General features: G+C 45.4%; 1 protein-coding gene across 1 annotated transcript; it reads left to right on the top strand.

Annotated features, from left to right (window-relative positions):
• The first annotated feature begins 17,782 nt into the window (after positions 1-17,782).
• EHF (ETS homologous factor) lies at positions 17,783-54,291 on the top strand. Its single transcript, XM_030864731.3, has 9 exons — positions 17,783-17,823; positions 37,602-37,701; positions 41,337-41,582; positions 43,869-43,931; positions 46,601-46,669; positions 46,788-46,856; positions 52,267-52,329; positions 53,893-54,088; positions 54,192-54,291. The coding sequence occupies exons 2-9, from the start codon at positions 37,605-37,607 to the stop codon at positions 54,289-54,291; spliced, it is 903 nt and encodes a 300-aa protein (XP_030720591.1). The 5' UTR covers positions 17,783-17,823; positions 37,602-37,604.
• Positions 54,292-71,596: the final 17,305 nt, after the last annotated feature.

Here is a 71,596-nt window from a genome sequence, read left to right as displayed (position 1 = left end):
AGGCAGGAGGATTTATGTGACACCCGCCAGGGCTGCAAGCCTACGTTCCATTGCTGAGATCTGATACCTGTCATCTACGGTGGGGTGATGGCCACACCGTGTCATCCCTCATTCACTAACTACGTGTTTAGGGATTCCTATAGCGCACCCGCCACGGTGCAAGCGAGCCAGGGAGAGAGGCAAGTGACTAAGCCATTTCAATGCAGTGCAGTAAATGCTCCTTGGAGGAAGAGCCCAGGAGAAGGGAGGGAACCACTCGGGGGTGATGGGTGAGGAGACGGTGTCAGGGCCATCAAGCAGCAAAGCTCCCCAGACGAAGCTCTGTTTGGGCTGAGATCTGAAGCTTGGGTAGCAGTTGGCCAGGAGAAGCAGGAGGAAGTATGCTCTGGCAGATGGTCCAGCATATGGAATAGATTGGAGGAGATAGAGACAGAGGGAAAGAGGAGGGGAGAGTGACCTGTCTGTTTGGGGGACTGAATGGAGCCAGTATGTGGAAGTCTAGTGAGGAATAGCTGGAGATGAGCTTGAAGGAATAAGTAGGACCCAGATCACAGAGGCCCTTGCAAATCACGTGATGGAGGCTAAACTTTACTGCAAAGGGAATGGGAGCCACGGAAGTGTGTTAAACCAGCAGATGCACGTTATAGAAAGGCCTCTGAGATCTCCTCTTCTTCCATCCGTGGCTCTGAGGACAGATCCCTAAGGGCCTCCTGGGCAGAAGTTCATGTGACATACCTAGGGTGAGAGTGGTCCGCTGCCACGTCGGGGTTGAGGCTCGGCTCCCATACAGCTGAGAGCAAGATGGTGACAAATGACTCAGCCCCAGACACCGGAACGGCCACGGGAAGGAGGCACCTGTTAGGGTCTTGCTGGTTTGCTGCTGGCCCACACATTTAATTACTGAACAGGCGGCCACACCACTTGTCCTTCTCAGCCCCTTTTTATTTTATTTATTTATTTATTTTTAAAATTTATTTATTTATTTGGCTGTGCTGGGTCTTAGTTGCGGCATGCGGACTCTTAGTTGTGGCATGCATGTGGGATCTAGTTCCCTGATCAGGGATGGAACCCGGGCGCCCTGCACTGGGAGTGTGGAGTCTTAGCCACTGGACCACCAGGGAAGTCCTCTCAAGCCCTTTTTAATCTCTGTTCTCCACCAAGCCCTTCACCTCTCCCCTCTCTGCTCTCTTCCCCTCTACCCTCAGCTTTCTTAGCCATGCTCAGGTATCCTGGTTTTCACCTTGGACCAGAGAAGATCTGAGGCAGCATCACCTGGTCTTGGCCTTGGAAAGAACACTGCAGGCATCAGTTGGGAGGGCTGGGAAGGTGCCTCGCACTGGGCTTCTTGTCCTGCTCTACCAACCACCAGCCATTAAACATGGGGCAGAATGACTTTTCCTCTCTGAGTCTCTGTGTCCTCATCTATAAAATGGGGATAATCTCACAGGGATAGTGTGAGATTTAGATGAGATTTGTGAACCTGCTTTGTAAACAGCAAAGCTCTGGATAAATATTTATTTTGGGTTATTATGTATTGCTTTGCTGGATTCTGCAGAACGGTGGCAGGGAGAGAAATGGAGAGATCTGCTGTGTTGGAATATTTTTGTCATATAGATATAAATAGATAAATATACACCTGTCACAAAATTAAAACAAAGAAGAACGGGAATTTCCTCCCAATCCCACCCCCCACCCCTGGCAGAAACTATTAATATGATTGCTGTATATTCTCCCAGTCATACACAAAATACATAATTTAAACCAAAAAAATACAACAATTTTATAAGCCTTGTTTTTTAGCTTGTTTTTTTCACTGTATGTGGACATTATTTATTTATTTATTTTTATTCAGTAGTCAGAACTTCCTCTGACCACAGCCGGGAAATGTTCTCTCTGATTTTTTTTTAAATTAATTAATTTATTTACTTATTTATTTTGGGCTGTGTTGGGTCTTCGTTTCTGTGCGAGGGCTTTCTCTAGTTGTGGCAAGCGGGGGCCACACTTCATCGCGGTACGCGGGCCTCTCACTATCGCGGCCTCTCTTGTTGCAGAGCACAGGCTCCAGACGCGCAGGTTCAGTAGTTGTGGCTCACGGGCTTAGTTGCTCTGCGGCATGTGGGATCCTCCTAGACCAGGGCTTGAACCCGTGTCCCCTACATTAGCAGGCAGACTCTCAACCACTGTGCCACCAGGGAAGCCCCCTGTGGACATTTTTTAATGTCATGGTATACAGACCTATCTTCCTAATATCACTGCATAGTATAGATGGACCATAGTTTATCTTAACATTATTCTGTTGGTGAACATTAATATTATTTCCAGTTTTTCATCATGTATTTCTGTGGTCTTTTGTGCATATATCTATGAAAGAAATTCTGAGTAATGGGGTTGCTGGGCCAAAGGGTATGAGCGTTCACATCTTGGTAGATAACCACCAAATTGCTCTCCATAAAGATTGTACAAACATACCCTCCAAGGTGCTCCTGAACTAAATGTGGGTGTTACCTGTTCTTTTGGAGCTTTTAAAACTGTGAAACCCCCCTCCTCCCTCCGCTGGCCATGTGGTCCACTGACCAGTTTTGTTCCAATACTCCTCTGCCTGACAAGCTGAGTGCCAGGTGACAGCAGTGGGCAGGGGCCGTCTGAAAAATGGTTACCCAAGAAAATGGTAGGAACCTGGCCCGAGACTATCTGGAATGCTTGCTTTGAGGGTTAAATGGAGTCACTACATTTCCAAACATAAAATCCAGAAGCAATAGAGTCACCTACTTTAAGCACATAGCATTGTACCTGACGCAAAATATTATTATTGTTATTGGTTTTGTTATTCTAGAAAGTTCTGACACACAGATCTTTGTTGTGTTTGGAGGGATGGTGGTGAGAGAGAGGAGGAAGGTGTGGAGAGGTTGAGGTGTGAGTTTAACGAAGTGTGACTTTGTCATTGTCAGGCTGTGGCTGCTCACGTGTCTTGGTCACATCCAGGCCTTCCGTGTTACAAAATGCAAATCGCCAGGTAACTAAAGAGCATTTCCCTGGAAAGAGCCTGTGACCTCCTGGTGGTGCTTGCGTGTGAGAGAGTGAGCGCTGTGGGAAAGAGGAAAAGGGGAAGAGTGGGGAGGGGGAGAAGGAGGCCTCTGCGGCCCTCGAAACCTAAAACAAGGGGCCATTGGAAAGTCTAGACCCGATTACTGACAACACTGGCCCCGCTTGGGGTTGGTCACCAATTCAACTGGCCCCATTCTAAAACTCCTTTAAGCAGGGACGGGGAGTCAAGCCCAATGCAATCTGGGGAGACGGTGATCTATGGACACCGTGTAAGACAGTTACACAGTTTGAGTGAGTGTAACTGTGTAAGACAGTTACACAGGCTGAGGAGGCAGAATTCAGAATGACAGGAATGATAAAACAAATAACTGAAAAAGTAGCCCTTTACATATATTACCTAACTGAATCCCTTTAATTACCCTACAGAATTAGTACTGTGATAGTCCACATCTAATAAATGGGGAAGTAGAGGCTCAGAGAAGTCAAGTCACTTGGCCAAGGTCACACAGCCACAAGTGGCCGATCTGGAACACAAACTTAGGTCTATCTGACCTTAAACCCAAGCGCTGAGGAGAGCCTCTCTTTCGGCCTGGCAGAGCTCATCTTGGATGAGGATGTCATAGATCGCTAAACATGATAATGGGAGGTTTTCATTTCTTTATCTTGTTGAAAAATGACCTATTTTTACCCATTAGTAGGACAACGCGAAGAGCCCTGGCTTCCATTTTTAAACCACGTGGCTGATTTTTGTACACTTGACAATTCTATCACACTCCAACTGTACACCCTCCTCCCACTGTCTTTGAGAATTTGGGGCTAGTGGGGGCCATCCGGGGAGGCTTAATGCGGAGGAAGGCAAGGCAAGAGGTTATGCCGTGTGGTAGATGGGTTGAGGAGCAGGGGGTCTGGGCTTTTTGTTTAGAAATTTTAGTTGGGTCCCCAGTGGCCTGGTGGAGCTTCTGGACCTCAAAGGCTTTGAGGTAGTGACTCATCGCTGTGTAAACCAGCCAGCTCTCAGCCTTCGTGCCGCCCCTCCAGGCTGCAGTGAGCATCGTCACAGGGTGCTGCCTGGCTTTGTTCTGCAGTAGGAGACTTTCCTTGGTCCTTCTGCATTCCTGAGTCACTGTCAGGCTCAGGGGTGCTTATCCGGACTGGCCAATCGTTCACTATCACCTTGGAGGGCAGTACAGTTATGTAGGAAGAGGTGCTCCCATGGAGGGGGTGCTCCCACCCTGAGCTCCTCTCTCAACTTTCCAGGTACTGGTAAGGAGCATGGGCTGAGAACTGTGGAACAGAGGATGCTGCCACAGGGTGACCTTTGAGTCAGGCATGTTCACGTGTGTCATCTCATTGAAAGCTTTACAGTACATACATATTATGAGAGATAGTACATGGGAGAATGAGGCAAAGAGGGGCAGGGAGCAAGAATCTTGTGTTGGGCCACCTGGGTTTCAGACCCAGCTCTGCCTCTTACCGGATGTATGACTTTGGCCAAATTTCTTAGCTTCTCTGAGACTCTATTTCCTCAGCAGAGATAAAAATGGTAACTGCATCAAAGGGCTTTTGAGAGGATTTGATGCAAAGATGGAAATATAATGCTTAGCACACCTGTAAGTTCTCCACGAGGGATGATGATGATAATGAAACTAGGACAAACTTTATGCCCATTTTACAGATAGGAAAACCGAGCCTCAAGTTGTCTGAAGTGGCATAGCTCGTAAGCGGTAGAGTTGGGATGAAAACCTCAGTCTGTTTCCAAGTCAAGAGTCCTTTTCTCCATACTGGACAGTCTACAGGCACGAGTCTGCCTATAAGACTGTCATGGGCTGAAAAACAGTACATCCAAACTACAAAGGTTCATCGACCTGGGTTGGTTCTATGTTTTCTGCACAGTCTGAAGCTGGGGAGCCATGTAATGAGATTATATAAATATTTACTCAGGGTTCTGGGAAACCCAGCAGGGTTGCAGGGTAAGCCATCATCTCACAGCGAGCAAGCAAGGGCTGGCCTGCTAATTCCCCTTCTCTCCGAGGCTGATCAGATTGCCCAGTGCCTCATCAAATGCCAATTTCCTTCTACTTGGAGGGGAGAAAAAGCGATCAGCTTCTGCCGAGGAACGGGGAGAGGATGTTTTTCACTTTAGGTTAGGGGTGGTTAGGGATAGAGGCTCTGAGGTCAGGCAGCCCTGGTTTCTGTCTGTCCTTCCCAGCAGTGTGACCTCAGGCAAGTTACTAAATCCCCCTCAGTTTCAGGTTCCTGTCATTAAAATGGGGGATGATAATGCTACCTTGAGGGGCTGTGGTGAGGATTAAATGAGAGATTGTATGTAAATAAAGTACTTAGTATCTGGCACGTAGTAAGTGCTTAATAAAAATAATAAGGCAGAGCTGGGTGGATTGTGGGATTGGTTGGCTAGCAAGTTTCTTGTTTCTTGCCATTCAGAGGCCCTGGTGAGACTATGGCCACTGTGGCCACGTGATCCTTGGCACGGGCACCTCTAAAAGAGAGCCACTCGGCAAGCTCTCTTACGAGTTCATTAACCAGCTCATAGGACCTTTGGTTCAACTGCAGCTCTCGGTCCAGCCTCCACAGGTTTAATCAGAGCAATCATTCATGGTGCACTGGCATGTTCCCCTAAACATACGTTATGACTTTAATCCCCTCCGCAGCCCTGGGTGATGGCAATGTCTCCATTTGCAGATAAGAACACGGGGACTCAGAGATGGTAGGTGACTGCCCAAGGACACACAGCTGTTAGAGAAGATCAGATTGGAGCCTTTGTGACACACAGCTGGATTGACCAACCTTCCTGGTTTAGCAGGAGCTTCCTGGACCATGGAGTTTCCTGGGAGGTGGGGCATTCAGTGCTAAAATCAGGAAAGTCTGGGATGCATTAAGTCCTCTACATGCCACCTCCCCGCCGAGGCTGGGCAGCGGGTTTGGAAAAAACCCGGGGTGAGAGAGAGGAGAAGAGGGGAATGCAGGGATAGAACAGTAGCAGCAGCTCTGCACTGTGTCTTTCTGGAAAGACGTCCAGAGCTTCTGCCACTTCTGCCGCTGTTCTCAGGCTCCCTCCTCTTTCCTGCAGTCAGTACAGAGCCTTGCACCAGGAGGTGCTCCGTATCTTCTGTGGGTTTGATTCCCATTGGGAATTAGAGTTGTCTGTGTCTGGAGGTGTCTCTCCCTGAGGCTGGAGGAGAGCGGTTGCAGGGGCGAGAGGAGCCACTGGGAACCATGCACGTGACCTCAGACTGCTGTCAGCTCTGCGCTAACTGCACGACCTCTGGAAAGATGCCAAACCAAGTGGTGTCTTCATTTCAACCATCTTGTATGCATCACACGTTCCAGGGACATTGGGAAGATCGAAGGAGACACACAGAGGAAACCGTTTCTAAAGCGCCACAGACACACAGGGTGTGTGGGTTATGCCGCTGCTTCTAGACACCTGAGCCCCAGCTCTGGGGTCTCACCAACTCAGTGCCCTGCAATTGAGAGAAGTCACGTCAGGCCTTTCCGGGGATAGGCAATGTAGACCCTGTCTGCCTAGGTTACCCAGGCTGGCTGGGGAAAAGCGGAACCCCAAGTGGTCCCCATGGCAGAACAGTGAATGTGCTGATGTCTCGCTTCTTTAGAATCTATGTTCCGTGATGGCAGGAATTTTTGCCTTTTTTTTTCCTCCAGTGGCTAAATCCCCATTGCCTGGCACAGTGCTTGGCCCATGGCAGAAGCTCCATAAACATTTGTTAAATGTCGACTATTGGTTCCAAGTACAAACAAACCATCTGGGGAGACTTAAATTCTAATGAAGCAATTGGAGAAGACTGAATGGAGAAAATGGGTTGGCTTCCACTGGGCAAAGGTGGGGAAGGGACGATCCACTTGGTGGGATGGCAGGAAGCAGGGAAGCAGAAGCCGTGTGGGCCCACAGTGTCTGGGATGTACCCCCAGGGACTTAGTGCATAGGTGAAGACCAAGTGATGGGGACAGGTAACGCTGTGCCCTCAGGGAGTTGGGACTGCCTGTCTTTAAGGCATTATTTTCCACATTTCAATCACTCAAATGTTATTATCACTATTTTTGCTATGTCTTGTACCCATTTATATTATTTGCTTAACAATTTTCATTTTCACTTACACGGACTCTCTTTTACTTTACTAAGTTTGTTTTTACATCAAAAACATATAATTGTTAAAATAGAAATTATTTGTGCTTAAAAATCATCTTGCCTACCCTCTGAGGAGCACAGCTCCAGGGAATGGGGAAACTGGCAAAGGTTTTGGAATAAGAGAATGATCTAGCTGCTTTTTGAGAAGGCGGCAAACCTGAAGAATGGGGGTGTGTGAATACAATTCTGGTGCAGTTGTGACCATGGTAAGAATGGTAAGAAATATTACCAAGGTGAGTTTGGAGGGCATTTCACAGTTTCTCTAAGGGCTTCAGGATGAAACATGCAGGAACTGCTCTCTCTCCATCTGTTTCCTTCTTGGTCTCAGTTTACCCTCTTCCCCAGCAACTCTGCCCTACCGTCTAGCGCTTGCTGCCAACAGCTCTGAGGAACGGAGAGGGGTTGCAGTTAGAGCAACGAGTGGTCCGCTGGGGGTCAGGATGTGGGCTGCACGGTGACCCATGGTGGGTGTGGATGCCCAGCGATCATGTCCATGGTGGCATAGTGCTGTGTCTTCCTAGGCTCATCTTACCTGGTTGTTGAAACAATGTTACCCCAGCCAAGGCTCAAGTTCACAGAGCATTGACCCATCCCCTAACAAGCCTCTTTTTCCTAGCTGTGCATTCAGCGTCCAAGTTAAAGTGACCTGCCAAGCTGAAAAGAAAATGAATTAGCAAAACCCAGAAATCTGCCAAGGGTGTGCCCCCTCCACCATAACCACCCACAATTGTGAGAGCTAAGGTTGGACTCCCTGAGGTTTTCTGCTCTAGTGGGTCTGGCAATTCCTGGAGAACCACAAACTGGTGAATTTGAGGATGGTAAACCTTGGGCAGACCTTGAAGTCTTTTGGTGCTGATGGAAAAAGTCCCTCAACGTCGGACTTTGGTGTTGATGGAGAACGTCCAAGGCAAGCTGACCGTGCCCTTCCCGCAGGCTCGCCTTGTCGGGTGCCTCTGCCCCTTGCCCTCCATTTCCCATTCTTTCCAGCAGCACAGAGCTCGAGGGCCTCCATGTTTTCCACTGTAAGGAGTGGGTAGACTGTGGCTGGTCCCTTTCACTTGGGGCTGTCCTCCCGAGAGAAGTTTTCAGATGAACTGACTGTGCAGATTTTGGGTTCAGTTTACAGAGGACTTCCTTATTTCAGTTTGACTGTGCACCCACCTACACAGTATCTTTTGGTTCTCAGAATTTCAGAGCTATTAACCTCCAACCTTAAATCAGGATTCTCATAAAACTTTCCTGGGGCACTTTCATAAGAGAAACCAGGTCTCAAAATATGTATTTGGTATACTGTCCTTGTCCAGGAAGACAGATTGACTAATTCCAAACCCTGAACTCACATGTGGTTGCTAAGAATGGGGATGGGGGAGAGAAAGGGGAGAAAAATCATAGACACACCATGATACATGCGGGGAGATTTCATCTGGAGTTCCCCTAAATCAGGAATTATTCAGAAATAATTCCAAGGGCTTCTTTCTTGACATTCCACCAAAGTGCAGGTGCATACGTTTTGAATGGACTGAATGAATAGTTTATTTATGCAATGAATTTTTTTACATAGTTCCAATGGACGTGCTTGTCAACTCTCGGATATCATTTCCAGGAGGTTTCTAGATGCATTCTTTCCAGAGGCATGAGCAGGTCCAGAATTCCTAACTTCTATCTGGAAGGCATTTAGGAGCAGAATCTGGTTGATTAGTATTTTACATTTTCTTGAGACACTCTCAATTGCTTATGGAGAGTGGGATTGGGAAACCGATGAGACCCTGCCCCCAACGAGTTTCAACTACTGCCCTTAACCTTCATATGTAATGCCTTTTTTTAAAAAAATTTTTTTAACATCTTTATTGGAGTATAATTGCTTTACAATGGTGTGTTAGTTTCTGCTTTACAACAAAATGAATCAGTTATATATATACTTATGTTCCCATATCTCTTCCCTCTTGCGTCTCCCTCCCTCCCACACTCCCTATCCCACCCCTCTAGGTGGTCACAAAGCACCAGAGCTGATCTCCCTGTGCTATGCGGCTGCTTCCCACTAGCTATCTGCCTTATGTTTGGTAGTGTATATATGTCCATGCCTCTCTCTCGCTTTGTCACAGCTTACCCTTCCCCCTCCCCATATCCTCAAGTCCATGCTCTAGTAGGTCTGTGTCTTTACTCCTGTCTTACCCCTAGGTTCTTCATGACCTTTTTTCCCTTAAATTCCCACATGTAATGCCTTGATCGTCACTCCAGCTCTTCACTCTATTCTGCCATTTCTGGATCTAGATGCTATGGGACTTAGCCTGCCGAGTGCTATTAGGCCTGGTGAGTGGCAGGGTGACCTTTGTGTCAAAAGAGACTCATGACTTCCCAGGCGAGACCAAGTCACAACACTTTCCAGTGGGTTTCCCCTCAATTCTTATTCTGAGCATTTGGCTTTTTACATGTTTGGTATTGAAGGGCAGGGGGTGAAGACTACCCTAGAAGGTCCAGACCTGCTTGCCTGTTTCATATTTTTTTCATTTCACCTTTACAATCTCACTCTTCCAAGAAACATCCACGTGTCCAATTGCCTTCCAGAACTGAGCTTGGTTTTCCCTGTCCCTATAAGATATTATAATCCAAATTTCAACACACTGTTAAGCTTCTCTTTTTAGAAGAGGGTTGTGGTTGAGGTCTTGTTTTGGAATGACACTGGCTGGGTCTGAGCTCCAGCAACTTGCTTTACTGTGTGGCCTTGGCCAAGTTACTTATCAGGCTTATGAGGCTCAGTTTCCTCATCTGCAAAGTAAGAAGAATAATAAGACCTTTCTCATCGAGTTTTGTGAGGATTAAATGAGGTGATGCAAGTTAAATTCTTAGTCTAGTGACTGGGATATTGTTACAAATGAATAAAAGTGACGAGTCATTATTACGCTTCCATTTTCCTATAACTTGTCCAGCACCACCCTCTTCTCCTACTTTGTCCTTTGAAGCGTGGAGAATTAGTGCTCTGATCACCCATATGTAACTTCATGTGTTGCTAAGGGGATCACTTGAGATTCAAGCCCCATACTTAGAGAAGAGAGTCAGCATTTCCCTAGAGCCCATCAAAGGCCAGGCACTGAGCCTTTGTACATTTCTCATTTAAATCCTCAAACAGCTCACTCAGAGTGTTTATATCCCCAATAAACAGATGGGGAAACTGAGAGCTAAAGTGTAAGTAAATGTGACAAGATTGTCCTGGTCCGTCTGGCTCCAAAATCTCTGTCCTTTCCACAATAACAGTGGCTGCTGAGACAGCTGAGGGTTTTTTTTGAGGGTGAGGGAAAAAGTTCTTAGCACCCCTCATCTTGCAACACCACAGGTTCTCCCCAATAATTAGACATTTAGATTGTGATTGTACACATTTTCTACTTGGGTCTGAGAGTTTGCTGTCTCTCATGGTCCCTGGGTAAAAGAGACGAGGCACTGAGACTTTCACCCAAGATCAGTCCCATTAAAATATCCTCTTGGACAGTAGGAACCTAGGCTTCTGGTTTGTCATTGGTGGAATAATATGGGAGCCCACAAAATAAAGATGGATGGTGATGAATGCAAAATTGATTATTGTCTCTGCTGTCACCCACTTTTGGAGGTGCCAATTTGGCAGGTATAGGCAGGAGCCCCTGAGTTGTATTAAGCAATACAGTTGCTCCACTGGCTTAGAGCAAGGACGCAGGGGTCAGAGAAGGCTGAGTGCCTGTGGGGGAAGGGAAGGGCGACTGATGAGGGGAGGCTGCAGATGCCTCACCTCCAATCCATCTGCAGAAGCATCTCTTTATTCTGTTTTATATTTGGGGGTTCCATGATAGTGGAAGAAGTTCTAATGCCAAAATAATACGTAAATACAACCCCTATAAGAAGCTCTTCCCCACACAAAAGAGAAGAAAATATAGGCTGCAAGAAGATGGTCTGGACGTGGCCAACTTTTGCTTCGTCTTTCCCCCTGCTCTGAGATGGAGAAATAAACTTTCCTGAACACCCTGATGGAAATGCTGTCTAGGCTCTCAGAGCAGTTTGATTCAAGAAGCAAAGTGCTTACACCAACAGTGGAGTTGGCATTAAGTCAGGGCACTGTGTAAAGCTGTTTGTGAGGTGAGATAAGGCCAGAAAGAAAGTAATGAGATATAGGTGAAGCAGAAGGAACAGGTCAGGGGTGAGTTAAGTAAGTCAAGAATGGAGGTATCTTGAGAATAATTAAAACATGAAGGGGGAGTTCATAACATTTACTGTTGGTGCCTAGGTAAGATCGGTGGCACAGCCAGGGGCCCGAGGGGTAGCTGTGTGTGTGCGCATGCAAGCGTGTATGCGATGGATCACTTTTTTCCAGAAATGGTGAGCTACCCTTTCCCACTCCAGCACCAAGGTTGTCCCCACTTCAGCAGGTGTGTGGTACGTGCCATGGGCAGAGAACATTCTCAGCGTGTAGGCACAGATGTGATGGCAAAAGACATGGTCAAAAGGTGCCTTGCATATCTGTTAGGACAGCTGTCAGACCTCCCAAATGGAGCTCAGGTGCTACCTTCAGAGCCCAGGAAATTTCTCCTCAGAGGATTTGTAGACCCCTGGGAATCGAATCTAAGCCAAAATGTAAAGATTTTGGAAGCGTAGCTTTTAGAAGGGAGTAGGGTGTGAGGCAAGATGATACTCATTAATCGTGGTACCTTATTTGACTCTAGCCAAGGTAACTGATGCTAATGCTCTATGTCACTCCCCTCCCCCCACCAGAGTTTCTTGTTCCTGTTAGTTCTAGAGTAATATTCTTGTGTGGCTCCCACTAAATAGTTGTTACATTCTGCCCCGGAGGTAAGTCCATGTCATCAAGAGCGGATGATAGACAGAAACAGATATAAACACACTCTTGCTTTCAAAAATAAATATAGGGCCTCTAGTTAAAAGGTGTTGTGTAAAGTAAGCCAGCATCCTCTTTTTGCAAAGCAAGCGCACCACTCTCGTTAACCTTGTAACCACAGCCTGTGTTGGTATTAAGACTCGACCCCTTAGGGCTTGATACTTGGCTCAGAGAGATTCTTTGTCTTGTCTTTGATGTAGGAATGTGGATCTCCTAGCAGACAATTCAACTGAACTCAGGGTCCCCAGGCCACTGCCCACACCCTGGCCTGGTTTGCTCTGCCCCCTTTCCTCTGTGTGAACCAGCAACGCAGCTTGACTCAAAGCCTCTGTGTCTTTGCACAGGTCTGAGACAGTGATAGGGCCTTGAAATCAGGAAAGTTTCTAGGCAGAGTAACTGGGTTTGCAGAGTTGGTTCCATTTATCTCAGTATTATCTTAATCTTGACCTGAGGGCAAGCTGCTTTGCCTCTCTTAAGTCCTCCCATCCTTAAAACCCAGGCAGTCAGCTTTGTCTCATCACTCTGTTGCTTCCCTTTGTCTTTATCAGTCTACAGGAGATCCTCGGAGCACAGAGCAAACAGAATCTGTGATGGGGCTGCAGCTCTGACATGATAACAGACTCTTGCCTGATTCCTCCTTGAGAAAGTTATGACTTTCAAGAAACTAACAATGTGTTTATATAAAGGCTCTGGTGTGTTTGATGGTTTTGTGGTTACACTTTTAAACGTATCCGTGAGAGACATGCTTGATATATTTGAGGCTCTTGCAGCTGAAGGCTTCAGCATCAAATCCAACTTTTAGCATTTTCAGTTATAAATCAGGACTTCCATCCATTCCATCATGTATCTATCTGTCTATCTATCTATCTATCTATCATCTATCTATCTATCTGTCTGTCTATCTATCTATCTATCATCTATCTATCCATCAATCTAATTTGATGTAAGTGCTGTCTCTTTTACCATAGAGTAAAAGACCTCATACTTTGAAGGAATTTCTCTATGGATGTGAAATCCATTGATCCATCTATCTGTCTATCTATCTAACCATCCATCTATCTAATTTGATGTAAGTGCTGTCTTGTTGAAGTTAATTATACGGTAAGAGACCTCATACTCTGAAGAAATTTCTCTATGGGTGTAACATGCCTAAAAATCTAGCCTTTTTTTTTTTTTGGATGGGGGAGGAAGATGTTTTTGCTTTTGTTTTTCGTCTGGGAGGTTCAACTAAGTCCCAAGTAGAGAAAATAACCAATACTTGATAAGAACCCACTAAGGACTAGACACATTGTAGGTACTTTGTGTATATACACAAAGACTCCACAACTAAAGTGGCTTGTGAGTATGAGGTGACGTCTTTTCATCCTCTTTCACCACTACCATCCTCAAAAGACTCTTCTCAGGAGTGCCTTAATGGAGCAGTCCTCTGATGGAAAATGGGCAGGGTAAGAGTGGATGAAGAAATAGACATGTAACTGAAACTCTTCACCTAGAAATGAAAAAGCCTGCAATCAAAGGTGGTTGGGACCGAACTGGAGAGTCACACCGCTTTTGGAGTTGCTTTTGAGGTTTACCACCTCTTGACCACACACCCCCTACCTCCCACCTACCCCACTGCTGTCTCAGGTTTTTTGTTTGTTTTTTTAAAAATATTTATTTATTTATTTATTTGGCTGTACCAGGTCTTAGTTGCAGGATCTATGTTGTGGCATGCAGGAATCTTTTAGTTGTGGCATGCAGACTCTTAGCTGCGGCATGCATGTGGGATCTAGTTCCCTGACCAGGGATCGAACCCAGGTTCCCTGCATTGGGAGCCTGGAGTCTTAACTGCTGAACCACAAGGGAAGTCCCTGTTTCAGGTTAATCTCAGGCAAAATTGTAAAGAAGGCCAAGTTTGCTTCCTGGAGTTACACTGGCACTCAAAACACCTGGATGCCCCTCCTCCCAACACACACACACACACACACACACACACACACACGCACGCACGCACGCACGCGCCCGCATAAACACACAGGCTCCTGTGCGCGCACACACACCCCCTGCAGTGGGTGGGGTTGGTAGTTCAGGTGGCTCCTGATTCATCTTTTAAGCAAAACATCACCAGTCTGTTCCCTCAGGGCCCTGCTCTCAGATCTGGAACTCATAGACTAATTGGGGCTAATGTGATAATGGGCAATAATGACATTTACTGTATTTATCGGACATTTGCATTTTAACAAGGCCTTTGAAGATAGGGAATGGTGGGAATGTTTAGTGAAGGCCAAGGAGGTAGAGGGGCTTTTTAGAGCCTCCCTAAATTGCACTCCCCAAACCTTCAAAACCTTCAAGACCTGCCTGAGTTCCAAGACCCTCCCAAACCCACCCCTGCCCTCCCACCGAGTCTTTTACACTTTCCCAAACCTCAGCAAACATGGTGGGTGCCCACACTAGGAAAACCAGCAAGAAAGGAGGGCTACTGTCCACTCACCACTCCACCTTAATAGGATAACTGCTTACTTTTTGCTCTATTCAGTTGTTGCCCATATATAGACTTTCCTTTTTTACACAAGGAACTTCTTGGTTTTGATCACAAAATCTTTGTCTCTTTGCCAAAACTCAAATTCCCTTTCCCCTCCCACAGAGGGGAGGCCTGGTGAGTTAAAGAAATCTGCCTAGACACTTAGCTCATGCCAGGCCAGAGTCCAAGGAGATCCAAGAGAGAAAGTTCATGGTTAAGGGAGGGTATTTTTCCTTGCCAGGAGCCGACACTCATCTGTATTGGTGGAAGGGCATTTGTGACCCAGTGAAGCAGGCCCTTGGCCCAGGGGGATGGGGATAGCATGGGCATTTGAATCCATGGATCCTGCCCCAGATTCCATCTTCTTCTTGCCCAAAGTGTGTTGTTGTATTTCCAGTTACAGCATCCTGGTCTTTCCCCCTCTAGCACCTGTAGGGAGGGTCGATATATAGTAAAATAGACCATGGAAGTGTCAAGAGGAAGTAAAGAATCTGGATAATCCACCAACCAGATAGTCAGCCCTCGAGCTGTTGAGAGCTGAATCTTCTACCTGAACAACTCAGGGTAGACTCTCCCTTCCAGGACCCTCCCTTCAAATTTTCCAAAGCTCTTACCTAGGGCCAGGGGAGATAGGCTTTTCAAAGTCCACTGAAATTGCCAAGGGTCACTGTCAAGGAGTAAATCACGGTGCTTGGAGATAGAACCTATGTTCCCGCTACCAGGCCAGGAGTCCCTTAAGAACCTGGTACCTGTGTGACCAGGGCAAAGATCTTGATGTCAAAGCAGAGTGGACTGAATACAAATTAGTACGTGAGACAGAGGTTTAAGAGCGCCCCCGAATCCCCTGTACCATCATCTCCTCCAGATTTGAGCTTCTGCTCACTTTGCTCTCACATTCTCCATTCCTGCTGGTATCTTTGGGGAGCAAGCCTGGTGCTTTTCACCTGAAACAGTCTCTAAGTTAGAAAGAACAGTCACCACCAAATCAATTCCTCATCCATTAACAGGTTGTCTCTGTTCTCGAGACACAGGCATAACCTGGTTAGACCTGTTTTGTTTGAACACTAACGTGTGAGTTGGCCAAATGCAAATGAGCAAATGTTTGTAATCCTTTATTTTATTTTTTTAAAGGGCCCAGCAGCCAATCAGAAGAGGGGGAAGTGACTTAGGGAATCCCCGGTTGGTGGCTTATTGCTTAACATCCTACAAAATGATTTAAAATTATTGTCATGTGCATTGATCTTCACTCTGATGAGAGCTCAGACGTGATAACACTCCTGGTTCCCTGTAGGAGCTGGCGTGAGGGCTGCTTGCTACCTTCCCTCCATCCCCTACAGCTATTGGATTTCCCACCCAGAATCTTTAGGTAAATGAGGTAAGTCCTTACTTTTAAACCTTCTTTTGAATCTGGAATTCGAACACCTGAGTGAAAAGAGAAACCTGCCTTGAATCAGACAGGTGAAAATAAACCAGACTCCCGGAGGCAGCTGGCAGGAAGCGAAGCTCACCTCAGCTGTGCTTTCCTCACTGGGTTGTCTTAGGATATTATTTTGGAGGGCAGCAGGGTGACTTTGGCTGTTATCTGTGAACTCCCTGCATGGAGTCTGGTCTTTGATCACTGTGAATTTAAAAGCCGCCTGGTTTCCCTCTCTTTCTGTGACAAAGCCATTTCCCTGGATTGAATTCTGAAATTCTGAAAGCTGGGGATAGGTTCTTCTCAGTGAAGAACTGGTTGGCTGAATAGCTACTGGGGCTCAGGGCACATGTTCTCACTTTCTAGAGATGTCTTCTGTTGGTAGTTTTTCTGACTCATTACATTAGTTGTAGAGAAAGGCAGATTATCTTCAGTATATTCTGGTGTTTGAAAATGGCTGGAAACAGGCAAGGGTGTGTGTATGCACTCACATTGGAAAAAATGGTCAGGCAGCCCAGGTAGGGAAGGGTATTGGGGAGAGCTGCACATCTCTGTCCAGAAAACAAAAAAACAAAAACAATTTTGGCAAAGAGTTTTGTCATTTCACGTGGGGACAAACTAACCCTTTGTTTGTTCCATGACGGGATACTATGACCAGACAGCCAGATGTGAGTCAGCAGCCCCAAATGCCTTCTAAGACAGGGGTTCTTCTGATTTTGTTTGGACACGATGGAGAAGAACTGGCCTACGTGTGGATAGAACTGGAAACGGTGGGGAGTTAATCTTCCTGCTGGTAAATGACAACGCCGAGTCAGGAAATTGACATTTTCAGCATCCGTCTTTGCCAAGATTTAGGATACTCCTAGGATTGTGGGAGCATGTGTCTTGTTATGATGAAGCATAAGCTTCTGTGAGTCTAAGTTCACAGGTGTTTTGCTGGTTACCTGCACTGACCTTAGTAACAGGGATAAAGTGAGTGAGTGTTTGGACTTGAGAACTTTTCAGTGGAAGGTCTAATTCAGGAGTTGGTTCTATAGGCATGGCTGTGAGGATGTGTTTAGATAGAGCCTTTCACTGCATAAAAGCAGAGTTGGGGATCAAGAGTGGCCATGCGCTAATTCCACTGAGGTCAAGGGAAGAGTTGATTTCCAACAGGAGAGATGAAGTTGTGTTATTGGGTAGAACTTCAGGGGTAAGAGATGCTACCGGGAAAGGCTGTTAAGAGATTTTAAGAATGACTTTATGGAGCTCTATAACAGTGAATAATCTTTCATTCTTAAAAAGGAAAAGAATGACTTTAATAGCTGCATTGGGAGTTGGCAGAAGGCTCCGTTTATCCTCTTTTTGAGACCTAGAATTCTGAGACTATGAAATAACTCATCAATTCCATCTTATAATCTGAAGTCGGGTAGGATCACATTATTCCCACACCATCACTCAGGGCTTATATGGATAGACTTTAAAAAACAGTGGGAACATGGAATGAGGGTCATTTGGAAGTGTGTGATCACACTTGGAAAAATAATAAATATAATGGAGATAATCCTCCATGTTTCCAAACCATTTTACAGAGGCATTTTATTTATTTACTTATTTATTTATTTTGCGGTACGCGGGCCTCTCACTGTTGTGACGCCTCCCGTTGTGGCGCACAGGCTCCGGACGCGCAGGCGCAGCGGCCATGGCTCACGGGCCCAGCCGCTCTGCGGCATGTGGGGTCTTCCCGGACCGGGGCACGAACCCGTGTCCCCTGCATCGGCAGGGGATTCTTAACCACTGCGCCACCAGGGAAGCCCCAGAGGCATTGCAGAAGAAAGTAACTTTGAGGGAACAACCGTGCTGTAAGTTCTCTTGTGTTACTGTTCAAGATGGCGGCGTTAGTCGAGACCTTTTTAGGGTGGTTGTGGGTAGGGTGATGCCTTTGATCCAGGCCTCATATATATGAAAGATCTCAAATTCAATTATATTTGTTCTTTTGTGTTAAAAAGCATCTATTTGTTAAATTCAAACAACCCCCTTTTGATTTTTTCCCCCATTTTTTAAATATACTGTGAGCTCCCCCAAATGGAAATGCCTTGGGCCTCTCTGGACCTCTGAGAAGCCCTACATTCACACTCATGATTCCACCTTTATGCTCCCATTAATTTACCAACTTTATGCAGATCTTCTTTCATTACCTTTTTGACAACTTCAAAGGCTGAGACAAAACGGAAAGTGAGAGGTTAAAATATTTACTCAACTGCACTCAGTTAGCTAATTGGCAACTGGAAGGAACTCATGTCAAGTCCTAGGCCGGAAAGTGAGTGCTTTGGGTCAAAGTTCATTTCCAGGAAGTAGAATTTAGCTTTCTGGAATCTTGTAACGTTTTACCTTTCCTCATCCCCACCTATACCTCCGCCTCCAAATTAGAGTTAGCACTGGGCTGTGTGCTTTGCTTTCTGAAAACTCAGTGTAGGAACCCTGTTTAATGTTAAAGCATCAAACCCAGCCGTAGAGGTTTATACAAATCGTTAAAAAGTGATTCAGTCCTTCCCCCCTTTCCTCCAGTTGGAGTCCTCCTTAAGTCCTTTTGAACAGATGGGATTTTCAAAGACCTCTGGGAGATGGGGTAGGGTGGATACCAAGAACGCCGTGGTAGAAATTGCTAACACACTTGAGAAGCAACGCCACGGTTTTAAGGAATCAAATATAAAGTCGGAAGCTGATTTTCGGTGATACCTTTTTCTGCCGTTTCAGCCTATTTCTCTCGTTAGGGTCCCTCTCCGGTAGAATTTAAGTGACAATCATTTCTGTTGTGGGAGGGGCCAGTCGGGAGGATTGGGCTCCATGTAGCCTTGGTGTTTGAGACCACGCTTCTAATCCTGGCTTTGTTACTGGGTAACTGACCCTGCGGGGCTGTCAGCCTGGGTGAGCCACACCGGCTCTGTCTGAACTGGGGGTTGTCACCTGAAGACAGAGGCAGGGAGGCAGCCGTATGGTGCTGGAGTTCTCTTAAATCTATTGCTGAATAACTGAAGAGACAGGGAAGATAATAAACTTTAGTTAATATTTTCTTATCTAATTTTTCATAATAGGATTTTAAATCATCGGATTCGTTTTGAGAAGCTGCAATTGTGCTCCTATTAGACATATGTGACTATTACGTTTATTTAAATCGGACAGGGTTTTAAAGCCCAGACTATTAAGTTGTGCAGGAAACAAAGAGTGCAGTGGGGGAGGATGGCTTCCCACAGCAGCTAATGTTAGGATGGGACATATGTTCAAGCTGAGTGGTTTTGGTGTCGGGAAGCTGAGATGTGCTGGAGTAGAAATTTCCATGGATCCCTCAGAGTTATTTGATAAAAAACTTATTGGACTTCAGAGGGGGAAAAAAAAGATATTTCTTTAAGAATCTTCCTTGAAGAATTCCAGACTCACGTTTTTGAGTGATTGGAGCATGGTGTGGGCAAGGCAGGGTGCAGGACAGTCAGGCGACTGGCAGTCAGGAGACCTGGTTTTGTAGTCCCAGCAAAGCTGTGCTCCCAGAGCAGTACACTCCACCTCTCTGGGCTTTTGTTTCCTCATTTGGACAAAGGAGTTTGAACCCGATCATCCGTAAGGTCCACTTCGGCCCTCGGAATCTGATGACCCAGGGAAACTAGCTATGCCTAGAGGTCAGCAGGTTTAGCTCGAGTCTGTGAAAGCTGAGAATGGGGTGGGAATGCCTTCCTAAGGATGAGACAGGAAAGAAGACCAGTAGGAGCCCTTAAGTGGCTTCCTTGGGGTCTTCAGAATTTTGGCCAAGGGATGTACCTGGTGGAGGTACTAAAGACTAGATACCTTTACTAGGGGTGCTTGAGCTGTTCCCATGACAACATCCCATCTTATCAATTGCCTCATTTATCTGAAGTTGGTGCCAGTGTAGAAGTGGATGCAGCTGACTGCTTTGTGACCCCCGGGAGCCACTGGTGTCCACGGGTAGGCACTCTAATGCTGTCTTCTGTAAAACACGAAAGCAGCCGACTGAAAAGTGAATGCTCAGGACCCCGTGGAGGCTGCTCAGTTCATCTGACTGTCCATGAATTATTGGGTAGATTGGATGGACATGGACTCAATTCTCCGAGAGGAAGACCCGGGGGGTCATCAGAAGGGGAACGTGGCTGGCCAAGCCGCTGGGCAGCCCACCTGGAGAGCCTGGTCTTCCCAGAGGCCCTTGGCGCGAATCTGGAGCAAACAAAGCTTGCAATAGGGTCGAGCGGGATGGCCCATTTAAAGAGGCTACCAGGGTTTTAATTGGCCTTGTTTTAAAAGAGATACCTTGTAAAATACTTCTTTGAAAATGGATTTCACTGGCACCTAAGCACACTCTGTCTTCGGTTTGTTTTATGGGGCTGAGCCCCTTCTTCTGGTTCATTGGATTCACATTATCTCTTCTCTTCCAATCTTCCCCCACACCCCGGCCCTTAGAGCCTCCTTCCTGTCCTTTCTCAGGAGCATCTTCGTTGTTATTAAGGGTATCTGCCTATTTATTTAAAATGTGGCCAGCAGAGGTGCATTCCAAACCTGCTTTCTGATGGAAACCAAGCCCCAAATCAAAAGGAGCCAAAATGCTTCCTATAATATTTTGATTATTGGACTATTAGACCACCTCTTAAACCCCACTATTAAAGTAACTATTTTTACTTTCGTAGGACCTTGTCTAGATGTACAATTTCTTTGATGTGGTTGTAATTGTGTTGAATTCAGAATTTCCTATTCTTGTCACATCCCCCTCACTCTATATTATAGACACCACATAAACAATCTTGGGGGCTAAATCTTTATGGGTCCAATTGTGGATCTGAGAAATTTTAGTCTGCCTGCCAGCCCTTTCTTTGCCTGATGCAGGCTTCTTCCAAAAGTCTATTGAGTCTTTTTTGGAATATGAAGAAGGTCTTCTACTTTTGTGTATGACAGTGGAGCTTGGAGCATATGACTGTCTCATAGAGATTTTTTTGGGGGGTCCCTCTTGGGAACCTTTAAAAAATTCCCTCAGTAGGGCTAATGATATATCCTATTGGATGAAGTAAGTGGGGTCTGAAAGGTGAAGATTATTTCAGCCTTGTCTCCAGGGTGACTACTGATAAGATGTTTTCTTTGCAACAGACTTTAGTTTATTATTTTTTTAAATAAATTTATTTATTTTATTTTTGGCTGTGTTGGGTCTTCATTGCTGCATGCGGGCTTTCTCTAGTTGCGGCGAGAAACTAGAGAAAGCCCTAGTTTCTCTTTGTTGCAGTGCGCGGGCTTCTCATGGCGGTGGCTTCTCTCGTTGTGGAGCACGGGCTGTAGGCGCACTGGCTTCAGTAGTTGTGGCACATGCGCTCAGTAGTTGTGGAGCATGAGCTCTAGAGCACAGGCTCAGTAGTTGTGGCACACGGGCTCAGTAGTTGTGGCTCACAGGCTCAGTAGTTGTGGTGCATGGGCTTAGTTGCTCCACGGCATGTGGGATCTCCCCGGACCAGGGATCGAACCCGTGTCCCCTTCATTGGCAGGTGGATTCTCAACCACTGCATCACCAGGGAAGCCCCTGCAAAGAACTTTAGATTTGGCCCAAATTCAGCCTCTGTCTCAATTACGTCCACTGAGAAAAACAGAGAGCACCTAGCTTACCTTTCACTTGTCTTAACTCCATTGGCCAGAGGCTGTGGACTGAGGAGCGTTGGTGAAGAGTAGACTTTGGCTGCTTATGTATCTGAAGGAGCAGGGGGCTATGAGTTTTTGTTGCCTGGAAGCAGCTGGAATGTGGTACAAAGAACATGGAGGTTAGAGTCAGGATACCTGGGTTCACCTTCGACTCTGCCACTGAGTAGCTGAGTGACTTTGGGTGAATTATGTAAGCTCAAGAATATATATTCCTCATCTGGAAAATAGGGTTAATAATATCTGCACAGGCTGTTGTAAGGATTAAATTAGACAAAGATTCTGAAAGCACCTGGACAAATGCTTGTGAGGAAACAATTAGTAATTTGTGGAACGGAATTGGAGGGTCAGTGCTCAACATGGGTGTTTTCAGTGAGGCGCTATTGAGTAGGAGTGGCTGATAATAATTCTGGAATTTTGTTTTTCAAAGTGATCGATGTTGGTTCTGCACTGTGACCTTGGGAAAGAACTGCAATGGGATTTTCAGTGGGGAAGGTGGGCAGCAGGGAGATGGGATGAGCCATGTGAAGCCGAGAACTCCAAATGGAGCCTTGGGTTGAACTGGCTGCAAACCACCACCCATGGCAGTTCCAAGGAAGACCTGGAGTAGGTACATAGCACGTTTTTATCCCGTCTTGATGCCTGGCATGTAGGGGCCTCCAGGAGAAACTGATCTCCCTCCCAGCAGTTCACATGGTTAACCGCAACTTTATATATGTTGCTCAACCCTTAAATTCTTTTTTTTTTTTTTTTTTTTTTTGCGGTACGCGGGCCTCTCACTGCTGTGGCCTCTCCTGTTGCGGAGCACAGGCTCCGGACGCGCAGGCTCAGCGGCCATGGCTCACAGGCCCAGCCGCTGTGCGGCATGTGGGATCTTCCCAGACCGGGGCACGAAGCCGTGTCCCCTGCATCAGCAGGCAGACTCTCAACCACTGTGCCACAAGGGAAGCCCATCCTTAAATTCTTGAGTGCCTCCAGATACCTACTGGCCACTGCAGCTAAGGCATTACTTACTCTGGGTATTCTAGAGGCTTTAAAAAAATTCCTGGGCTTCCCTGGTGGCGCAGTGGTTGAGAGTCCGCCTGCCGATGTAGGGGACACAGGTTCGTGCCCCGGTCCGGGAAGATCCCACATGCCGCGGAGCGCCTGGGCCCGTGAGCCATGGCCGCTGAGCCTGCACGTCCGAAACCTGTGCTCCGCAATGGGAGAGGCCACAACAGTGGGAGGCCCGCGTACCGAAAAAAAAAAAAAATTCCTACTTATTTGCCAAGGCACTATAGGGTCTGCCTCCTGTAAATTGTTCAGCTGAGGCTTCTGGCCATGTGGAAGTGGTCTCAAGAGGCTATTTGAATTGAACAAGCAGTCCTTGCTGTAAAACGGCAAGGGTTCCTAACCTGGGATCCAAAGATGTCTTAGTGTCCGTGGGGAGAAGTCAGAGGGTTTGTGAACTTGGATGTGGGAAAAAAATTACATGTTTATTTTCAGTAATCTAACTAAAATTCAACATTCAGTGTGAATTCAATCCAATTTCAATATGAATGTAAGCAAAACTCCCCAGTAGCAATAGCTGTAACTGATTGGCACCAAGAGAACTTGCAGATACTTTCATATCATGTTATACTCGTTACAGACGTCTCAAAATATCACTATTCATCACTTCTTTGATATTACAGAAGTTATTGGACCTGCACTAGATATTCTTGGTTAATGTACTAATAAAGAAGCCCATATGTTATTATGATATCACACATTTATTTTTAAAGTATTTTGATAATTGTATTTCAAGATAAACTTCCTTTCTAACCTTATTATTTTACTTTGTCATTTTAAAAGCATTTTTTTGAGAAGGGGTCTATAAGCCTCAGCAGACTGCGTAAAATGGGTCCATGGTATAAAGAGAAGGCTAAGAATGCCTAATTTATAGCACTCTCTCGCACAGAGCTAATGAAATGACTTCTGAACAGCAGTAGCTAATAGATGGTCTCTATCGAAATGGGCCGTATTTTCTTCCCACCCATCATTCTTGCCTATGGGTAGCTTTGGAGCTGTCGAGGGACCTTGGCATAATGAAAATAATAATAATAACAACAACAATAATAATACTAGCTAACGTTTGTTGAGTGCCTGCTGTAAGCCAGGTGCTGCTACAGACATGTTCAATGTCGTATTTCATTTAATTCTCCTAACTACTTTAGGAGCCTTAGACAGAAAAGTTTTAGACAGCAAAGACTCCCCCTGCCTTCCATGATGATAGAGCAAGGGTTCAGGTGAAGGCAAAAGTTGGGACTGACCCCGGGGACAGGGCCGGTGTCAGTGGGATAGAGCAAATGCAGTCACACAGGGTCCAACACTTAGGAAGCACCTGTGCTTAGTTTAATGCTCTGTTGTGGCTGTCTTGAAATTCTTAATACATTTGGAACAAGGGGTTCCAAATTTTCCCTTGCACCAAGCCCTGCAAATTATGTAGCTGGGCCTCCCTCTGGATGTGATGAAATTATTCAAACTTGTGACAGCTCCTGATGCTGGGAAGCCAGCAAGCGGGGAAGTTGCTGGGAGAGGCCCTACTCATTCTCATCGTGATCATCTAGCTGACCTTGGGTGTTTTGAGTTGGGTCATTTTGTTTGAGTGTCAAAGGTGTCCACTGAAGCAATGGGAGGGATGAATAATTGGCTGGAAGGGATTGGATTCCTTAGAAAACATTTCTGATAGGCAGTTGCTTGCCTTGTTGAGGAGTATTTTCATTTGTTATTTTCCAGAGGGCTTAATCCACAGGCCAGTGAGATAGGAGACGCGGAGCAAAGTGTGTTTTGGAAGGAAAAATGAGACTTGGGTTGCTGAGAGTCTATTGTTCTTGTAGGATGGCACTAAAAAGGAACACGGCTTTCTTGTCTATTGTCATTTAATGATTGCCTGTACGAAGAGAAAACCCTATTTCTTCTAAAGAGGAGATCCTCTAATTCGTGAGAAAATTCAGATATTATTTGTTTCTTAAGTTGCAAAGATGATACTGGAACGAGTCTAATGAAGTTCTGTCTGTGTTTTATGGCTACGTTTTTACAAACTGCTGCAGGGTCATGCGCCTGTTGGAGGATGGGGTGGACTTCCCTAGAGTTCTTCTCTGAGTGATGGAATGCAGGCTCTCAGAGTGACACATTCACAGTCCTCCCCTTGTGGGTGTGACGTCCACAACACAGCAGGTCTGATATCAGGGCCTCTGAGTGACAGCTCAGTCGTCAGGTGCTTTTCCAAAGGAGGCATAAATTTCCCTTAATTTTTCAACAGTTTGTTTCCTTGTTATTATTATTGCTCTTTTATCATGGCTAATAAGTCTGAGGTGGCTTCAAGCAGCCAAGCCCAACTCCTGAGTCAGTCTGGGCCTTTCAACAGGAAGCCAGGCTGAAGTTTTGACAAATGGATTTGCGTGGCGGTGAACTGGTGCTTCTGTAGCATCCATGCTGATGGACACTAAGAGAACTTTCATATTAGGGCACAAGGATGCTTAGTATGCCTCTTGTTCACATTTAGGGAAAAAATTAAAGGATCTCAAGTTCAAAAATAAAAGTAAGCGATCCTAAAGAGACATCTTCCTCGTCTTTGGAAATACAAGGATCCATTTTCAAAGCTACAAGAGTTGTATTGCACTTTCTGCCACACTCCAATACATTTATTATAATATATCCAGTCCATTTACTAGCTCTGTGTCTTTGGGTAAGTTGCTTAACTTCTCTGTGCCTCCTTACCTGTAAAGTGGGGCTAATATTAGTACCAACATTTGAGGCTCTTGCAAGGATCGAGTGAGGAAATTCCTGTAAAGCCCAGCTCAATTCCTGGCACATCATTAACACTCAATAAATATAAACTATCATCCTCGTCATAATTTTGTCTGTTGTTTTGTAATTATTCAGTCTGTGAGACTCTAAATTGGTGGCTGTTGAGCTTTCCTTGGCTGGGTCATCTTAGTCTTTCTCTGGGAAGACACTTGAATCTCAACATGGTCAAATCCATTGTCCCAGTCCATCCCAACCCCTGCCTGGCTGCGGTTCCCACCTCTTACCTCCCTCCACCCTTCCCGCATTCTTGCGTCCTTGGTCTTATTTATTTTTCAGTCAACTGAGGGTGTTGTTAAATCTTTTATTTTTCTGGCTGCCCAGTTTGGTTCCAAGGCGCTCCACTCCCTGCCCTGCTCATGACAAGAATGCTTGGGAATGCTCAGCCAGGCATATCCCTCTTCTGTCGGAACACCTTGTTCATAACGCTCCTCGAGAAGCGGCGTTTCCGAGGCCTTCCCCCACTGCTGTGACTCCCCCATTAAGCCAGTAGTCTGGCGATAATGAAGGCCCAACAGCCGAGAGAAAGCTGAGGGGAAGTGGTCATCTCGGGGAACAGTGAGCCTGGCCCACGTCCTAGGCTTTCTGCTCAAGGCTTAAAAAGAGATATTAAGAGGCTTCTTCTGACACTGCGCTAAAGGGTGGGTGATGATGCCACTGCTTAATTAGTATTGTCATGATCTCCATCTGAGTGATTTGTTTAGCTCTTTGTGGCCCTTTTTGGCTTGAGCTCCTCATGGGATATTGACAAACTGTTGAGAAATGAGAGCACGACGATGCTTGAATTAATGCAGGCATCACACTGTGAACATCTTAGGTCCTTTCCACTGGGGACGTGACACATCAAGTCGCTTGGCGGGACGTGAGCGAGTCCATACATCTTGCCTTGGAGGTAGGTATGGCTAACCTCCCTTCCCCACTGGGAAAGCTATGGTCCAGGGACCTGGAGTTTTCGAACTATGCTCGCTGCCCAGGGCTGGATGAAGAAGTCTTTGGGAGAAGCAGGCTGAGTCTCTGCTTAGGGAGGTACCCATAGGCCACACCTACTACTTGAACCATATTGACTTTCAGAAGTCAACCATTTGGAAGAGTGTGGTTTGGGTTTTGATCATACCCCAGCAGCCCCTTCTCCGCCCTTGTTAATCTGACGCAGGATCTTAACCTGGGCTGGCTGGAGGCTGGCCATGTCATTCTGCAGATCTTGGACACCCCTCAGCGCCCTCACAGAGCCAGCCGATGGAAAAGTACAGTGTCTTCTGGCTCCTTGGCCCTGCCAGCTCTGGCTGGCCTCTTCGATACCACCTTTTCTTCTGAGGGAGTGGGAGGGTAGCATCCAAAGTGAAAGCGTAGGTTTTTCTTTGATTTTTATAGGAAAAACAAATTGGCATGAACACTCTGTCAAACCAGCTCAGGCTGTTTGGGCAGATGCCTTTCTTTGCTTTTTTCTGTTTATTTTCCAACAAATCAATGCTTAACTGCGTTGTTATTGGAGCAGAGCAACAGGTGCAAAAAAATAACTCTGCTGCCAACTCAAATGCAAAGGTAGGGCTCATACCCTCTGGGAGGTATTCAGAAGATAACAGAAGCCCCTGCCAGCAACGGAATGAACAGCTCTGTTTACGGTGGGTTTTATGTTAACCTGCCCCTAACCCTCCGACACATAAACACGCCATCGTCTCGGGGAGAGACATTCAGCCGTCCAGACAACCAGCCGCTTTATTCTGCCCTGAGTGGAGATTGGTTTTGGCTGAAGCTGCTTCGTGTGAAACTCATGGCTGCCAACGCCAGGTCTTGGTGAGGGTTTCCTGTGAAGGTGAGGGCTTGGGGTTGTTGGAGAGAGGAGAATCCGTCCTGTTTTTATTTTTTATTATTTATTTATTTATTTTTGCGGTCCGCGGGCCTCTCACTGTTGTGGCCTCTCCCATTGCGGAGCACAGGCTCCGGACGCGCAGGCTCAGCGGCCATGGCTCACGGGCGCAGCCGCTCCGCGGCATGTGGGATCTTCCCGGACCGGGGCACGAACCCGCGTCCCTTGCATCGGCAGGCGGACTCTCAACCACTGCGCCACCAGGGAAGCCCATCAGTCCTGTTTTTAAATGGAGGTGAAGTTCTTTCCAAGCTTGGTGATTTCCAAATGCCAGAGCAGGTTGCCAGGCTCTGTCTCCTCTGGTTCCATGGTAACCCCAGCAGGAGATGGCGAATGAGGTCAGATGATTTTGGAAAGAGCTACTGTGGTTTTCAGAAGTGGTGTCCTCTCTGGAGAGTCCAGTTGAGCAGGGCAGCTTCTGTGTTTTGTTCACTGTCGTGCCCCCAGCTCCCAGCACGGTGCCTAGCATCTAGTAGACAGTCAAGAAATATGTATTAATTGGAGGGGATAAATATTTATACCTGTGGGACAAACATTCCTTGTTTGTTTCTCTCTGCCAAAGGCTAAGATACTAATTTTCTTCGGTATGAGGTCTGAAATCCAAAGTGGTTAAGTAAACTTTGGAAGAGCTGAGGTGGGGTGGGGGTGGGGGGTGGGATAAGGGGTGACTCAGCCAGCCATGAGATTCCCTTGATGGAAATTATCATTACAAAAATCCTCTGCAAATGCTGGCTTTGTTTGTTTGGCCTTCAGAGACTCATACGTGTAAGTTCGTTGAGCACTGTTGCATTGAACCATTTGGTGGTACTGGACATTAGGGACAGCTTTATTTCAAGTTTGCAAATAACACAGTGATAGAATCTCTGCAGATGAACTGGAGCTTGAGTTCTTCGGATTGAATGTATTGTCTCTGACTTTACAAAGATTTCCTGGTGTTTATGGATGTTTCTTTTAGGGCTGATATCTGCTGGAGTTTGTTATCTTGTGGGAAATCGAGAGAAGGCAAGTAGATGAATCTTTGGCCAGAAGCTCTCAGCTGCGAGAGCGCTTAAGGATTCGTGAAGGGAGGGTCTCAAAAATGTAGATTCTGATTCACGGTCTGGACGGGACCTCAGGAAACTTCAAATTTAACTTCTCTTCAGGTGATGATGATACAGGTGGCCTATAGACCAACCTTTGAGAAACACGTGTGCGGCCTCATCAGCCAAGTAGGAGAATAAGGGCCATAAATGTAATCCTCTAGTCCCCATACCTGTACCTTTCCAAAGACCTACGGAGACCTAGGGTTGTAAAAGTAGGCCTGGTTTTTTGTTTGTTTGTTTTTGGATGTTTTTGTTTTTTCTATATGATCTTTACTTTATGATTATTTGGTTTTAGAATAGAGATCGAGGATTAGTGGGGAGAGAGATCCTGAGGTTCAGGGTGGTGGGGAGGATGGTGAATTCTTCACTGCATTGCCAAACAGAGGTCCTGAATGACCCTCCTGGATGCAGCACGATCCCTACTTTAGGTGCCGACGGAGAGGGACAGCGGGGCCCCTCCTGGTGTCACCATAGGAAAACTAGGCAACACCCATGTCAAGTAAGAACAAGAATAGAATCTCTCAGGCCTTCTCTCAGAGGTCGGAGTAGACTTGTCTCCCATCCCTAACTCCACTGCAAAGTTTTCTTTACATTTCAATCCAACATGAGAGCAAGAGAGTTGTTGTTTTTTTTTTTTTAAAGATCCACGGTGTCCATAGATCTGCCGGGGTCAGTGGACGGTCTCTAGAGGGCCTGGGGCCCACGAAATACGTGCAAAACCTGGTGTGCGTTTTGAAGAGGAGGAAACCCTAGTGTCCCTTGAGGTCTCAAAAGACTGTGACCTTTTATGCTTCAAAGCTTGCCCTATTTTTCTTAGTTTGTCATATCTGAACGAGATGGATAAAGGCTCCTGGGGTCATGAAAGGTAATCTTGTTTTTTGATCAACTCTGGTGCCTGTCCACTGTCAGTATCTGCATCTTGTCTGCATCCGGCACCAAGACTGATAAAGATCTGCCTCATGCGTATATTTCCAAATGGTTCACAGTGGGTAAAGTGTATCTATAATGGATCAGCTCTTGGCCTCCCAATAGGGCATCATTGCTCATGAAAACGCTTGAAAGCCCAGGAATAATGCTTCTGATGTTGCCCCTGGGAACATGAAATGTCTGCTTCAAAACACATTATGAGGGTATGAAATTACCTGTGATGTAATCCCGAGAGGATCAAATACATTCCCCAAGCTTGATTCACGTTTTAATTCATTTGGAAAACACAAATTATTGTCTGTATTACATTCAGTTAAATTTCACATATACTTGAATTTTCTTTTCTCCTCGTTGGGAGTAGTTCTCTTGAAATGATAGTCATATTGAAACAGGAAGTCGGTAATCTGTTGCAACATCCTTCAGGCAAATGCTGTGAATTCACCTGCGGGTAACTTTGATTAGGGACCGAGAATGGTTTAGATATTACTGTCATTGCAAAAGTAATTATTTACAATGTCTAATTGCTCCTCGGGCCTGAGGAGTAAAAATACCCACACAAGGCAGCCAGGTCTGAGGCCATTTGGGGATGTTGTGGTTGAAGGTATCAAGGAGCTGGGAAGAAGGCAGACCATGGCTTTGACTCTCAGTCCCCTGGGGCTGGGAACAGGGAATACAGGCAAAGCCCTGCTTGTGGTCTGCTCTGTGGTCCTGGTGGCTCCCAGTGTATCTTTACCCTCCCAGAAAGAGCAAACCCTACTTTCTGGACTGAGAGCTAATTCAGATGAAGCACAAAGAATTATGGACCAGTTTATTTCCAAAATATAAAATAAAAATAACATTATGGAGTCATAAAAGGAGAGTTTATATTATATATGTGTGCAGATATACTCATGTATATATATGCATGTACATGTGTATGTATATAAATATATAGGGCTATAAATCTGTAATTAATGGCTAAAGGAGTAAAACTGGCCCAGCTTTCATACCCTAAATATTCCTACCTGAGTATATGGTAGGTATGGCAGAATGAAGACAGATTTCTACCCTTTCATTCTAAAAAGAACTCTTGAATATATTGAGAAGAGTGATGGCTTCGGGTTGCTCTGGCAAAAAGGAAAAGGGTTTCAATCAGGGACACTGCATGATTGAATGAACCAGAGAATTTTGTAATCTTGGAGAAACCTGGTAAAGGTGTGAGGCCCCAGATGAAAGTCCCCAGGGTTTGTTGCTAGACCCTTGGAGTTTGAATTCTCATCTAGCTTCAATTCTTTCAAAACTGTGTGAGCTTGAACAAGTTATCCAACCTCTCTGAGCCTCGGATAAACCATCTGTTAAATGACATAATGCCTTACAGAGTAATTGTGAATATTGACTGAGACAATGTATTTAAAACTATTAACACAGAGCCAGCACATTTTAAATGTTCAATAAACCCTAGCTACTATAGTATAGTTACTATTATTATTACTATTATTTTTTTCTTTTCCATTTTTACAGCATTTTGTCCTTGGTCTCAGTTACCTCACCACAGAGCAAAAGACACACCTTGCTCCAGATAAGCGAGCCCAAGCTGGGCTGCGTTTGTCTCTGCTGGCAGGTTCGCTCTGTGTGTTTAAGAAGAGAGACCAGTGGAGCAGTTCTTGGCCTTGGTAGGAGTCCCGAGACTGGGCAGAGGCTCCTGGGTTCTGGAGTGCATGACTCTGGTCCCTTGTCAAAGTCCCAGAGGTGCCTCCTTCCCCTCATTTTTCTGTTCCCATGAGCTCAAATCCCAGACCCCCTTCTTCCAGTAAATGAGCAGTTCATGTGCTAAGGGACCCTGTAGGATAGAGAGATCCTCTGGCCGTTCTCTGCCAGGAGATCCCACTTTGGATGTGCTGCTCTCCTGTGCACCTGCCAACCAACCATGGTGTGTGAGAGCACAATGCCGGGTGGTAACCCAAGGCCTGCAGAGGGGTGCCCTTCCACCATTCCTGGCAGCCTCAGGCAGCGTGTGCCTGGTGGGACGAAGGGGAGAAGGCAGGATGCGTGCCCAGAGCAGGGGAGCACGGCTTCTGTGAGCAGGGGCTGAGAGATGCCACTCACGGCTCAGCCTAATGGTGCGTCTGCCCAGCAGCCCAGGATGGGGAGTGGGGAGGCACGAGTCCAGCCCTAGGCTAGATTGTGCCAGCCAGCTGGGGTTGCTGAATATTACGTAGATGGTGGAAGTTAGAAGCCTTGCTTGAAGTGAGTTAAACCCTCAATTTCCTCCTTGGAGACTCAACAAAATAATAGCCAGAGCACAATAAAGAAATGATAATAATGATTATAAAGACCAGCTTAAATTTACCAAGTACTTAATATGTGTCAAGCGCTTTTCCAAGCACTCTACAGGTATCATCTCATTTTGTCTTTCAACAACCCTTTTCATATCATCTATCAACACTTTTCATACCATTCTATCAATGAGGAAAATGAGACCTTCAAGAGAAGCTGAATCACTTGTCCAAGCTTGCCCCATTAGTAAACTGGCAAAGCCAGGGATTGAACCATGGCCATCTGACTCCAGAGCCTGGGGCTCCCCACCATTACACCATCCTGCCCCTGAAGGGTCTAACCCGACCCCAAGAATGTCGCCCAAACCAACCAGCACAGTTTAGAGAGAGATCCCTGGGCAGACCCCATGATAACTGCTAACATTTCCTGGGTACTTGCCACGTATGAGATAATGTGTGAGAACTTTACATTCTCACACATTAAACATTCTCATTTAATCCACACATCAACTCCATTTCCCCCACTTTCTGTCACAGTGGGAAATTGAGACTTTAGAGAAGATGGTACTTCCCCAAGGTCAACACAGGCTGCCAAGGGGCAGAATCAGGACTTCAAGCCTCACCATCTGAGTCCCTGTAAGAGCTGCCCTCCAGAAATGCAGCAACATCGGGCTGGGTTTGAAGGTCCTCACACCTTGAGTATGCCCTTTCAACCCAGATGCTAGTGGGACTCTTTCTCACGCATTCCCGTCTGTGCCACCGAGCAGCAGCTAAAATGTGAGACTCTTAAACTTCAGGGTCAGGCCAAGTGCTCTGATGGCCTCCACCCCGATCCATGGGTCCTCCCTGTGCGTGGTGGTCAAGCTGGTGCTCGAAGGGAGTTTAGCCTTTGATGAAGGTCTGGCAGGGAGGGTACAGAGGTGGTAGATCGCCTTTATGCGTGGGTGGCCCAGCAGTGGTCTGAGACCCTGGCGTCTTAGGGCTCTGTGGGAATTTGTGTTTAACTCCGAACTGCCGCTTAACAAAGTAGGCGAGTAAAGAGTGTCTGTGGCCGCCCCAGCACGGCACGGTGCCGTCTCTCTGCCAGAATGGGTTCCGACTGGTCAAACCTTAGTAGCTCATTGTTTGCCAGGGAATTGCTGCCTAAGGTGGAATGGGTCCTGGCTGGAAGGCTGGCATGAGATACCGTCTACTGTAGTCGACTGGGTCCCACGCGTGGCTCCGGACTTCTGTCGCCCAAAGTGTCAGTTTTAGAACTGCCGTGCAAAGGGTGATGTCTGGGGCGAATGTGGAAGTCAGGACAATCACAGGGGTCAACAAGTTCCCTCGGATTGTTTGTATACACGGAGGGGGGATAAGAGAATGCAGATGGGAAAACGCCGCACCACCCACATTGCATTTCACTCTTTCGGTTTCAGTTAAGATTTACCTTTTTTCTGGTGTGCGGTTTTTAATAGCCCAAGTAGTAATTTATGCTGTGTTCCCAGAATACATACCATGCGGGAATAGACAAAGGTGGGCCTGATACCCAGTGCATTTTCTTAAATTTCTACCTAGGAGGCAATTACCCGGCGTGACCAGGCGCTGTGCTGGGGACCTCGCAGTCCCTTATCTCAGTCAGTCCTCCAGCAAGCCTACGTGGTGATACTAATGCCATGGCTGTTTCCTGGGAGAGGCTATAGCAGCTCAGAAAGGATAGAAAACAGTGCAAGGTCACCACACAGCGAGATCAAAGCCTGAGCTGTCACCTCCACAGGCTCTCATTTGACTGGTGTTCACACATGGGGGTGATTTGGCTCCGGGGACATTTTTCAGGCGGGTGGTGGGTGAGTGCTGCTAGAATCTAGTGGCCAGTGACGCAGCTAAGCATACTGCAATGCACACGTCGTCTCCGCAACAAAGAACCATCCTGGACCAAGATGCCAGTCGTGCTGAGGTTGAGAAACTGCTTTTCACCCCTAGAATTCTCCCTCGAGCTGGAGATGAGGCCAAATAGATCCTTTTCCCAGCTTGCTTTTGGCTCGAAGGGTGGAACCTTCTTACTTAGGCTCTGAATTTACTTCTTCCAATCTTGGAAGAAGTAAAATGTGTTAGAGCGACACCCTGAGAACTGATGTTTAAAGAAAGGAAAAGAAACTGATTTTAAATGAGGGCATGTGTTCTGGCATCGGACTAGGGACCTTTAAATCCATGATATTATTTATCCTTCCAAACAGCCCTTAGGCTTGGAGGACATCCACTTTCCCCGACTTCCCCTTTGAAATCATTGAAGAGATTGAGCTGGGAAAGGGTAACATACTCAAGGTCACGTTGCTGAAAGATGGGGAGCCTGGATTCCAACCCGAGCCTCAGAGATTCCAAAGTCTCTACCTCCCACACTTGATATATTTTTCTTTTGAAAGAAACTAATAAAAGCTATGCTGAAGGTAAAGTAGAAAGCTTAAAGAGCAGCATTAAATAATTCCCTTACTTTTTAATGAAAAGGGTTGCTTTTTATACCCCATAAAGTAATCACCATGTACCATAGAAAGTTTATATTCATATATGGGAGTGTGGGTGAGTTGATTATAATAATGCTTTTTTTTTTTTTTTTTTTGCGGTAGGCGGGCCTCTCACTGTTGTGGCCTCTCCCATTGCGGAGCACAGGCTCCGGACACGCAGGCTCAGCGGCCACGGCCCACGGGCCCAGCCGCTCCGCGGCATGTGGGATGTTCCCGGACCGGGGCACGAACCCGTGTCCCTTGCATCGGCAGGCGGACTCTCAGCCACTGCGCCACCAGGGAAGCCCATAATGCTTTTTTTTTAAAACAATTCGCAAGGCACATTTATTATCCATTATCTCATTTGATCTTTTCAACAGTCCTATAAGGCTGCTGGGGGGCAAATATCCTCATTTTACACCTGAAGAGCTGGGCCTCCGAGGGGGTAGGACTTGGTGAAAGGCCTTCCGCCATGCTGGCCCCGAGGTGGGGGGCCTTCGGTGCCCACGCTAAGGGCGCTGTCCCTGCAGCCCCAAGCTGGGTTGAAAATACTGATCTTCTTTCCTCACAAGCCCGGGTGACCTCGGTGAACTCTGACTCACTAAGGAATAAGCGACATAAACTCTTTTATGGGCAGTAACCATTTCCTGTGCCCTGTAAAAAGGGGCCCCTCACCCTGCCAGCTGCTTTCCCTTGGAAAGGGGGTACCGGCAGGGAGCGCGCGCAGCCTCCTGGGGGCCAGGTGGCGACCGGGCAGCCGTGACCTTGTAGTCCTCAGGGCTTCTCTGTGGGTTGAGAGTTCTGGGTGCCTCGTGCTGAGAAATGATGTCTGCCTGGAGGAAAGGGGCTGGTGGGCATTCGGTCCTAAGAGGAAAACTGGCCCACATGGTCATGCGACATTTATTGAATTGTTCCTTAGTACCCACTCGGCTCTCTGCATGCACAAGCTCATTTGATGCCCACAGCCCTCTGCGTCTGGGTTGTTCCCATTTTACAGGGCGAGAAAGTGAGGATCAGAAAGATGTAGGCTAGACAGACTTGAACTTGCTCAAGGTCACCCACAGTGAGCAGGGGAAGTAGGTTCTGAGCCTACCTCTCCCTGACTTCAAAGCCAGGCGTTCAGTCCTCACACCACCCTGCCTTCTAGTTTTTTGGGAAGTGGTGAGCAGAAGGTCTGGGCCAGCCGGCTGAGGAGGTGGGTCCTAGTTGGCCCCGGCAGGTCTGGCTTCCACTGAAATGGCCACTTTGAAACAGCCCTGCGGGCAAACCCTTATGAAAGAATTTCAGGGAAGCCTCCGCCGCTGCCCACCCCACCCTTACCCACAGCCTGGAGGGCAGATGGGCTGGGCTCTGAGCTGCAGCCCCTTCAGGGTTAAACAGTAACCTGTCTACTGCTTGTGGTTGAGCAAATGCTGGCAAGGAACAAGCCCGGCCTTGAGCAAACAGGAGCCGTTGCCATGCCTCCTCCCTCCCCCAGCCACCCTTCTAGGGACCTGGAAGTTTTCTTGTACCTTGGAGTCCCCCATTTGGCTTCTTCGCTTAGGGCAATTGCTGTAGAAAGCTCGATGGGAAAAGGTGCAGTTCCTGTGAAGGAGGAGAAGGCTCGACTTGAGTTGGTTTTCTCTGAGAGTGAGAATCAAAGAGATTTCTGGAAACGAACTTAAGAAGCAATCTACCTTCTTTAAATTTTTGCGTGGGGAAACTGAGGCCCAAGGTTGCTTCTGGTTTGGGTTATCCAGAGATAACCTCCTCATAACACCTACCCTCCTCCTCATAACGCCTACCATGCGGTCATGTCCGACTTTGTGCCAAGCGCTCGAGGTACAGAAACTCGTTTAAGCTCTAACCAATACACATGGTACGTATGACGACCTGTATTTTGCATAAGAGGAAACTGGGGTTCAGAGAGGTTAGTGACTTTTGTTCGACTTAGTACCAACTTTAGCAGGTAAATGTGAGAGCGTGGGATAAACCCCCGCTCTTTCTGACTTCGAAGCTCGTCTCTATGGTACCACCACGTAGAATCCGGCGTTGCCATCTCTGCACCCTGTGGTCTGTTACAGTGTTCGCTATTCCCACCCCCTCTTTCCTTCCCCTGCCTTCTACTTAGGCCTAATTATTTGCCAAACAACCAGGATGATGATGTTAATAATCATGATAAATGTTCCTGTTTAGCCTAGTTCAACTCTTAATCACTGCTGTATCCCTGGTCCCTAAAACTGTGCCCAGCCCATTGCAAGGCTGATAAATATCTGTTGAATAAATGAATGCATGAATGAATTTTTATGCCTTTTCCAGACCCCTCTTCTCCCCTCTCAAGCCCTACATAGAACCAGAGGAGCACCAGCTAAATTAGAGGAAAGGGTTTTGAGGGATGGAACCACTCTGGCTGGGCAGTTTGGGAGAGGTTGGTGACTCGTGAAGATGCAAGATTTCCCCCATACAGGCAGAAACATTTCCATGATCTGCTCCTCTAAAGCTAGACTCTTCTCCCTACCCGAACATTTACAAAGAGCAGGTTACCCTTAGAGGCCCTGGGTAATGCTCAGTCATCCTCTGGAAACAAGCTGTTCATCCTTTGGATGACTGAACACACTTCTGGGGCTTTCAGTCTGAAAGGTGGAGGGCGCCTGCCTGGAGGGTAGGAAGACTGTAGATGCTGGACGACTGAGGTGAATATTTCTAAAGTGTAAAATTTTTACATGTTTTAAAAAACCCGAACAGGCTCATGGAAGAAAGCCTCTTCTCCTGGGTCCTTTACTGAGAAAATGAGCCCTCAGACTGAGAAAGTCAGCTTCAGATCAGCTTCGAAGCCTGCAGTATTCTCCAGGTCTCTAAAAGGAGAGGGAACGTGGGGCTGAATTTTTACCAGGAAGGAAGGGAAGGGGCAGTGTCTTGTCCCCAAAACCAACTGATTTCTAATATTATCGCGGAGCCAAATACTTGAAAAACTCTAGGTCAAATATGGCTGAGGTCCTCCAAGACGAGCCTATCCCCTGGCAGACGTTTGTGCTGAGGAAAGTTACTGGCTGCCCAGGTGTAGGCTGCTCAGATGTGTTGGGACTTGTGAATGTCTGATTTCAGGTCAGAGTTCCTGCACAGGTGCCGGGTCTGTTCTGCTACCCATTTGGGTTTTCATTGATTGAAATTTTACTTTAAATAAAAACCTCTTTGGTATTTTCACTTTTGTTAAAAAAAAAAAAAAAAATTGGCTGCTGGCCAGACTCGCCCAGTGAGCAAGTATTCCATTTTCCTCCCGTTTCATTCCGATCAGAGATTATTCATTTGTGAATGGGTGGCTGTAAAATCTTGCCTCATGCATATGAAAATCGAACCTGGACATTGTTAATTGCCAGTGAGTTTTGCTTTTACTGAAAGGGCTGTGGCAACATGCTTCGCAGGCGATGGATGGAAGGACCAAATTATTTCTTCCTTCCTAAATTCACTCTATGATCTATACTCTCAAATGACGTTTGTCTGAGAGGCGCTGGCTGAACGGCCTGTTTGATCCCCTTACAGATCATGATTCTGGAAGGAAGTGGTGTGATGAATCTCACTCCCAGCAGCAATCTTCTCCACCAGCAGCCGGCCTGGACAGACACCTACCCCACGTGCAATGGTAAGGGGCCGCGTGGGGCCAGTGTCACTCCCCATGGGGATTCTTCCTCGGCTTTCATTAGGCTTCGCTTCCCAACTTAATGAAAAATACAGGTTTTATGCAGCCGGGGGGTGGGGGGGGGTGGGTTCCAGGGAGACTGGAGAAAACTCTTCTTCATGCTGGAGGTCCTCACAGGCCCCCCAGGGCCCCAGCCAGAAGCCCATGTGAGATATTCCGTGGTTTTCCCCCAATATTCAAAGGTCCAGGTTGGTAGCCTGGCAGAGAGGGTGATAGAAGAGGCACCCCAAAGGAAGGCCAACTTTAATAGTGTTGGCTGGGATATCAAGATAGGATAGGATGGAAAACTGTGTGTGCGTGTGTGTGTGTGTGTGTGTGTGTGTGTGTGTCGCATGGAAGCGTGGAAGTTAAGGAGAAGAGACATGTAGCAGCTTAATCTTTCTATTTCATTTTCCGGTGACCTCCCTTTGTAAAGGGAGGGGAGAGTTGTTAGGAGACCGTGTGCCTGCCTTTGGTGCTTTAATCTAGAACCGATTGATTAGAAGAAGGAGGGCCTGGTGGCGGGGCTTATAGAAGGTTTGGTGATCAAGCCCATGGCTTACTGTAGAAGCTGGACTGAATAAAGTTGCTGCTGAATCAGGGCACCGCACCCCATTGTGAAGGTGTTCAGTTTGCGTAGACTGCTGTGCACCGAACCGCAGTGGGTGTAGGGAGCTCTGGGCCTTCTCCCACCACATACCTGCCGCTAATCTCCTCCCCAGAGACTCTGCTGCACTTGCTTTCCTTGAGAAAATGGAGATGGGCCATCGGTGAGCAGAGTCTGGGAAGCAGCAGTGGGAGGCTGATGGAAGGGGTGCATTCTTTAAGCAGTGGCCGATCTGTGGGCAGCTCCACCTTCCAGTTTGGAAGCCCAGCCACACGTGGTCGAAAGCGGGGATGGCTGACCTTCTCTTATTGATCACCTGTGCTTCTGAACTCCTGCCTTTTCTGGGCATGACCTTCCCTGTGGCAGGACTCAGGTTCCTTGTGGGGACCTTGAAGCATGATTCCAAACAGGGAAACACACAATCCTTTGGATGCCAGGCCCTAGGACCCTCGATTAAGGCAGCATCCCTCTGGAGTGTAGTCAGCAGGGAGTGGAATTTAAACGTCACTTTTTTACTCTCTAACTTCCAGAGGCCCCAGAGAAGGCCCAGCTCCTGGTCATGATTGATGGGGGAGGCCAGTTGAATGCCAGAGAGGAGCTGAACTCATAGGATTTTCAGTGCTTTTCCCAAAGCTTCAGGAATCTGATGAGTCGCCTGGCTGATGGGAAGTCTCCCCTGGTCAACTTTAGACAAAAGTCTCGGGTTCTGCCAAGTTCTAACAGGCTGCGTGTCAGGAGCCATCCTCTCATCTGCGTCATGTGACATCGAGAGAAGAAAGTCCCGCAGGCCTGGTGTGGGGTTATCGAGAGTTGTTGTCTCTTGTTTACAAACCCGGAGCTGCACGTTCATAGCAACACAATTCATTAAAAAATAAAAGAACAGAGACTTGGGGAGCTGCAAAAAATGTAGGCCACCCTTAAACAGCTGTATTGGTGGGACACCAAAAAGTCGGGAGGAAATAGAGACATCCGGTCTAGGCTCTGAGTGTTGGTGTATTAGGGAATATTTCTACGTAATTGAATTTTGGGACTAGATTCGTCCAGTCCCTGCCCCTTCCCCCTCCACTGCTGGCTTCTCCTTTAGGGCCCAAGCTGAGGGTTTAGGCCTGCTTTTGTGTGGCCATGAGGAAGGAGGAGCAAGGCACATAATATGAGTGGCAGGTGGGACCGGCTTGGAAACATTCCCCCTTCAGCCTTTCCTCCTGAGGTGTTGAGGGCTAGGCCACAGGCATTGTGGAGATCAAACCTTTTGGAGCTCTGTAGCTCCTTGCCATTCAAACTGTATCCACTGACCAGCATCATACTCATCCTGGGGAAGCTTGTTAGGAATGCAGAAACTCAGGCCTCACCCCAGGTCTATGGAATCAGAATCTGCATTTGAACCACATTCCCTGGTGATTCAGAATCACATTAGAGTTTGAGAAGTACTGATCTAGCATGACCTTGAAGAAAAAGTTAGGGACCATTTTCTTTTGCTACGTTTTCCTCTATTCCTCTATTAGTCTATCCTTGAGTTTGTGGGAATATCTGTGTGTCATGCTCAGCTGGACTTCCCCTCCTTCAGCTTGGTGGGCTATAATAGGATTTTCCCCTTGTCCTTGCCCCTCACCTTGCCCACTAGAGAGCTCCTTCCCTTGGCCCATGCTTTCAAGGGGATCATAAGTTCTCTCAGTCTGGTTACATGCCGCCAGAGGCTGGTTCTCTCTTCTCCATCCCTCCAGGATTTTGGGCTGATTTCGTCATGTTCTCTTAAGTGAGTATGAGAGTCACGTACATAGATGGTTAGTCCATAGTAAGCTCAGTAATAGTTATTGGCTTGAATGAATTCCTCTTCTTCACCGGTACTTGAATTAACCATCTTGTGAATGCACCTCACAACTCTTCCAGGTACCGACGTTATTTCTTCTTCAGCCCCAAATTTACTAAAGAAAGAGAGAGACAGTACCTATGATGGCAAAGTCTCTGAGGTAGTTTTTATGGGAGATACAAGGATGGGTAAGATAGAGTCCATGACCTTGAGCATACAATTTACAAAGGAGAACAGGACTGTAGTTAGAGTCCCACCAAGAGAGGCAGAACATGACAAACGTCATTAGGAGAAATGTAGAGTGCATCTCCTGGAGTTTCAGAGGACAGCAGCCCTCAGCAGTCAGTCTGCGATGGCTTTATAGGGTGGTCAGGGTCAGCAAGCTGGGTAGAAATTCAACAGGGAGTGATAGGTAGAATACAAACCGGGCTGAAAGAACAACATAGAAAAAAGGCAAAAGGTCACTTGAGGAATAGTTAGTGAAGAGCCTTAATGCCTGGCTTGGCAGTTTGGGGCCTAATTTCAGTGGATAAAGGGAAATTGCTGAAGGTAGCTGAGTAGGGAAGTGACATCCTAGTGGCTGTACTAACCGGTATGGGGTGGGAGGATGTCAGCACCGTGAGCAGATGAATCATCTGGACCATTTGGGGAGCAGCAAAGGCATCACAGAGAAAAGAACCTGAGTCTCAAGCTTCAGTTTTGGTTGAAAATGGTCTGAGTTTTGGGTATGTGTGTGTATATATGCGTGTGTAAGAGAGAGAAATAAATGGGGGAGAGAGAGGGAGAAGGAGACAACTATGTGGATGTGGACAAGAAGCTAATACTCTGTTGAAACTGTAGCAGTGCTTTAGCTTTCATGGTAGTTTGTGGGAGGTGGGGAAAGAGCTCATGATCGCAGAGCATTTCAAGTGTTGTGTCCTCATCCAGAGCTCAGGGGTAAGTATATGGAGAACAAAATGAAGATGTACGGAGGCTGAATGATTGGCTCCCACCACCACTGGGGAAAGAACTGTGTTTCCTAGAGCCTCCTCTCCAGAGCCCATCTCAAGCTCCAATCCCCACTGATGCACGCCGAGGGTGGTTGTGATCCCTGTGACGTCTGGCAGCCAGAGGGGCATCCCCACGTCTGGGATCACGCTCGGAAACAAACACAGGTCACTCACAGGGCCGCCTCCTGTTTTGCAGTTTCCAGCGGGTTTTTTGGAGGCCAGTGGCATGAAATCCATCCTCAGTACTGGACCAAGTACCAGGTGTGGGAATGGCTCCAGCACCTCCTGGACACCAACCAGCTGGATGCCAGCTGCATCCCTTTCCAGGAGTTTGACATCAACGGCGAGCATCTCTGCAGCATGAGTCTGCAGGAGTTCACCCGGGCGGCAGGGACAGCGGGACAGCTCCTCTACAGCAACTTGCAGCATCTCAAGTGGAATGGTAACTCTTTCTCTGTCTCTGTCTCTGTCTCTCTGCCCTGCTAGGAGCCATCTGGGAAGAGCAGAGACTCCACAGCTGGCAGGGCTCCTGTTTAGGGGCATCCAAGGATGGTCTCACCTCCAAATTACTGTCTCCTGAGACAGAGAAGTAGAAGGGAGGTGAGAGGACAGGCTTGAAGCCTAGGGTACAAGGTGCGTCTAATCCCATACAAATCCAGCATAATGTAATTCTCTCTTTACATGGTTAATTTCCAAGGAGACAAAGGTTAGCTGGGTACTCACAGGTTACTTGGTACTCTCAGAAAACCACTTCTTTCTCTTGCAAATGGGGTTCATTGTTTCATCCCCAATCGCTTGCTTGTTAAGATCATCATGGCTATTTTTTTAAAAAAATTTCTACACCTAGGTTCTTAAGATGGGACGTAAGTGTGGTAAGAAAATAGGCAAAATTAGGTCTAGTTTGTTTTTTGGGAGGGGAGAAAGCTTACGATACTACAACAGATTTTTAAAAGGTCCTGAATCGAAAAAAGGCTTAAAACGAATGGTCTGGACACATCTGGGATGTTTCTGCAGTGATTTCTGGGATTGGTGCTGCCCTAGAGCCCCAGGTGTCTTTCCTGAGGCCTCACCTAGCACATAGACAGGCACCGTTTAAAGGCTGTCCATTGGTGCTAGTTTATTCACACATGCACGCGTGCTGCACTGGCTTGCAAGAGCTGGTAGGGTAGACATCTATCTTGCAGAATGTCCTTGACACGGGCCTAAGGTTCTTCTGATAGTGGTTGTAAACACTAGCTCCTCTGAGAACTATTCTGGAAAGCAGTGATATGTACGAACAGTGAGCTGTCCTGTCCACATCGGAATGGGCATGCTGTCTAAGCAGAATCTGTGTTTGGGCATGTAGCTGGAGCTTTGGGAAGCATGAGCTCCAGGGCTGTGAACCAGATTCAGATCCAGAGAGCTGCCATCAACACTGAAGAGAACCCAGCGTCTGGCTTCGGAGTGGGCAGAAGTGGTGGTCATTTGAGATGACCTCATTCAGCTCCTGGGCACTCCCTACTTCCCATCCACCTCACAGAGGTGGTTGCTCCTTTTTCTTTTACTAGAACCAAACCAAACAAAGCTCTAAAAATAACCCCCAGGCATCTTCAGAAAGAGCAGACTTACACTTGAAGAATTAAAAATATTTACCTCCCCACCTCCAATTAAATCCAGCAGGACAGCTCCTCTACAGCAACTTGCAGCATCTCAAGTGGAATGGTAACTCTTTCTCTGTCTCTGTCTCTTTAAAGCTTTGCCCTGATTGAAGCTCAAGGCAGGGAAGCGTGGGAGGTGATGTGGCCGTCCTTGACCTTCCACCTTTGACCTTCCATCTTTGGCCTTCCATGACTTGCATGCTGCTGGTGCCTCTGAATGCCTAATGTCCAGATTTCTCACCTTTGTTTCGTTGTTTGCCTTTTTGTAGACATTCCTCTAACTTCCATTTATTGAGTATTTACTTATACAAGGACTCTAAGTGAATTGATTCATTTGGTGACCTTATGAGAAAATAAATATTGCACCCATTTGACAGGGGCAGTTTTCATCTGGGAAAACTGAAGGTCAGAGGCATTAAAGCATGACCTCTGCTCCTGAGATATTTATAATCTGGATGGGCAGGAAAAACATATGAAACGAATTCACGTGTATATATGTGCTTTTATATATGATACATCTGGAGAAAAGTTGCCAGGCATAAATAAGGGAAGAATCACTGCACTTATCCAGACAAAGCTCATAGATTAGATCTAATCAAAAGGGGTTTGATTAAATTTAAGATCAAAGAAGAATTAAGGTGATTTTCCTTGTGTTTCCTTTGCATTTTGTATCAAATCTTAGTATGCGAAAGCACCTTAGAGGAAATCTAATGACTTTAGCTAGTTTAATCTCTGAAATAGACAGTTGAGGAAACCAAGATGAAGAAAGGTGAAGTACCTTGCAGCTATTAGTGGAAAAACTGGTCTTTCAACTTCTAAAGTTTTATTTCCTCCATACTGGATGCCTTCTCTATGCAAGGCCAAATAATTCCATCTGATGTTGGTGCCCTAGCTACTGATTTTCTGGGCCAAGGGCCCCAGGCTTGAGATTATAGATGCAGAGAGGGAAGCCCCCTCCCAGAAGCAAAGAAGGGTGACCGTGCTGTGGGACTGGCAGAAACTCTTTCACGAAGCCAGCTTCGTCCTTGGCCAAGCAACACATTTTGGCTACACGTGGGCCCGCTCTGAGTTTCCCAATCTGTCCTTCACAGGCCAGTGCAGCAGTGACCTGTTCCAGTCCACACACAATGTCATCGTCAAGACCGAACAAGCTGGTGAGTCGTGGCAGATGAGCCAACTTGGTAGGCAAAGGCCTGCGGAGGACAACTGAGAGGGAGTGTGAGGGAGAGTGTGAGAGCGGGACGGAGCCAGTACTTTGGCAGGAAACCCAGGGGTGTCTCTTCCCTGGCTGTCTCCAATGGGCCCGGCAGCCATGAGCCTCATCCCTCGTCCTTGGGACCAGTGACTGCCGACTATTTCTGATTTCTAAGATTGATGGTGAGCCTAATTCTGCCCACACTTCTCTGCTTCCCATGGCTGGTCAAGGGAACATCCAGGCTCTGATCCAGGAGCCCAGAAAATGCAGAGTCTAAGTGGGCTTTCTTGTCACCACAAAGAGTCAGGGGATTGGACGTGGCCAAGTTAGGAGAAGCCAGGGGAGAGAAGAGGAAGGGTCAGTGTCTCCTCTCCCTCTCCTCCCTTGGAGGGAGTGTGTTTCTCAAGGAGGAGGAAGGTTCGGACTTGGTGTTGTAGTTACTATAGTTTCTGGGGACCTTGGAGTTTCTGTAGGGATGTCCAAAGGCAGCTGTGGAACTGACTCCTGCCTTAAGTATGCTTTTAGACAAAAGCCACTATTCTGAGCTCTGAGTAGGGTCTGCAGGCCCAGAGTAGCTACATTCATTTTTGTTCTCCTTCATCTGCCTAATCATCCCTCCTTCCTCTGCCCCAAAATCTCTCTCCTGGGGACTTTCTGTCTCCCCTGGGAACTTGCAGGGCGCAGTAACTGCCTCGAGAAGTTGTGCCCTAGAGCCTTGTACCAATCAGAGGTCTTTGTATAGTGACCTTTGGCCTATGACCTCTTAGTCTAGGGAGAGCTCTGCAAGTCCCCCCAGGTCCATAGGAGCTGCCACTGCTCCAAGGTCACTCCCCATGTCCACATCAGTGAGAATGTGGGCCACATGGACCAACCACGGAGTTTGCCTCAGGCCTCCCTGCAGGTTGCGTGCCGGTCACCAAGGACTATATTAGACCTGGGGTGATTTGTTAGTCACTAGGGGCAGAAATTGGCCCCACGCAGTTATTTACTCTTTTATAAGGGGGCTGGTCTACCATTATTAAAGAAAAAACAGTAGCTGCTAAACATGTGAATTAGGTATTCCTAGCCCTGCCCTTCCCCCCAGAGACCAGGGTTGAGTTACCCAGATGGTCTATGCTTTATGGACGTGACTGCCCTAGAGGCAGGCACAGGACTTGACCTAGAGGATGGTGCCCCCTGACCCCGAATCCCCACTGTTGACTGGACAGATAGCCCCAGCGGAGGAGCCAGGCTGGTACTGGAGAGGTCCCAAGTACTTGACAATTCCTCCTTGACCATCCAGATCTTCTCATGTTGCCAGTTCAGAAAAGCTGAGCCGAAGGGTGGGGAGGAAGCTCCACCCTGGGAGGAGGGGAAAGGAGGCTCATACAGGGGCCAACACCCCCAAACCTTTTTGGTTCAGTTTGTTTTCAGAGACAACAACAGGTACACAAGGTGACCCAACGAGGACAGAGGGTGTAACCCCTAAGTGATCAGGCTTGGGGTGCCCAAACACGTAGCTATTAGTTCAAATACCAGCTAAATCCCTATGTCGTAAACAGGAGGACTTAGCCAGTGAGTCAGGTTTTTATACCATTTATGCTACAAAAACAAAATGAAACTCGGCCAGTGGCTTACCACCCCGGCCCTGAAATTCAGATGCTGGGCAGGAGGGAGCCGAGGGCAGCCTCTGTCTGTGACGAGGGGAGAGCAGGAAGCTCCTGGTGGGGATGAGGTGACAGCTCCTGCCAGATCTCACAGCTCTTGGCCAGCCAGGAAAGAAGAAGCTTCTGTTGGAGATCAGCCCAGAGGTGAGGGGTGTGTAGGAGTTGGGCTTCGTTTAGGGTAGGTGGAGGGGAGTTTCCTTGGAGTCTGAAATCTGAAGAGTCAGGAGACGTGCTTACCCAGCACACTGAAGAGAGAGAGAGAGAGAACTTTTCCTAGATGAAGCAATGAGGCCCTACTCTTAAAACCTGTTTATTTGATTTGGTAACACTCTCATCTCCTTCTCCTTAGTTCTGTTTTGAAAATTTTATGTCACCCCTTAAGCATATTGGAGAAATCTTGGAGGGAGGGGGCTGTCACCCAACTTGAGAAGAGTTTCTCTCTGGATTTTAGCAATAAAGACTCTGTGATAAGACTGAGCAGACTTTTTCTTAAAGAAACATCATTAATTCTCCCAGGAAGACGTTACTAGGAAAAGATGCTCATTAATCATGAAATTATTTTGTCCCTACCATTTTTTTTACTAGTCTAAAAATATTCTGGTGACAATATAGTAGAATGTAAGACAATGCCAGGCTCCTGGACCCCCCCCCCCCCACACCAAGTGCAGACTGGGAATATCCTCAGGAAAGCATTGGTCTAGGACAGGATCCCACTGTTGCAACTTCTCTCACTTCCCTCAAAACGCAACAGGTGTAGAACACCTGGATGGGGCCGTAACAAAGTCCACCTCCCCTAGGGCCCTGGAAGAAAACTGGGGTAACATTATGATAAGGTAACATGTGGCTGAAGCAGAATCTTATCTCTTCTCTCTGAGAACCAGCCCCTTGTCCCACACCTCTCTGATGAACAGTGAGTAAGAAAAGGCAAACTCCTCACCTGGGGAAGGTGATTGCTGACATTCCCATTTTCTGTCCTTTGTAGACCCTTCCATCATGAACACCTGGAAAGAAGAAAACTATTTATATGACACCAACTATGGTAGCACAGTAGGTAACTAACTCCCCAACACTTAAGACCCTTTTACATTCTTATTCTGGTTTTCTAACAGCCCAAAATTTATGTTGTAAGGAGGGGACTCTTAATGTCCTTTATGTTTTCATTGCCACAGAGTTGTTGGACAGCAAAACTTTCTGCCGGGCCCAGATCTCCATGACAACCAGCGGTCACCTTCCCATTGGTAAGTTGTCCTGACATCCGAGGCTGAGTGTACCTCCTGCAAGTGCTTACTGTGAATTAATGAGAATTACCAATGCCCTACATTTCCAACTTTGCTGGAGTCTTTCCCATTAAAAGGCTAGGAAAAATTTATAGAGAATCTGCTTTCGGGCCCATATTTGTACATTGAAAATGACCAGCAAGGATGCCGCTAGGAAATGTGTTTTGCTCCTGTGAAACCAAGTCACTCTCTGTGACAACAGAAACTCTCTCTTCAGTAAAAACTTGCTTTTGTGAAATTATCCAATAAAATTATTCATATGTGGGTATCCTTATGGGGGAGAAGGCTCTATTTAATTTTCAACAAGCTGTCTTTGGCTTTAGAGACTGAATGTCTAACAGTGGAATTCAGAGGTCAGTGAACCTGGGATGATAGTCTCTGGGTGGAGGGGCAGTAGCTGAAAACTTCTGGAACCCTGGGAATCACAGGTCAGTTTTAAAGTCTGACCTTGTCGGCTCATCAGGACTCTCTAATTAGTCAGACCACCTGCACATTATGAATTATGTTCATATGAGTTGTGTTTGGTTAGGACTGGATGCATCTGGGGTCTACCCATGACTCTCAATCAAGGTTACACTGAGCGGGAGGGTTGGTCTGTTGAGAGTCTGGGAGAGGAGTCTTCAGATTGTATTTCAGATTATTTCTCCTTGTCCACTTACAAATAGGTCCACTGGTAGGAATGAGTGCATGGGGGAGGTGAAGAGAGGGTTTCATGTTGTCCCTTGATCTCGGTGCAAATTTGTGAATCTGTTTGGCTCTGTGAAATGGAGCTTAGACCCGTCACAAGTGAATCTGTCTTTTCCCGGAATTGAATTTGGGGCAACTTCAGAACTGGGATTTAAAAGAGTGTCTGTGAAAGGAAGAATCAAACAACAACCCTTCCTCCTTCCTTTTTTTTTTTTCATTTTGTTGAGTGTGCTTTTGAGAACTGAAAAAATGCCAGCTTTTGGTTTGAGGTTTTGTTCGGGTCAAGCCCTTTGAATGAGACAGGGCTGGCAGCCAGGGTAAATGCTTCTGGAATTGAGGTTAAGAATGGAGGCCAATTCATTTCTCGACCTCCCCCTCCACACAGAGGCCCATCGCCTTATGTGTCACTCTAAGTATTTGCTGAAATTAGGGAACTAGATCAAACACTGGAAAGGTTCTGCAGTGGATTTGCCATGCTGGGGGAACTGAGTCAGTCAGGGTAAAATTTCTGTGGCAATCGTTGCCACCCAGTCAAGACCAAGGTTTTCAGAGCTGAAGAAACCACCACGGTCGCCCTCTGGCTTCCTGACACACCTCCTGAGGTGTCACCTCCCACGTCCTGGGTCTTTGGCTTAGGGCAGAAGATTCCAAGGAAGAATAAAGTTGAACCAACCACTTCCTGAGCCTCAGGGATGGTTAGGTCTCTAGGCACCTGGGAGAGGAAAAGCCGTAATCAACAACTCTGCTGCCCTCCCAGCCAGGCCACACTGCTGTCTCCTGCATCCTGACTTAACCTGCTGGAATCTCCCAATCAACAGGGACCAATGTCGGCTTTCATATTTGTAGTAACAGGGAACTAACTCACTGTCTCCTGAGTTCAACTATTCTCCTTTTGAATAGTCCTTCTTCAGATGGGCTTTACAGATCTGCTCTCCTGCACCTCCCTTATTCTTGATCACCTTACTCCACATTCCTATCCCGAAATGGTAACACAGGCTGGAGAATGAGATGAGCCCTCCAGGACCCCGATCCGAATGATCACTTAAAGAATCATTTCAGTGTCTGGGTTGGTGAATTCCTTGGGGTAACAGCCTTCCAGGTAGGGTAGTTAATTACAGCCTTGTAAGGATCAGTTCCTTTCAGAATAGTTTAGTCTCTACTGGACGGGACCAGAACCGCCCCCCCCCCCGCCCCCCCCCCCCGCCAAAGACCCTTGTCATTTGTCTGAGTCTTTGGATTTCCAGCTCCCATGAAATGGAGCGCAGTTAAGTATCTTTATGTGTTTTAGTGCAAGTCACAAGCCGCGCCGAGGCGAGGCCACATGTCAACTGACGCCCTCGCTGATAAACACAGGTGGGGAAGCGGGCTCTGTTTTGATGTCTCTGTCATCTGCTCATTTCATAAAATGGCCGCCGCCAGTGCTCCGGATCTGCCCGATAGTCCTCGAGCCAATGACGCTAATTCGGGATTGATGTGTTTATTTACCGACTCGCTGAGCCTAGAGCGAGGGTGGCATGGTCTATTATAACGCTGAAATTTGTATATCCCGTAAAGAAATGGCTCACAGCTGAATAATATGCAAATGCTTCTAATCTTTGCTTCTTGTGAAGCAGCTTAGATGAAGTCATGCTCTGGAGCTCATCATAAACTCGTGCCTTGGTGGTGCCCCGTCTGGACTGGACCTTGGCCTGAGGTGCCTGGGAGTGGAGCAGGAGAAGGCCAATCTGGACAGTTTCCCCAGAGCAAGCCATTATTTTATAAGGATGAATCACTTAACCACGCGGCTAACTTCAAAGGTTTTGACTTTTATTTGGGGGCCGGGGGAAGATACAGGGGGCAAGGCCATCATATTAAGGTGAGGTTTCAGATCAAAGGATTTTAGTGCTGAGGCAGGTGGGTGATTCCACAGCTTGTGGCGCATGCCCTGGGGGCTGGAAGAAGAGGCTGGAAGAAATTCAAGTTTCTTTTGCCCTTGGCTGCATATTCTTGCCTACGATGATGCACACATTTTTATTGGGGGGATTTTTTTCGCGGGAGGTCTTTCTTAAGCTGGATGGAAATCTAGCTTGGGTTAAATGGCTGACATCTCAAAGAGAACATTTCCTCGTGGTGTAGCTGGTCTGGGGGTTCTTAATCTGGAGTCCATGGACTCCTAAGTGACCCACACACTCCTGAAATTGTTGCAGAATTTCACGAGTGTACACATATGTGCCTTTTTCTGGGGAGAGGGGCCAAGGTTTCCATTTTATTCATAAAGGTACCCTAACTCCCCGAAGTAACTGATTCTTGCATTACATGAGTGTGTAACCCGTAAACAATGATTGAGGCCAAAAAGCTGAGAGACACCTACACTTGGGTTTTTGTGAGTTCAATGCTGGCTCTGAAATAATGGCCCTGCATCCCTCCTGGGTGCCATTTGAAAATGAGCTTTGCTTGTGGCCTGCTGGGTAAATGCCACTCTTTGTCTGCAGAACAACGTGGCCCTGTCAGAATGATGTATCACTTGGAAACCGCTGTGGGTGCCAACCTGTCGCAATATTGTCACATCCTGATGGGATGTCGCAACCTCACCCTGAAACCTACAGGGAGGGAGAGTGGAGTCTCCTTGCATTTCCTGCGAATTTGTTCTTTCAGGTTTCAGAGAAATCCAAGTCGGGTGCGAACCCTCCTGCTGACAGTGTTGAGGGGGAGGGGCGGCGGGGTGGGGGAGGATGGTGGCACATTTAACCAGAAAAAGAGGTTTCTCTTGTAACCAGATCTTATTAAAACTCTCTCATCTATCCCACCACGACTTTCAATCTGCTGGGAGCTCTGAGTTGTGACAATCTGGGGGATCAGATAGGTGAATGCACCCATGCACGCGGGGAAATAGAGAATCATCAAATTGGAAAGACTTTTCCCCACTAACCAGTGGGTTGCAGAACTGAACCTGATTCTTGGCAGGGAAGACGTTTATGAAATCTCTTATGTGGAACCCTCTTTGGAAATGGCATAGAATAGTGGTTATGAGTGAAACCTCTGGATCCTGCTATCGCCTTCTTCATAGGGCGATTGTGTGAATCAAAACAGGTGATTCATGGAAAGTGCTGACCACAGTGCCTGGTACATAGTAAGTGGTCAAGAAACAGGAGCTAGTCTTCTTAACCATTTTCCTTAGGAGGTAATGGTATTCAAACTTTATTGAATAATGGATCACTACTGACAATCTTGAAAGCTGTGGACCCTCTTCCTTTGCCTGTGGTTTCAGTCAGTCTGAAATGCCCTTGAAGTCCACACATGGGTCAGCAAACCTTAAGTTAGGGAGCCCTGATGTAATGTACACAGAAGGGATGCGATATACCGGTCCAATTTCTTATCAGGATTGGCTACCATTTAGGGGCTGCCCTGGATTCAAGTTGGCAGAGTTTTGATTGTGAGAATTTTTTTTGGTAAGATCTGCGTTAGTCGTCCTGACATTTGAAGTGCCCACTGACACACCCACACACCCACACCCCCCCACACATACATACACACACTGCTAGATCATTTAGTTTTCTCTTTAACAAGTTTTATTTCACAGATTTGCCTCTGTCAACTCCTCTTTGTTGATAATCTCAAGGGTTACCATAATGAGTCATTTGTTAAACTAATCTGTGTTTCCATAGTCCACTGTGGCCCTCTGTACTGAGCTCAGGCCAGTCAATGGCCCCTTTGTCAGGCTGATTAAAAGGTAACTTTGCATGCCAAAAAAGGCACTCCTCTGGCTTACAAGTCATCTTTCTTTGTTATAAATGTTTACATTTTTGTTTTATATATATATTTATATATAAGCCTAAAACTTTTCAATGACCTAAATCCTTCAGTGGGGACTTCCCTGGTGGTGCAGTGGTTAAGAATCTGCCTGCCAATGCAGGGGACACGGGTTCGATCCCTGGTCCGGGAAGATCCCACGTGCCGTGGAGCAACTAAGCCCGGCACCACAACTACTGAGCCTGCGCTCTAGAGGCCGTGAGCCACAGCTACTAAGCCCACGTGCCACAGCTGCTGAAGCCCACACATCTGGAGTCCGTGCTCTGCAACAAGAAGCCACTGTAATGAGAAGCCCATGCACCGCAACGAAGAGTAGCCCCCGCTCGCCTCAACTAGAAAAAGCCAGCGGGCAGCAAAGAAGACCAACGCAGCCAAAAATAAATAAATAAAAAATAAATAAATCCTTCAATGGTTTCCCACCTCTCACAGAATAAGAGCTAAAATCCTCAAAAAGTCCTACAAGGCCTTAGTGATCTGAACCTCACCTGCTCCCCTCTGCCCCTTGTTCACAGCCACACTGACTTCCTTCTATTCTATGCACACTGACCTCAGGGCCTTTGCTATTCTCAGGCATGGAAAGCTCTTCCACAACCTCTCTGTATGACTGTCCCCTCACACCTTTCTGGTCCCCATATCAGAGACGTCTTCTGTGACCACCTTATATTTAATGGCAAAATTATTCCTATCTCCGCACTTCTACCCCTATTTCTTACCCTGAAATTTTTTCTCCAGAGCACTTATCACCTCTGTTTTGTTTTGGACACGACCACCTGCCTGAGCAGTGCTAGGCATGTAGTAGGTGCTCAATAAATACTGGTGAAATGAGTGGATGAATGAATGAAGATGATAATTGTAGGAAATAGGGAAATGAAGCAGTTCTCATTTTTCTCTTTAGCAGAGTCGCCTGATATGAAAAAGCAGCAAGACCAACCAACAAAGTCCCACACCAAAAAGCACAGTAAGTTGGCTGGCTTTCAGATGCCTCCTGGCCCTTCCCCTTGAGTGGAGAATAACTGGAGGCCACCAGTTTTTAGACAAATATTGCCTCTGCCTTCTACCTGCATTTCTTCACCTCAGACTGGGTAGGGTGTGAAAAGAGAGGCATCACTTGCGGTCTAAGTAACCCCCTCTGCAGTTGTTTCTCAAAGTGGAGCCCCAGTGGTTATTGCCTCCTCATTCTGTTCTCTTTGTGCTAAAACTGAGACATCAGTGAACAAGAACTTCTTGCAGGCACGGGGTGAGCAATTTCCCTTTCTCCAGAAAAAAGGGTGGGAAAAGGAGAGAGATGGGAAGAAACAGCTGAGGGTGTATTCTTTTTTTCTTTTGCTGAATGTTGGCTTCTTACTTTTGTGGAGTTATTGTTCCAAGAAATACTGTTTATTCTTAAGATTCAACAGTGCTTTTGGGGAGTTGTATTTCCCCCGATAATAAAACCTTATGAAAGTGTATGAAATATCAGAGACGTGGAGGTGGTCAGGGGGAGGACACGGAAAGAAATCAAGGTGGTGTCATCTGGAAATTGTAAGGAGTTGGACTGCTATCTGCTATCTGCTACTCCAGGTCCTCCCACAGAACAGAATGAACACAGCCCTTCAAATTGGGTGTAGGAGGGAGTTGTGTGTCACAAATCCAGTGAGGGTAGAATTGAATTGGGTTGCTAATTTCATTACAGTTGCTGTTTCATTTTCAAATTGCCCCCTCCACCCCTGTGAGACCCCGCACCAATATATTCTAGGAGTTAGAATTCTAAGACCTACCGATGCCCATTCGGCTGACACACAATGGCTGGGTGGCGGCCGTCTAATTGATTGAGGTTCTAAACAAAAGAGGTTCTGAATAAAAGTGGTTGAGCGTTGCTCTCCTGGGAAGTAACAAGTTGAAATGAATGCCCAGCAATCTGTTAACCGTATTTAGAAGATACACCTCCTAGCCTAGGAGATCTAAAACCTATTTTTTAAACTTATTTCTTTTTATTGAAGTACAGTTGATTTACAGTGTTGTGTTCATTTCTACTGTACAGCAAAGTGATTCAGTTATACATATATATACGTTCTTTTTTTAAAATATTTTTTATTATTGTTTATCACAGGATATTGAATATAGTTCCCTGTGCTCTACAGTAGAACCTTGTTGTTTATCCATTCCATATACTAGCTTACATCTGCTAACCCCGACCTCCCACTCCGCCCCCTCTCCCAACCCGTGCCCCCTTGGCAAACACAAATCTGTTCTCTGTGTAAGACCTATTCTTTTGTCTTGGCTTCGCCACTCGTTAGCTGTGTGACCTTGGTCAAGTCAGTTGAATTCTCCATGCTTCAGCTTTCTGATTTGTAAAATTAAAAAACTGTGCTAGTTCATTCTTAAATACCCAGTGGGGAGTCTGTGACTTGGCGTCACAGGTGGGTAGCATGGAATCGAGTACCTCTGACTTGTTGTGAGATATTTCAACTCTAGGCTTCCTCTAGCCCTTCTTTGCAGTGACTTCAGCCAGGAATAAACTCCTTTTTCTCCTTCACCTCAGATCCGCGAGGGACCCACTTATGGGAATTCATCCGCGACATCCTCCTGAACCCAGACAAGAATCCAGGGTTAATCAAGTGGGAAGACCGGTCTGAGGGCATCTTCAGGTTCTTGAAATCAGAGGCTGTGGCCCAGCTATGGGGGAAAAAGAAAAACAACAGCAGCATGACCTACGAAAAACTCAGCCGAGCCATGAGGTGAGGGGTTTCACGTCTCCAAACGTGATAAGGCCGTGTGACCAGTCATTCCCCCGGCTGTCTTAATCAGACCAACCACCTTATGCAATGCCTTTTGTTACAGATATTACTACAAAAGAGAAATTCTGGAACGTGTGGATGGACGAAGACTGGTATATAAATTTGGGAAGAATGCACGCGGATGGAGGGAAAATGAAAACTGAAGCTGCTGAAACATTGAACACAAACCTAAACACATCCCACATGATAACCAACCAAGAAGTCCCTGGACATAAATATTTCAAAGACTGCTTTTCTCTGATATTTATGTACCATGACGGGGAAAAACATACATCTACTTCTAACAGGAAGAAGGAACATGACAGTTGGTAGAATTATTTTGTTACTTTGAAGTATGTCCTATCTGGGGAACAAACGTACACAGTTTTCTGTGAAATATGACACTGTATGTGGCTGTGATTTGTTTTTGCCTCTATTGTGAAGTTCTTTTCCACTGCAAGAACAGAGTCTGTAGCCATGTGCTTCTTGCTAAGGAGAAAGAAAAAAAAATCAGATGGCATTAAAAGTTTTTATGTGCAAAATGATTTAGGAAAAGATGAGGTGTCCTCCGCACATAGCATCCTCGTGGCCTCTTCAGGAGAGGTGGGCGTGGCCTCTAGGATGAACTCCAGGGTCTCCGATTGGTGGGATGAACCAGAAGGATGCTGAGAAGTCTACCCTGACCTTCGGGAGTCAGTGAGTGGAGAATGAGGACTTCCACAATCCAGAGTGGACTGTAATCATTGCATAATCACATGCCTTTTATGCTTAAATCAGAAAAGAATAATGGTGGAGGGGGCTTTATACTCATTCAGGAATGATTTACCCGGTGCCAAGTCTATCTTCCCTCCTCCCCCTTGGATGATTGGTGAAAAACTTCAATTGCCACCTCTGCTCACTTTTAGTTACTTAAAGAGAAGGTCCGGCTTTGGTTATTTTTATCCCAGTTGCTTAAAAATGAGTGGGAAAAGGGAGGTAGTTATGAGTTTGCTCTTGTACTCCCATTGTCCTGTGGTTTCCCAGTTGGCACAATTGATATTTTTGTCTGAATTATTCTTTGTTGTGTATTATTTGGCTGTCCTGTGTGTTTTGGGATGTTTAGCAGTATCTATGATCTGTACCCACTAGGTGCCAATAGCACTCTGGTCCTCGAAGTTATGACAACCCAAAATGTCTCTAGACATTACCAAGTGTCCCCGGGGCCCGGGGGGAGGGAGAACCACTGATTTAGCTAGTCAAGATGAAGATGGTGGTTTATTCTCAGAACAATAACAACAAAAAATCCCTAGAGTGAAGCAAAAGCAAGACTTTAAAGTCAACCTATTTTTCATTTTTAAAATGTTTGGACAATGGGTTGAAAGAGCTAGAGCGATTTCTTTTCAGAACCTGAGATGAGAGCTAGACTCAGATAAATTAAACAAGGGCTAACAATAGAACACACTGCACTAGAATTACAAGACAGAGTAAATATTATATTACAGAAGGAAACACTGAGAGGAGAGAAAAAGAGTGTGTGTGTGTAAGAGAGGAAGTTAGTTCCAGGGGAGAATCTTTGCAGAAGTTAGTTCTTATAATCTTTCCTCTTTTGGATAATCTCTTTCCTGTCTCATCTTAACTCACTCCAAAGTGAATGATGTCTTGCCTAGATTTGCATCTAGAAGAATGTTAAAAAAAAAAAAAAAAGACAAAGAAAAGAAAGGAAGGATGGAAGAGAAAAACAGAAAACTCGGTTCAGGATCTATGGTCAGGAAGGAGTTAGAGACTTCTCCAATGACGGCATTGTTCTGGGTCCCTGGAGACTTATCGCCAGACCCTGAAATCTGGGAGGAACGTGAGCCTGTAGACACTTTGAAAATGAGTTTGAACATCCAGATCCCTTTTGCAACTTTTCTTTTCTGCTCCCCATGTCCTTGGCTTTCTCCTCCCTCCTGCCTCTCTGTCTTGAGCATAATATGGGAATGAAGACATGTACCAATAAGAGGGGGCTCGTCTCATCCACTGATGGAACACCTCCTGCAGTGCCTTCCTCAACTCAGGCAAGCGAGTCATAGTCAAAGGTTGCAGAGTGTCTGTAATGGATTCAGAATGTTGGAAGTATGAAGAATTTGTCCTAATTATAATGAGAGCCATTATGGCCAGTGACCTTGGAGCACAGCTTAGTGAGATGAATGACCTTCTGAAGGTACAACCGAGTTGTTTTTCTCTCTGCCTGACTTGGTGCTACTCAGTGTTGTCAAGTCACAGTTACTGAGGGAACTGAGAGAAATGAAGATGAGCAGCACAGATCTGAGACATTCCTGCATGAAAGACACACCTTGCTCTCCAAGGAAGGCTAAAGAGCTATGAGGCTTTCCCAGCAGTTGACTATACTTCCCACAGAATGAATTAAACCTCCAGATATTTGAATTAGTGTAAACACATGAATGTTTGTGTGACTGTGTGTGCCTGAATTGTGTGAAGGTATTAGGGGTGTCTGCTAATTCGCTCTCTGCTGTTTCTTCTCTGGCTTGGCCTGTTCATCATCTAGGCAGCCTGGATCCTTCTCCAACCTTGCTCTTCCACAAACCTGTAAGTTTCTCACATTCCTCCAAATTGGTCTTGCTCTTTCCTCACCCTCTCCATTGAAGAGCAGTCCCTGCTAGGTAGTGAGTCTGGGGTGTACTGACTGGAACACTCTGCAGATAATTAGCAGATTGTGTTATTTGTTGAAAGTGACGGTTTCTTGGCATCCGGTTCCTGCATAAATAGGTGGGCGTATTAAGTTCTCAGCATATCTCTCTATTGTCTTGGCTTGAGTTTGATGCATTTTGTGTGTGCTGTTCATGACTTGGAGAACTCAAGGTAATCGAGCCATGCCAATTTGGGGTGTGAATAGAATCCTTCCCCCCGGTGTTGCAAGGGAAAGCAAAATCCCAGAGACAAGCCAGCACCAGGTGAAGCCCCCTTCTTTTGGCAACTCACAGCTTCTCACTTGAGAAGCTCGTCTGAGCCGATGCTTCTATGGTCACTGCGCACAGTCTCCTTAAACTCTCCTTAAACTAAAGGCTCGGGCTCTTACTTGTTTTTTTCCTGGGAACCTGAGGCAGGAAAGGTATTGCTAAGACTTTACCAGACTCAGATCATCTGAGGCTTCTAGATATTTGACTTGATGAAACGAGCAAAGCCCTGACTCCCAGGGACATACTTACAGCTTCTTGAACTTGCTTTCTGAGCAGGGCAGAACCGGGCAATGAGTTTTCCTTTGAGTGTGCTTGTCCTTCTTCAAACTCTTACCTTGCTAGACTGTAAGCTCTTTGAGGGCAGGGATGATATCATAGCAATATTGTTTTCCCAGTATCTAACATGAGACAGGTCCTCAATAACCATATGTTGAGTGAATGAATGAATGTCTTCTGGAAGACTCCTCGGATTGGGAAGCTATATCCATAATCGTGATGTAAATTGTTTTCTTCACTGGATGAAGAGCACAACGGCCAAAACTTCAAGGACATATTATCTATCAGGTGAACATTTTACTGTGAGACTCTTTACTTTGCCTTCCTACCTGCGCTGAAATAAAATCAAAACAGGTTATTTGGTTCTGCAAGTCAATGTATGTTGTGTGAGAATTCTGTCACCTTATTAGGAACTGTGAGACTTATCTGGTGTAAGACGCCAGTCATGAACCTTGAACCTGTTTAAACCAATGAAGATTATGAATGTGTTTATATGATGTAAATTGCTATTTAAGTGTAAAGCAGTTCTAAGTTTTAGTATTTTGGGGTTGGTTTGTATTTTTTTGTTGTTGTTTTGAAAAATATTGAGGGATCTTTTGATAAGGTTAGTCATGCATGTTAGATTTTAGTTTTACAAGTGTGTTGTTTTTCAAATGTATAAAGTATAGGAAAAGTTAAAATAGTAAGAGGGAAAGGCAATTATATTCTTCTTCTATAGTTAAAAAAGGTTTATCGAGTGCCTACTGTGTGCATGGCGTGGAACCATATTTGTGAGGAGCTTATCTAACTATGTGAGGTGTAATAAGTACTCCATAGGAGCCCATTGGATGGGTACTTCCTGTGTGAAAGAAAGAACACAGCAATCACAATTATCAGAGCTGAATTAACCTCAGCATTGCTTCTCAGTATTTCATTTCTGGAATAAGAGATACAGAGAACATTTAATAAAAACGTGTTGAGACTGGGCCTCACGAACCACTAAAATGTATAAGCCTTCACAAGTTTAGCTTAATTGGGATTAATCTTTCTGTAACTATATGCCTAATTCTTGCTTTTCTTCCCATCTGGCTTCTGGGTTGACAATTTGTGGGAAGCAACCCTACTGCTGCTATTTTTTAAAAAATCAGAAATCTTGCCCTTGAAACTGTGTTAAATTCAAACTGAATATTTCTGTTTTATGAAAGAATTATATTTTTCAAAATATGTTTTTTTGGTTTGATGGGTCCCAGAAAACACTAATAAAAACCACAGAAACCAACCTGTAATGTGTGCTTCATGCTTCAACAAGTCATTCGAAACCAGGCTTAGAGGGAATGCACTTAGCAACACACTTAGCAACACAACATATGCAGTTTCTGCATATGGTTACTCAATATGCATTTACTGAGCATCTACTACTATGTGTCAGGCACTGTCCTAGGCACTGAGTTATGGCAGAGAATGAAAGAGACAAAAAAAAATTCTGCTCTTTTGAAGTTTATGTTCTATTGGATGGAAACAGACAAGAAACAAAATATTAAGAAACAAACATAGCATATCAGATGTGTAGTCAAGAAATGTAGAGCAAGGAAGAGGAGTAAAGTGTGCTGGAGTATGTAGGGTTGATTGCAAGTTTAGACAGGGTTAAGAAGGGTGGAAGGAAAGGAGCCATGCAGATGGCTGGGGGAATGGTACCCTACTGGAGGGACCAGCAGGTACAAAGTTCCTGAGGTTCCTGACGCGTGTTCCTGACATGTCCAAGGAACAGCAGGGCAGTCTGTTTGCCAGAGTAGACTCAGCAGTAGTAGGAAATAATGTTAGAGAGGCCCTGGCAGGCCAGATCACACAGAACTTGGAGGTCAATTTGAAGGCTCTGGTTTTTCTTTTGAGTGAGATGGAGAGCATCTGATGCTGAGTGTACATTCTTAGTGAAGGATAAACAAAGAAAGGCAGAAAAGATCACTCTTAACATCCAGGTTTCCAGTACAATAGGTAAAAAGATTTCCAGGCAAAAAATGAGCTCTACCAGTTCATAACATATTTCTCCTGGGGCCCAGAAAGTCTCAGTCCTTCAGTCACTTAAGAAGTCATAATGAGGGACTTCCCTGGTAGCGCAGTGGTTAAAAATTCCCCTGCCAGTGCAGGGGACACGGGTTCGAGCCCTGGTCTGGGAAGATCCCACATGTCACGGAGCAACCAAGCCCGTGAGCCACAACTACTGAACCTGCACCCTAGAGCCTGCGAGCCACAACTACTGAGCCCACGTGCCACAACTACTGAAGCCTGCATGCTAGAGACTGTGCTCCAGAACAAGAGAAGCCACTACAATGAGAAGCCCGCGCACTGCAACGAAGAGTAGCCCCCACTCGCCGCAACTAGAGAAAGCCCGCGAGCAGCAACAAAGACCCAATACAGTCAATAAATAAATAAATAAATAAATAGAAGTCATAATGAAAATAATAATAGCTAACCATTTGGGGAAGATCCACTTGATCCCAGGAGCTGTGATATGTTCTTTGCATACACTATTACATTTAATCCTCATGCAAGCCTGCTATCTATAGCTATTATCTCCAATTTTCAAATGAAGGAAATGAAGGTCAGAAAGATTAAATGACTTTCTCAAGGTCACACAGCTAGTAGTAAGTGGTAGAACTGGCATTGCTCACCCAGCTCTCTTTTTCCCAAAGTCCATACTTGTATTTTTTTGGCCTCACCACGCAGCTTGCGGGATCTTAGTTCCCTGACCAGGGATTGAACCAGGGCCACGGCCCTGCAGTGAAAGCACTGAGTCCTTACCGCTGGTCCTCCAGGGATTTCCCCCAAAGTCCATACTCTTAACCCTAATATTTCTCTAGTGTGTCAAAACACTAATGTTTTACACACGCGCACATGCACAAACACACACACACAGAGTTTCATGGTTAAATACATTGGAGAAAGTGAGTCAAACAATGTATCACAGAATTATTTACCGTAGGATTTCCCAGAGCCTTTATGCTATGATGTGTATTGTGAATCTATAAGAGAGGGAAAAAAGTGCTCCCAATTTTCCAAGCCTATTTGACAATGCACGTTTTTCATCAAAGAAGACTTCATGAAATCAGCACCCTTTAGAACACACTCAGGGAAATGATGATCTTTAGAGATTACCTCTCTGATTTATAAGAAGCAGTATTTTCATGTTTGGGCTAAATTAGTATGCTGATAATTTTCAAGCACATCAAACTTGGCCTACTTTGTATATATTCCTGTTTTTTTTAATTGAGAAGAAATTTCCTCATTGCCCTGGGAATTATTTATTTGCATTGATGCATTTCTCAGTAATCACAAAGAACTTGCAGAGTGTCTTCTCTTTGGGAACTATGAACTCTCCTGAATTTTAACTTTAGAACTATCTGTCCAAAAATATGGGTGCTAGCCACAGGTGGCTATTTAAGTTAGTGAAAATTATGTAAATGAAATTGTTTTAAAAAATTAAACTTTTTTTAAACTCTATTCTATTTTAATGTAAAGCATCATAAGTCAATAACATTATGAATTATATTCATATACCTACAGAATAGGGGGATTTGTCAAATCTGCTCTTTAATATCTAAATAATAGCTTAAATTAGCTCTCTGATGAAAATAAAATGAGTCACATATGTAATTTGAAATTTTCCAATTTTCCCTTTAACCAGTAAAAAGAAACAGGTGAAATTACTTATAATAATATGTTTTAAAATCTAATATATAAAAATATTGTCATTTTAAAATGAGTTAATATATTAATAATGAGATATTTTATGAAATATGAAAAGTTTCATATTAAGTTTGTAAAATCTGGTGTGCATTTTACACTTACGGAACACATGTTAAATATTGATTGGAAAGACTTGATCTGTATTTAGATTTCATAAATTTTATAATCAAATTATTTGACTCATATACCTGATGTTTTCCAAACATACTTATTTTCCAAACATTTAAATGTGTCCTATTTTTAAATTAATGTTTAAATAAAATTAAAATATAAATTCTTCTGTTGTCCTAGCCGAAGTGTCCTGGCACTACCCAGCTTCCAAGTGCTGCATAGCCACATATGACTCATGGTTCCTGTATTGGACATGCAGATATAGAACATTTCCATAATCAAAGAAAGTTCTATTGGACAGCCTTTCTCTAGAATTTGACCTGGGAGGATGGGGTAAGCGTGAAAAGATAGTGAGCAAAACTAACCAACAGTTAAATAAGATACAGTAAAGCCTTAGAAACCAGAGATGACCCTGAATTCTAGAGAACAAAAAAAAATAAAGATCCAAAGCAAATATCTCTGTGTTTGCTGAAATGGTGACAGTATCTACAAGTGCAAACAAGTTCCATGCTGTCAGCGAAGACTTGGAGTGGGAGGATTTGAGTATTCTTATCTCCAAACCCCACAAATACCTCATAGTCATTAATGTGAATGTTCCAAGGATGTGGCTTTCCGCTTGAGAATATTGGTATTGAGGGGAAATCACTGAAATGGGAAGGGAAATGAAAGGTACCCAAATAGAAATGGCTGGCACTGCCCACTGTCGACCATAAATGCCACCAATACCGTTCTCTTCCTTCTTTTCAAGACCAGCTCTTTGAGTGAGTAGTTTACCCATAGACTCTCTATTTCCTTATACTTCAATTCTCTTCTGTTAACTGTCATGATCTGGCCTCTGTTCATATCAAGTCACTGAAAATGCCCCGTTGAAAGTCATAGTCAAACTCATCCCTACCTCGGGAACTTTGCTTCAGCTGTTCCCTTTGCCTAAAGTACACTTTTATTATTTTTTAACATCTTTATTGGAGCATAATTGCTTTACAATGGTTTGTTAGTTTCTGCTTTATAAAAAAGTGAATCGGCTATATATATACATATATCCCCACATCTCCTCCCTCTTGCGTCTCCCTCTCACCTTCCCTATCCCACCCCTCTAGGTGGTCGCAAAGCACCGAGCTGATCTCCCTGTGCTATGCGGCTGCTTCCCACTAGCTATCTATTTTACATTTGGTAGTGTATATATGTCCATGCCACTCTCTCACTTCGCCCCTGCTTACCCTTCTCCCTCCCCATGTCTTCAAGTCCATTCTCTACGTCTGTCTTTATTCCTGTCCTGCCCCTGTGTTCTTCAGAAACATTTCATTTTTTTTTGATTCCATATATATGCATTGGCATACAGTATTTGTTTTTCTCTTTCTGACTTACTTCACTCTGTATGAAAGACTCTAGGTCCATCCACCTCACTGCAAATAACTCAATTTTGCTTCTTTTCATGGCTGAGCAACATTCCATTGTATATATGTGCCACATCTTCTTTATCCATTCATCTGTCAATGGACACTTAGGTTGCTTCCATGTCCTGGCTATTGTAAATAGAGCTGCAATGAATATTGTGGTACATGACACTTGTTGAATTATGGTTTTCTCAGGGTATATGCCTAGTAGTGGGATTGCTGGGTCGTATGGTAGTTCTATTTTTAGTTTTTTAAGGAACCTCCATACTGTTCTCCATAGTGGCTGTATCAATTTACATTCCCACCAACAGTGCAAGAGGGTTCCCTTTTCTCCACACCCTATGCAGCATTTATTGCTTGTAGATTTTTTGATGATGGCCATTCTGAACAGTGTGAGGTGATACCTCATTGTGGTTTTGACTTGCAATTCTCTAATGATTAATGATGTTGAGCATCCTTTCATGTGTTTGTTGGCAATCTGTATATCTTCTTGGGAGAAATGTCTATATAGGTCTTCTGCCCACTTTTGGATTGGGTTGTTTGCTTTTTTGATATTGAGCTGCATGAGCTGCTTGTAAATTTTGGAGATTAATCCTTTGTCAGTTGCTTCATTTGCAAACATTTTCTCCCATTCTGACGGTTATCTTTTCATCTTGTTTATGGTTTCCTTTGCTGTGCAAAAGCTTCATTAGGTCCCATTTGTTTATTTTGTTTTTATTTCCATTTCTCTAGGAGGGGGGCCAAAAAGGATCTTGCTGTGATTTATGTCATAGAGTGTTCTGCCTATGTTTTCCTCTAAGAGTTTTATAATGTCTGGCCTTACATTTGGTCTTTAACCATTTTGAGTTTATTTTTGTGTATGGTGTTAGGGAGTGTTCTAATTTCATTCTTTTACATGGAGCTGTCTGGTTTTCCCAGCACCATTATTGAAGAGACCATCTTTTCTCCATTGTATATTCTTGCGTCCTTTATCAAAAGTAAGGTGACCATATGTGCATGGGTTTATCTCTGGGCATTTTATCCTGTTCCATTGATCTCTATTTCTGTTTTTGTGCCAGTACCATACTGTGTTGATTTCTGTAGCTTTGTAGTATAGTCTGAAGTCTGGGAGCCTGATTCCTCCAGCTCCATTTTTCTTTTTCAAGATTGCTTTGGCTATTTGGGGTCTTTTGTGTTTCCATACATATTGTGAAATTTTTTGTTCTAGCTCTGTGAAAATGCCATTGGTAATTTGATAGGGATTGCATTGAATCTGTAGATTACTTTGGGTAGTGTAGTCATTTCACAATGTTGACTCTTCCAATCCAAGAACATGGTATATCTCTCCATCTGTTTGTATCATCTTTAATTTCTTTCATCAGTGACTTATAGTTTTCTGCATACAGGCCTTTTGTCTCCTTAGGTAAGTTTATTCCTAGGTATTTTATTCTTTATGTTGCAATGGTAAATGAGAGTGTTTCCTTAATTTCTCTTTCAGATTTTTCATCATTAGTGTATAGGAATGCAAGAGATTTCTGTGCATTTATTTTGTATCCTGCTACTTTAGCAGATTCATTGATTAGCTCTAGTAGTTTTCTGATAGCATCTTTAGGATTCTCTGTGTATAGTATCATGTCATCTGCAAACAGTGACAACTTTACGTCTTCTTTTCTGACTTAGATTCCTTTTATCATATGGTTTTTCTCCTTCAATTTGTTAGTATAGTTTATCACATTGATTGATTTGCATATATTGAAGAATCCTTGCATTGCTGGGATAAACCACACTTTATCATGGTGTTTGAACCTTCTAATGTGCTGTTGGATTCTGTTTGCTAGTATTTTGTTGAGGATTTTTGCATCTATGTTCATTAGTTATATTGGCCTGAAGTCTTCTTTCTTTGTGACATCTTTGGTTTTGGTATCAGCGTGATGGTGGCCTCGTAGAATGAGTTTGGGAGTGTTCCTCCCTCTGCTATATTTTGGAAGAGTTTGACAAGGATAGGTGTTAGCTCTTCTCTAAATGTTTGATAGAATTCGCCTGTGAAGCCATCTGGTCCTGGGCTTCTGTTTGTTGGAAGATTTTTAATCACACTCTCAATTTCAGTGCTTGTGATTGGTCTGTTTATATTTTCTGATTCTTCCTGGTTCAGTCTCAGAAGATTGTGCTTTTCTAAGACTTTGTTCATTTCTTCTAGATTGTCCAATTTATTGGCATATAGTTCCTTGCAGTACTCTCTCATGATCTTTTGTATTTCTGCAGTGTCATTTGTTACTTCTCCTTTTTCATTTCTAATTCTGTTGATTTGAGTCTTCTCCCTTTTTTTCTTGATGAGTCTGGCTAATGGTTTATCAATTTTGTTTATCTTCTCAAACAACCAACTTTTACTTCTAGTGATCTTTGCTATTGTTTCCTTCTCTCTTTTTCATTTATTTCTGATCTGATCTTTATGATTCCTTTCCTTCTGCTAACTTTGGGGTTTTTTTGTTTTTCTTTCTCTAATTGCTTTAGGTGTAAGGTTAGGTTGTTTATTTGAGATTTTTCTTGTTTCTTGAGATAGGATTGTATTGCTATAAACTTCCCTCTTGGAACTGCTTTTGCTGCCTCCCATAGGTTTGGGGTCATTGTGTTTTCACTGTCATTTGTTTCTAAGTATTTTTTTTATTTCCTCTTTGATTGCTTCAGCAATCTCTTGGTTATTTAGTAGTGTATTGTTTAGCCTCCCTGTGTTTGTATTTTTTACAGATTTTTTCCTGTAATTGATATCTAGTCTCATAGCGTTGTGGTCGGAAAAGATACTTGATATGATTTCAATTTTCTTAAATTTACCAAGGCTTGATTTGTGACCCAAGATATGATCTATCCTGGAGAATGTTCTATGAGCAGTTGAGAAGAAAGTGTATTCTGTTGATTTTGGATGGAATGTCCTATAAATATCAATTAAGTCCATCATGTTTAATGTATCATTCAAAGCTTGTGTTTCCTTATTTATTTTCATTTTGGATGATTTGTCCATTGGTGAAAGTGGGGTATTAAAATTCCCTACTATGATTTTGTTACTGTCTATTTCCCCTTTTATGGCTGTTAGCACTTGCCTTATGTATTTAGGTGCTCCTATGTTGGGTGCATAAATATTTACTATTGTTATATCTTCTTCTTGAATTGATGCCTTGATCATTACGTAGTGTCCCTCTTTGTCTCTTGTAACAGTCTTTATTTTAAAGTCTATTTTGTCTGATATGAGAATTGCTACTCCAGCTTTCTTTTGATTTCCATTTGCATGGAATATTTTTTCCATCCCCTCACTTTCAGTCTGTATGTGTCCCTAGGGGTGAAGTGGGTCTCTTGTAGACAGCATATATACAGGTCTTCTTTTGTATCCACTCAACCAGTCTATGTCTTTTGGTTGGAGCCTTTAATCCATTTACATTTAAGGTAGTTATTGATATATATGTTCCTATTACCATTTTCTTAATTGTTTTGGGTTTGTTATTGTAGGTCTTTTCCTTCTCTTGTGTTTGTTGCCTAGAGAGTTCCTTTAGCATTTGTTGTGAAGCTGATTTTGTGGTGCTGGATTCTCTTAGCTTTTGCTTGTTTGTAAAGGTTTTAATTTCTCCATCAAATCTGAATGAGATCCCTGCTGGGTAGAGTAATCTTGGTTGTAGGTTTTTCCCTTTCATCACTTAAAATATGTCTTGCCACTCCCTTCTGGCCTGCAGAGTTTCTACTGAAAGATCAGCTGTTAAACTTATGGGGATTCCCTTGTATGTTATTTGTTGTTTTTCCCTTGCTGCTTTTAATATTTTTTCTTTGTATTTAATGTTTGATAGTTCAATTAATATGTGTCTTGGCATGTTTCTCCTTAGGTTTATCCTGTATGGGACTCTCTGACCTTCCTGGACTTGACTCTTTCCTTTCCCATATTAGGGAAGTTTTCAACTATAATCTCTTCAAATATTTTCTCAGTCCCTTTCTTTTTCTCTTCTTCTTCTGGGACCCCTATTGTTCGAATGTTGGTGTGTTTAATGTTGTCCCAGTGGTCTCTGAGACTGTCCTCAATTCTTTTCATTCTTTTTTCTTTATTTTGCTCTGTGGTAGTTATTTCCACTATTTTATCTTCCAGGTCACTTATCCATTCTTCTGCCTCAGTTATTCTGCTACTGACTCCTTCTAGAAAATTTTTAATTTCATTTATTGTGTTTTTCATCATTGTTTGTTTGCTCTTTAGTTCTTCTAAGTCCTTGTTAAATGTTTCTTGTATTTTCTCCATTTTATTGCCAAGATTTTGGATCATCTTTACTATCATTACTCTGAATTATTTTTCAGGTATACTGCCTATTTCCTCTTTATTTGTTAGGTCTGGTGGGTTTTTACCTTGCTCCTTCATCTGCTGTGTGTTTCTCTGTCTTCTCATTTTGCTTAACTTACTGTGCTTGGGGTCTCCTTTTCACAGGCTGCAGGTTTGTAGTTCTTGCTGTTTTTGGTGTCTGCCCCCAGTGGCTAAGTTGTTTCAGTGGGTTGTGTAGGCTTCCTGGTGGAGGGGACTGGTGCTTGCGTTCTGGTGGATGAGGCTGGATCTTGTCTTTCTGGTGGGCAGGACCAGGTTCAGTGGTGTGTTTTGGGGTGTCTGTGAACTTATTATGAGTTTAAGCAGTCTCTCTGCTAATGGGTGGGGTTGTGTTCCTGTCTTGCTAGTTGTTTGGCATAGGATGTCAGCACTGTAACTTGCTGGTCGTTGAGTGGAGCTGGGTCTCAGTGTTGAGATGGAGACATCTGAGAGAGCTTTCACCATTTGATATTACATGGAACCGGGAGGTCTCTGGTGGACCAATGTCCTGAACTCGGCTCTCCCATCTCAGAGGTACAGGTCTGACACCCGGCCGGAGCACCAAGACCCTGTCAGCACATGGTTCAGCAGAAAAGGGAGAAAAAAATGCAATAAATAAAATAAAATAAAATAATTAAATAAAACAATTATTAAAAATAAAAAAAATTTAAGTAATAAAAGAAAAAAAAGAAAGAAAGAAAGAAAAGAAGAGAGCCACCAAACCAAAAAACAAATCCACCAATGATAAGAAGTGCAAAAACTTTACTAAAAGAAATAAATAAACAGACAGACAGAACCCTAGGACAAATGGTGAAAGCAAAGCTATACAGACAAAATCCCACTAAGAAGCATACACATACACACTCACAAAAAGAGAAAAAGGAAAAAATATATATACATATATTTAAAAAAAAAAAAGAAGAGAGAAGTCAAATCAATAAACAAATCGACCTATGATAACAAACTCTATATGCTAAACCAAGATAAACATAAAACCAGAAAGCAGTCAATCACATACAGCAAACACCAAGTCTACAGTTGCTCTCAGAGTCCACCACCTCAATTTTGGGATGATTTGTTGTCTATTCAGGTGTTCCACAGATACAGGGTACATCAAGTTGATTGTGGGGATTTAATCCGCTGGCTCCTGAGGGTGCTGGGAGAAATTTCCCTTTCTCTTCTTTGCTTGACAGCTCCTGGGGTTCAGCTTTGGATTTGGCCCCGCCTCTGCATGTACGTTGCCTTAGAGCGTCTGTTCTTCGCTCAGACAGGACAGGGTTAAAGGAGCCGCTGATTCGGGGTCTCTAGCTCACTCAGGTCGGGGGCAGGGAGGGGTACGGATGCAGGGCGAGCCTGCGGCGGCAGAGGCTGGTGTGACATTGCACCAGCCTGAAGCGCGCCGTGCGTTCTCCCTGGGAAGTTGTCCCTGGATCACAGGACCCTGGCAGTGGCGGGCTGCACAGGCTCCCCGAAAGGGGTGTGTGGATAGTGACCTGTGCTTGTACACAGGCTTCTTGGTGGCGGCAGCAACAGCGTAAGCGTCTCATGCCCGTCTTTGGGGTCCACGCTGATAGTCGTGGCTTGCGCCCCTCTCTGGAGCTCGTTTAGGCGGTGTTCTGAATCCCCTCTCCTCGTGCACCCCAAAACAATGGTCTCTTGCCTCTTCAGCAGCTCCAGACTTTTCCCCGGACTCCCCACAGGCTAGCCGTGGTGCACTAGCCCCCTTCAGGCTGTGTTCACGCCGCCAACCCCAGTCCTCTCCCTACGATCCGACCTCCGAAGCCCGAGCCTCAGCTCCCAGCCCCGCCCGCCCCGGCGGGTGAGCAGACAAGCCTCTCGGGCTGGTGAGTGCCGGTCGGCACCAATCCCCTGTGCGGGAATCTCTCCACTTTGCCCTCTGCGCCCCTGTTGCTGCACTCTCCTCCGTTGCTCCGAAGCTTTCCCCCTCCGCCGCCCGCGGTCTCCGCCCGCGAAGGGGTTTCCTAGTGTGTGGAAACCTTTCCTCCTTCACGGCTCCCTCCCACTGGTGCAGGTCCCGTCCCTATCCTTTTGTCTCTGTTTATTCTTTTTTCTTTTGCCCTACCCAGGTACGTGGGGAGTTTCTTGCCTTTTGGGAAGTCTGAGGTCTTCTGCCAGCTTTCAGTAGGTGTTCTGTAGGAGTTGTTCCACACGTAGATGTATTTCTGATGTATTTGTGGGGAGCAAGGTGATCTCCACATCTTACTCCTCTGCCATCTTGAAGGTCTCTCCATTTCCTTGTTTTCTGCAACAGTTTTCTTCACCTGCTTTCCTGAGTACTCATTCTTCCGTTCTTACTCTTCCCATCCTTCTAACAACATGTATTCCCCAAGATTAAAGCCTTAGCCTTTACTCTTCTCCCTTTTCATTCTCACCCTCAAAGCTTAGCCTCTTGAAAGCATAGTTCAGAGACTTCGTGATGATATGGGGGATGGACAGTCTATTTTCCTTCTGGTCCTGGCTTCAACTTCAACTGGTTGGAGACCATAGTCATGTCACTTAAGTTCTCCATTTCTTCCTCTCCTAAATGGAAATACATATCTATTTCCCATTGGTGGTGTGGGAATGGAGTGGACAAATTCTAATATTTATGGAGGGTTTATACATGTAGGCACTGTGCTAAAAACAATATTTATTTAAGTCCTTGCCCCTGAGATAGGTTCTACTATTATTTCCATCTTGCAGATGAGGAAACTGAGGCTCATAGAGGTAAAGAATCCTATCTGACTTCACCCTGCTGGCATGAGGCAGAGCTGAGGTTTGAGCCTGTGTCTGGCTGAGTCCAGAGTTGGGATATTTTGTGTGTGTGTGTGGTACGTGGGCCTCTCACTGTCGTGGCCTCTCCCATTGCGGAGCACAGGCTCCAGACGCGCAGGCTCAGCGGCCATGGCTCACGGGCCCAGCTGCTCCGTGGCATGTGGGATCCTCCCGGACTGGGGCACATACCTGCGTCCCCTGCATTGGCAGGCGGACTCTCAACCACTGCACCACCGGGGAAGCCCCAGAGTTGGGATCTTAATCATGATGCTCTATAGTCTCTCTTGGAGAGTGCTATGAAAAGAATTAAGTACTAAGCAAAGTAAAGGAATTATCACTAAATTTGTGAGAACTCCAAGAGAGGTATTTAAGGTGTCTAGTCTGGGAGCACAATGATATCTAACCAACATGGATGTCTTCAAGCCATTTTGCCTTGCATTAAAGTCATACTTGATCAGCCCTAGCCAGGGACGAAAATTCAAAGAGGATTTGGTGTCTGATCCACCTTAAAATCTCAGCCCCAGAGATGCTTAGAGCTGGAAGATCATCTGATGCAAACTGCCATCATAAAAGTGTAGAGAGCTTAATGAGCAGCCCCAAGGTCACCCAGGCTCTTAACTAAGAGGAGAAGCTGGTTTTCCAGTTTTCCTCTTCATGAATCCTTTCACCCAAGTGTGACCTTTCCTGACGGTTGGTTCCTCCATCCTCAACATGGAGATATCCTTTAGAAAGTTCCTTTTTCTCCTGGCCTCCATGGTGATGCCATGTAACCTTCTTATGCTGATTCTTCAAATCCAGCCAACATCATCTCCGCTCTGGGTCCCAGCCAGGTCTGGTAGGAAAAAACTGCACATCCTAGAAGTTAGTAGAAGAGCAGATGTGGAATCAGGGAGACCAAGTCAGAGCTGCTAAGATATGATGAATGCAGAGGTCTCTAGCACTGCTAAGGAAGGAGCACAAGAGAATACAAAATCTGATAAAAGATCCCATTAATCGTCAGCTCTCTGACTCTCTCCGCGGCTTCATTGTGTATGTGTATGTGTGTGTGTGTGTGTGTGTGTGTGTGCTCGCATGCATATGTGTGTATGTACGTGAACCTACCCTCCTCTCTCTTACTCGCTGTATCTCTTTGAGTCCCTGTTTCTTTCCCATACCTTTCCTCCCTCTTGCTTACCAGTCCCTTTCAGACTTCTTGCCTCTCCAAACCTGTCTTTCCAGGTTGCTGAAAGACAGAGAGCTGACAAGAGGACAGTCCAGGGCCAGGAATGGTGCCATGTCTCTGAAAACCTCAGTGGTGACAGTAACAAATGGTATTTACCTAAGGGTTATTAACACATCAACTGTTCTCCCCTTGACTATTTAGTCATGACATTCAGCACTAATGGACTTTTCCAACAACACATGGAAGGAGAAGAAGGAAAACAAACAGTGTATTCACACTCGGTGATAGAGTCAGTGATCCCTGCTGAAGCTGTGCAAACAGAGGCGATCTCTTCAGCTCGACCGGAGGATGCCTCACCTGTATGGGGAGACACAGGATTCCGGGCCCATGATGGACTCCGCTGAGGTGCCCTGTGAGAGGGAAAACAAGAAGTAGAGAACGTGGCTATGTGGTACTGGGGGAAAAAAGCTTCACACATTCAACAATTTTCAACTACATATGGCCAAGGTGTCATGCACTGCACCAGGGGCTGCCACAGTCTTACTGCACAGGACAGACTAAAAGGCAAGGTCAAATGACTGGTCCAAGTTCACATAGCAGTGTAGTATATGAGCCCACTTGACTTCCTGTTCTACTCCACCATCCTGCGTCCACCGTTGATGTCCATTCTTTCTTTAGGAAGAGATATCTTTAAGTCACTGGGACTGGAAAACAGGCTAGCAGCATAAAAAGCACAGGCTTTTTGAGTGGAAGCAATCTAAGTTCCAAATCTCATACCTTCAC

The sequence above is a fragment of the Globicephala melas genome, chromosome 8 (assembly GCF_963455315.2).
Source record: "Globicephala melas chromosome 8, mGloMel1.2, whole genome shotgun sequence".
Lineage (NCBI taxonomy): Eukaryota > Metazoa > Chordata > Mammalia > Artiodactyla > Delphinidae > Globicephala > Globicephala melas.
The sequence above is the reverse complement of the archived record's forward strand: the minus strand, read 5'-3'. Positions and strand labels throughout refer to the sequence as shown.

Excerpts from the sequence above, each read along its gene's own strand:
- EHF (XM_030864731.3), top strand. The coding sequence starts at position 37,605 with ATGATTCTGGAAGGAAGTGGTGTGATGAATCTCACTCCCAGCAGCAAT. Across the intron at positions 43,932-46,600 it reads CGTCAAGACCGAACAAGCTG|ACCCTTCCATCATGAACACC; the intron begins GTGAGTCGTGGC and ends TGTCCTTTGTAG. Across the intron at positions 52,330-53,892 it reads GTCCCACACCAAAAAGCACA|ATCCGCGAGGGACCCACTTA; the intron begins GTAAGTTGGCTG and ends CCTTCACCTCAG.